This window comes from Mirounga angustirostris, unplaced genomic scaffold, assembly GCF_029215605.1.
Source record: "Mirounga angustirostris isolate CCGP_5_RB_7025 unplaced genomic scaffold, mMirAng1.0.hap1 SCAF_14, whole genome shotgun sequence".
Taxonomy (NCBI): Eukaryota; Metazoa; Chordata; class Mammalia; order Carnivora; family Phocidae; genus Mirounga; species Mirounga angustirostris.
In genome coordinates, this window is record NW_026991722.1 from 42668135 (window position 1) to 42740223 (window position 72089).

A 72089-nucleotide genomic window follows, 5' to 3' on the forward strand; every position below is an offset into this window, starting at 1 on the left:
CAGATACTTAACGACTGAGCCACCCAGGCGCCCCTCTTTAAAAGATTCTTAATAAAACATTCATTTGCAAAGGCAAAGGCAATTCACTGGCTATAAATTTCAATCCTGCAAAGATGACAATTCTACTCCAGTTAATCCATACACTTGATGCATTGCCAACCAAATCCCAATAGACTTCTCTTAGGGGTAGTGAGAAGCAGATGATCCAAATGATTCTGAAATTTATTTAGAAGAATAAATATTTGCAAAGAGCCAAGAAGTTTTTCGAAAACGAAGACTACTGCGGAAGAATTTGTTTTGAATGAATTAAAACACATTACAAAGATGTAGTAACTTAATAAGGATAATGGGTAGTATAGCCTAGCTAGCTGGTCTCTTCCTTCTTGGGTTTTGGACTTTGAAACTTGCTTCAGAAGGATTTCTTAAGTCAAGATTTAAAAAAAAAAAAAAAAAGAGGCCTCATTTCTTATTATATTTCTATAGTAATTTACTCTTGAATATTTGATCCATGTATAATTTATACATAAGAGGATACATACATAAGAGGAATATCATCATTTAGAAAATAGATATACAGTAATCCCATTAATGAGTATTATATAATTATTTGTTTCCCTGCTGATTTAAAGCATTATCCTTATCATGTACAAACCCCCATAAATGTATAATAGTCAAACAAGGAAATTATCCTAAATGTGCTTAATAGAAAATTAGTTTAAAAATAATAATAAAATTTTAAAAAGTTTGCCATGTTATAGGATTCTTTGCTGCCACCAAAATGATCCATTTAGGTAAATATTTATCAGTGTTCAATATTTTGTTCATTTATTCAGTTAAAAAAGCAAGTTTCAGAACAGAGTAATGTGAATTAAGTTTTATAAGATATTTTAGTTTCTTTTTTAGAGAATAGATACAAAAATGAATTTGCTTTTATTTCCCTCTTTATCCTTTTCTATATTTATTGATTTTTATTTTTACTTTTTTGTCAATAAAAACTTCTTTTTTTCCATCTCCACATGATTTCTTCCCATGGATACCTCCCTTTACAACTTAACACATTTTAAGCACATCCCTCAAATGAAAGTGGGTCCCTATACCTTGACCTCATGGTGATGGGATAAACTGCACATATCTGTACATCTGTATTGGGCAGATGAATGGAATCAACCTGAGCTCTCCTGAATTAGAACAGTGGCTAAACCAGTCTCTCTCCTACCTATCTATTAACCTATCTGAAAAGAAATGTTTGGCAATCTCTTAAAGAAGAAATTTGAGACCTAATACTTTTATTTTTGGCATTGGGAAAATCCTGTTAAAAGGAAAGATGTCAATGGCATTGAAAAATGAGATTGCTAGAATTGGCTTGGCCTCATGAAGTTTCTCATCTTTCAACATAATAGTCAAGTATTGATCTCTTGCTTAACTTCTAGATATCATTTGTTTTATTAGTTTATATCAGTATATTGTTAAAAACATTGCCAATATGAGATTTTTCTTTTGTGTGGTAGGATAAACATTTGCGAAAATGGCAACATTCAATTACCTAACTTTATTTTAAAAAAGATGTTCAAGGTTCACAAACTCAAAAATCTCAAATTCAAACATTCTTCTCTGATCACAGCCTTCTAGTCTTTAATTTCTAAAACATGGTTTTCCCCTAATTCATCTGTTCCTTAAAAGCTGGGTCTCTTAAGTCTTCAGTGTTTACTTTTCCTTGCCTCAGAAGCCTAGACATTACTGTCACTCAGTCACTCGCTTGACAATGTTCTGAACATGTCTGCTAATTCTTTGCCCTTGTGTCATAACTGGTAAAAATCACAATTCTGGAAAGTTCAAAAAGTCTGATTTTTTTCAACTGTTATACAAGGGATGCTAAATAAGCCTAGAGAAAAAAAAAAAATACATAACCGTGAAAATTGGAGGCATTACAAATTCATGGTTTCCCATTCGAAATTGGGCCTTCAATGCATTTCGGTGACATTCTGGGCTCCAAACACTCTGCCATGTTTCTTCCATCATTGGCTTTCTTTTTGTTTCAGGCCTCCACAGTGGCTATTCTGCATCATCTCCACTGCCATTAAATGTAGTTTACCACCTTCTGCTTCCTCACAGCTAAATAGCATAGTCTCCTACCCCACAAAGAAAATAGGGTCATCAGAAAAGACTGCCTGCTTCCTCTCACCTCACCAATTTTCATGCATGTATATTCATCATGCCTCCATTCCTTTTGTCAAAATTGTTTTCCTGTCTGAAGTGGATGTCTCTACCTATGTTAAAGCTTCTACTTCCCTTTTTCCTCTTCTTTTTTCCTCTGGAAGGAACTTGCTGCGATCAAAATTCTTTTTTTCCTCCTCTATTGGAAACATCTTAATCTCTAATTTTTTCAGTTTAGCATTTAAACATGCTTGACTCTCTCTCTTTTTTTTTACTCCTTCTCTCAACACAATGTGTCTTGCTCTTTCTCTTCCCCTCAGAGTTCCTAAAAATATTTCCTATATGCTCAATCTTTTCACTTCTTTATCTTCCATTCACTCCTCAAATTCTATAAGCTAGCTTCTTACCAACATTTCACTGAAACTACAATTGCTAAGATCACCAATAAACTTGATGCAAAATTTAATGGTTTAGTATCATCTTCTTTTAAATTTTATTTTATTATGTTATGTTAATCACCATACAGTAAGTACATCATTAGTTTTTGATGTAGTGTTCCATGATTCATTGTTTGCGTATAACACCTAGTGCTCCATTCAATACATGCCCTCTTTAATACCCATCACCAGGCTGACCCATCCCCCCACCCCCTCCCCTCTAGAACCCTCAGTTTGTTTCTCAGAGTTCATAGTTTCTCATGGTTTAGTATCGTCTTGTGTGAAGCCTTATTAACCCTTTGAAGCTATAGCACTACACTCTCCAAATGTTTTATTTCTTTGCCTCCTGTCTCTTAACTGTTTTTCATAGGATCCTCTCCTATTTATTTCTTAAAATACCATGTTTGTGAGGATTTACCTCAGATACTCCAACTCTCCGATTATCAACTGTCTCCTGATAACTCCCAAATCTATATTTCCACTCCAGAATTTTCTCTTTTGCTCTAGCCCTGTATACTTAATTCTATTGAATATCTTCTCTTCTACAGCTTGGAAGCATCTTACAGCATTTCAAAAGCCGAATCTTTTCCCACAAACCTATCCTGTATCTTAAGTTCCCTATCTCAGTAATGACCCCAACTTTCATTCAGTTGTTCAAGCAAGAGATCTGATTGACCCCTTTGATTTCTCCCTTCCTTATATCTTGCCAATCCTACTTTCCTAATATTTCTGAGTTTCATTCTTTCGCCTCCGCTACTAACTACACCATCAGATTTGCCCACTAAAGATACCCTATCACGCTTCACTCCATATTCTATGCTACAGCCATAGAATATGGCTGTATTCTGAGAACACTGGTTGTTCTCTAAATAACATGCTTACTTTTGCTTCAGAGATTCTGCATAACTGTCCCCTCTTTCTAGAATGTACTTTCCCTACCCTATCTTTTAGTTCCAGGTTAGATGTCAACACCTCCATAAAGCATTTTTTATTTACTTACCACTCTCCTCTTATAGAATTAGGTTCTTCATCTAGATGCCCCTATCATAGTGCTTACTATAATATATGTAAATTGCCTGTTATCTTGCCTTTCACCCAAGTAAGACTGTATGTTCTTTAAGGGAGACACAATATCTTTTTTTTTTTTTTCTAATTGTATTTCTAGTGCTTACTGTAGTGGCTGGCTCCATGTAGATAGATGATCTATCAACATTTGTTTGATGATTGATGTTGGCTAGTTGCCCAGAAGTATGTCAGATAATAAAGAAAAGGCTTCTGACAGTGGGGTAGAGTATTAGGCAGATCAGAACACCTGCATAATTAAATTAAATATTAATCAAGAAGTGTTATTGTAAGAGATATATTGACCAGTCTGGTGAGGAGTTATGCTGAAAGCAACTTGCTGACTGGGGATTTTTAACAGCGCCATATCTCATCATGTGGATTGTAAGGCCACTGTTTCCTGTCAAGTGGATAATGTCAGTGGCTCCTTCTCCACCTACTCCAAACAGTTTTGAAAGGAGGAAAGAAGTTCTATATCCACTTATTGTAGTTTTGTGGTTTTTAATAAATTAGCCAATTGATGGGATAGCTTGGACATAGTCTGCTTGCAACTGGGTTTGCAGAGATATAAAGCGGTGATTCTCAATTATAGTTGGTGGTTTTATGTCCATTTGTTCAGTAGAGATGGGTACCAGAATCACCTCCAAATACCACTTTCATGAGGAGACTTGGATCCTACCCATCATCACTGAATATCTCTGCCCTAGAGAACCAGCGTTAGTGAGGTGAGAGTGTCAGATATTCAACACAGATATCTAACTGTTCTGGGTGGTTAATAATCACTGATTTAAAGTTATATATATTTATGGTCAACTGAATATAATGAATTCTTTTTATAGAAATCATGAATAAATTAGGTGTTCTGCTTCTGAAAGATAAATATTAGCCTCTAGTTATTACAAAATTCAGATTTTCTAAGAAAAATCATCATCTAGAATAATTATGGAATTATTAAATTATAGATCAAGAATATATATTAGAATTATCTACAATAATAATACCTAAATCTAAGTGGTTTTCACATATTAACTCACTTCATTTTCAGAACAATGCTCTCAGCTAGATTCTGTAATTAGTCCCATTTTAAAAACAGAGAGATTAATGTATAGAAAAGTCACTTAATGCACACACCTAATAAGTGGCAGAACAAAAATTTTAACCAGGAAATCTGATAATAACATCTCTGTCCTAGCCAGTACTTTTTTACCCAACCCATTCTCCCATAGTTTATCGTTTTAAAAAAACGGAATTCTAGAAATTTCAGAAACCGAATTCTTGTTGAGACAAATTATCCAAGAATTTTAATATTTTTGTGTTATTCATTTTATACATGTATATTATTGTGTTGATTTTATTGGTAAACATTGCAAACTCTGGAAAGTGCTGTTAGTTTCTTTGGAGGCTCTTCAGAGAAGGACTAAAATTATGTGCATCTTAATAGAAGTAAAGAGCTCATCCAAACCTAAAAGTAACATGGAAGAAAGCAATACCTACCTTCCGATATTTTGAACTCCTTTGACGATTATGTGGATAGAAATGGGAGGACTTTGTGACAATTCAGTTTCTTTACTCACCTAATCAAGATTGATGTCTTCCTGTTTACATTACAAAGGGTAAGATAACTATTTCACAGGAAATGTTTTCACAATTGAATTCCATAAAACATATGTCAAGTGCCTTATTACCAGCCAGGCCTCTGATCTGGAATGGGTGAAATAGGCCACATGTAGAGGTCATTTGATAAAGTAGAAAGATCACAGGCCTGAACATCAAGAGTCCAGGCCTATATAGTATCAGCTCACTTATTAATGAGCTTAGACATGGCTTAAGCATTTTTACTTTGTTGAGTCTTGGTTTCTTCACTGGTGAAATATGCAAGGCACCTCAAATTGTTTTAGAAGATTTAATAAGCTTCTGATGCCTCCTCCTCTGTAATGAGAAGTGAAGAGGAGGATAGCCATCAGCTCGTTCCATCATCACATGACGTAGATGAGGTGTCTGTCCAATGGGATGGAGGTCCCCAAATGTGGGGCAACCACCAGGTGTATGTTGGTGGTGCAGGAGGGAAAAGGATTCACCTGAGGCAGAACAAAGGAGATAGAAGTTTATGGAATACACCACAAGGGAGCAGCAGGGAGGATAGCAGAGGAGAGACTGTGCAAGGAGGCAGTGTGGGTGGGGGCTGTGTTTAAAGAGGGGGAAGGTGAGGAGGTATGGTGACATATGACGTATGGAATTTTCCCATTTTGGGTAACTACGCTTGGTTGTAAGTAGCCCACTGGTTAGTTAGGGCCTATAGGTATTTTGAGGTGGGTCACCTGCCTGTCTGTGGGCCCTTTCTACACTCTGTTGCTCAAGTGTTTGCCTAAAAGCGGCCTCTACAACAGACAGCCCATTGGTATTCCGCATCAGGTCACAAGACATACTTTCACCTTTCAACACAGAAATGTTCTGGGAAAGAATGGTCATGTCAAGGCTCCTCAAAGACTTGAGCTGGCACATAGGAATATGGCTTCTTTTTTAAAAAGGGAGATGGAGACAGGATTTGATTCACTACAGGAGTCTGAAGTTCATTATGTAGAAATTCTCATGATGCCCAGGGAAATCCCTTCTTTAGAAACTCTCTGGAAAGCCAGCTTGCCTCTACCTGAAGCTTTTTCAGACCTGACTCTATCCCTCATGTCTGTTGCTCTTCAGCTTTATTTGGTCCTACTGGTGATTTCATTAACCCTTGATACCTGCCGCTTGCTCTGACCTGCATTGTACTTAACTCTAACTATCCCTCAAGCTTAGGCTGATCTGTACCTAGCTTTACTCAACTAACTTCAAAACTCTCTACTCAATGCCACCCATATATTACCTGGTATACAACCACTACAACCCTTCCCATAGCACCTGGCCTGGCTGTATTTTACAACCACACAGCAAAGCGTTGAAACTCATTTTGGTATTTATATAAATCGGTGGGGGCGGGGGAGTGACATGGCTTAAACAATGATATTGTTAATGTGAAGATAGGCTACCACCCAGCAGTTCTTTAAGATCTAAATAGAAAATTTAAATATACATTAGGACATTTGTGTTTTCCTTACTCTTTCTTTTTGAGAGTGATGTGACGCACCCAGCAACTGAGGTTGTGTGATTGATTGTAACTTGTCTGTAGCTCTCTGGGACCTTCCTGAAAATGAAATCGACCATCTTTGAGTGATAATGTCAGTGGGATAGAATGTGTCACTGGATAATGGTCTCCTGCTGCTGCATAAATGGCAAGGCAAGCCAAAGGTATTTATAGGGGAAAAATTTCATACTAAGCTAAGATTTTTACTTTCAATGCAAAAGATACTAAATCTGGGGTCAGCTCTCGCTACTCTAGCATATGCTGGATGCAGATACAATGGACATGCAAGACAAGCTACGATATGTAGTGATCGATTTTTGCATAAATCCATATTCTAATTGGCTTAAAAACTTGAGTTCTTGTGCATTTAAGCAAACCCTAAATAAGATTAGTTTCTCAGAAATAAAACACTTCTTTAACTATGATATTAACACTTAGCCAGTTTCTCTTAGATTACAGCAAACACTTTTGCAATCTATGTTTTTTTATATACTAGAAGTTGAGTAAATAACAGACAGCTAGAAACTACATTAGTCCATTTATTCTATAATAAAAAGTATGAGATATTAATATTAGTAGAAGCATGCAAACTCCCAAATAAGATATAATTTATATTTTGTATAATTTATCTTGTAAGAAAAGATGCACATGCATTGCAAATCATTAATAAAAACTTATAATTCATTAAGAAGATATTCTAAATAAAACATATGTAATATGTATCAGATAGTATAGCAGAATTACATAATTTTCTTTCCCGGAATTTAACAAAAAAGTTATACTATTAGTTCTGTGTTATAGGACAACCATTTAAGATTGGGTTTTCTCTGTAGGGAAAGCAGTAAAATGAAATATAGATCCATAACATAAAATATATTGGCCAATGAGAATTAATGTGTAAATCTAGGTAACACTATTTCCTCAGAACACACTAGGAGAAGAAATTGCCCTGAAACGTGTCAATACAGTAGCCTTTTCTGAGGTTTTTGCTGGTGGCAGTCATTAAAGAAGACATCGATATAATTTGTAACAAGAATATATTGACATATAAAAGATGCTATTTTGTGAACCATTTGAAAGAGGTTAGTGTAAGTTCAGATACAGACACCTTTTAATAAACCAAGGCCATAAAAGGAGAGGAGTTCCTAAATAATCAAAAATCATGATTAAAAAATATTCCCAAGTATTTAGAATGAATAAAGCATATTTCTTTAAAACACTATACAATCATTAAGAGCTCATTTAGTGTTCTATTTATGATTTTGTGAAAAATTGATTTAGTACACTCATTTGAATATACAAAAATCTTACCCATTTTTAGGTAAAAATTAAAAAAAAACCTGTTGAAACAGTCCATTGCCTACTTTTGGGGCTTAGCTGAGCTCTCCCTTTATGTAAGAGACCCTGAGTTAGGTAGATTCCCAGCCTCTGCTGCCCATGATGTTGTTCTTGCCTTATTTTCCCACCACCCATGTTTGCCTGATTCTCAGTATTGGAAATCATTGTCATTCACACTCTTTGTTATTTGGTTGGTTATTGCTTTATTCTTAGAAAAAGTATTGCCATAGGAAAATGTACACAGAGCCTGAATCAAAATAATCTATTGATCACGGGCTGCAAGATAGTATATATCAACATTACTAGATACATAATTGTTGGGGGATCATTACTATGGTTGCACTAAAGTGTTGTCTCAGAGGAGAAAGTGAACAATTTATCTATGGTTTAATATTTGTTCATAGAATGTCCAAATAAGTGAAAAGAGCAATTGTTTTTTTGGGGGGGTCATCATTTACCCACTTCTTTGGCACAGCGTAGTTAAATTATGAACGAGAATACTCACACAATGTCAAATGTATAGCTGATAATGTAAGTCAAGTTCAGTAAGTTTTGGAAATAAGATGGAGTTTCACTGGCTTAATGTGTTCTCCAGTGATATGATAAGGTCTTGCAAAGAAATACTGACGCTTTCAAACTAATAGTTGTATTTAAAGTAATACTTTAATAAAGTAATAATAAAATAAAAATAATACTCTAAAAGAATAAATAGCTTTAAAGAATGAACTGTTGCATTAAAATGTACCTGCCTCACACTTAGGTGGCAGCATTGGTACAGGGCCAGGCTTACCCCCAGGGTGAAATGGCAGGGGATTCGATGGTGCGATTTTTGAAGAGTGTGGGAAGGGTATTCATTGACCTGTCATTAGTGATAGTGATTAGTGAGTCACTCCACTGGGCTAAGCATTTCCTATTTCTCGAAATCCTCTTTTAAAATATAAATAACTCGGGCGCCTGGGTGGCTCAGTTGTTTAAGCGACTGCCTTCGGCTCGGGTCATGATCCTAGAGTCCCGCATCGGGCTCCCTGCTCACCAGGGAGTCTGCTTCTCCCTCTGCCCCTCCCCCCTCTCATGTGCTCTCTCTCTCTCATTCTTTCTCTCAAATAAATAAATAAAATATTTAAAAAAATAAAAAAATAAAATATAAATAACTCTGTGGAGAGCAATGATAAACTAATAATTCAGAATCTGTTCATATTATCAGATGCTTTTCTTGTTGGTGTGAACTGTTGAGGGCAGCCCTGTAACCCTAATCCTTAAATTAATGCTAGGGGTTGAGGAAAGAATGAGTGAAGGAGTGAGCAACAAAAGACGAGAATAGATGAAGGATGAAAAGACACCCAGAACAGCAAGGCAATAGGGTGAATGTTGAACCTCACAACTTCTCAGTTGTGCCTTGGTTCTCTTGGGTATTGCTGATATTCATTTCAACCAGGTATACTGTTCAAAAATGGCATTCTACAAACTATATGTAAGATTTCACGTGTTACCTTTTGTAGGTGTTTCTTCTGAATACAAGCATGATTGATAAATATGACAACAACATTATGCAAGACATAATTTGAATGGTTAAAAATGATTATTCACCAACTATTTTAAGACTTGTATTTTGTAGAAAGAAGGCTTATGAGGATATATCCTACTGGAAAGTTCCTGGTATCTACTAATACGGTGCGTACTGTATAATCATTCTTTGCATAGATAAAGCAAAATTTAATTACTATAATAAAAATAACCATAGCTAATGTTTAATAAGCACTTATCTTGTACAAATTACTATTTTTTCCTCTTATGTTTTATCTTTTTTACAGGTATAGACATTTAAAATTCTCTATTAATTTCATACACGAATTATTTAAGAAATAAAAACCTCATGCAGGAACGCCTCAGTCCGCATGTCAGTGTAAACTTGATAGGCCTTTTAAATGACACAGACTTTCTGTTAGTTGTGCCTTGTGGGTTTCTACACTTAAACTACATATTCTAACACTTATGCTAAAGTCAAGCTGTTTCCATCTGTTTAGGCTACACATTGCATCACTTAGTAGTACAAAAAGAGCAGTTTTTCTTAGACTCCTGGGACAAAAATCACACAGAATTCATAAGAGATCCAATACATAAAGATTCATTTCCTGAGTAGGAGCGCTGTGATGCCATGTTGCAAAAACTATTACTTTTTTCATTGTGTTTATAATAAAGAAGTCAAGCGGCCATACCCTTCAGGGCTGGACACCTCATCACCTTCCTTGAAGGCAGGCACAGCACCCAGCCACGGCATGTGGAGTTAATTACTCTGGGCATCGGGCTGCTGAGCACCAGAATGACCGTATTTGTGGCTCTTTGTATCGTGTGCTATGATGAAGGCAATTCTTCTACGATCCACACCGCCGGGGACGCTGAACAGAGCACAGGTTCCGGGGTGCAAGGAGAACAGCTCAGCGCCATCTCTCAGGGACGCCTGTCCTCGCAGGTAACCATTTGATAGAAACGGACGAGTCTTCAGTCAAGCTGTCATCCTTTGGTTCAGTTGGCTCCAAAGTCCAAAGGTTGTGGCTTCAGTGAGAATTTCGGCATTGTGGTGGCTCCTGCAACACCTTGCGGATCTGTCGTCTGTGAGGCCGGGTCACTCCAGGTGCAATTTCTACAAGCATGATGCAGCCGTGCAAACACGACACCGTGCAGTTCCGGGCGCGCAGCAATCCCGGTGACTGTTACCTGTTGGATTGCAGGAGCTTGGGCTTATTAAAATTCCCAGGAATCATTCACTGGCAAAGGGCTATATTTAACCCTTTCAGAAGTATTTTTGAAAATACGGTTCTATGATAAAATCATCTTCCTGCAGAAAGAGAACGTGCGCTTGGGAAGCCAAGGCAGAAATGTAAAGTGGATAACATGCTTCTTTGGTGCAGGGCTATCCCCACGTCTCTTACCTCCATCTAATCTGCGTTATAGAACCTCTGCCATCATCCCTAGGACCCCGATCTCACAGGAGCTAATGTGAAGAACTAATTGACACTCAAATAGTAATGACAGTGTGTTGTGGTATATTGAGATATTTATGTGATTATATATGCTCTTGTTATATATCTTTTTCATTTGTTATTATTTAAAAAGACTCTACCTGGGGTGCCTGGATGGCTCAGTAGGTTAAGCGTCCGACTCTTGATTTTGGCTCAGGTCATGATCTCAGGGCCATGAGATTGAGCCCTGAGTCAGGCTCCACACTGGGCGTGGAGCCTGCTTGAGATTCTCTCTCCCTTTTCCTCTGTTCCCCCCCACCCCCCCACTTGCACACATGCACATGTGTGCTCTCTAAAATAATAATAATAAATAAAATAAAATAAAATAAAATAAAATAAAAGGCTCTACAGTAGCCAATAAATGTTTTTGAGAGAGGAGAGAGAGGGAGAAAAGAACAAAAGGAAGAAAAAAAGAAAGGAGGAGGAAGAAGGGAGAGAGACAGACAACACACCATACACTACTGGTAGAATCTAGAGGTAAAATGTTGGGTTTGAACTCTGCTTTGATACTTACATGTGTGTAAGACCCCAGTTCATGTCCCAGTACATATACATTTAAATGTTTCTTCCAATTCAGCGTGAAAGGCTTTTGTTAGATTCATTGGGAAAAATACCACCTAGAAGTACTTTTTATTTAGGGAGGTAAATTTAATTTCCAAATAGAGAATAGAGCTTATTTGTAGATTTTTCCAATTATATAACAAAAAACCAGACTCCTGTGTCTGTGTTAGTATATGACTTGGACTACTACACCAATAATTAGTTGCAAATATTAATAAGGTTCAGGGAGGGTTACCCTGAAGGAGGTAACTTACATATTATTTTCACTTATGGAGGAAAAGAATGGCTGTAAGAAAATTAGAAAAGACAAATGTTAATATATATCTGTTGGACTTAATACCATAATTGAAATACAAAATATTTTATGCATTTTATGTTTTGAGATAACCAGTAATGATAAGCTACTTAAATCAGGGAAAAATATAATTCAATATCAAATAGATTATGCAGAAAAAATGATGAGCATATCTTAAGGCAGTTATTAAAAGCATTAATCTGAGGGATAAAGAAAATGGAGAGAGAGAGAGAGAGCATGTTGAGAAAGGTGATGAGAAATACAATAATGTTTAGAATTTTCCATTCCCTTTCCACCAAGATTTTGGAATATGAATTCAGTTACTGGGGTTTATTTATCAACCCCTCTCCCCGACCATGATGAATTTGACTGTGTGACTTGGCCAATGGAATGTGAGAACCATGCCCAAGATTGGGCATTAATAAGCATGGTATCTTTCCATTCCACCCTTTAGGGAAGTGATCTTAATTTCCAAGTATTGAGAAGATTTGAGGATTTTTTTCCTTTATGTATCAAATCATACATAACTATATTTCTGTATGTGCTCCGGATGAATACATCAATAATATGTTACAATATAATCAGATCAGTTTCAGGGCTTTAGGGATGGGGAACAGGGATTAAAGAGAACCCTGAGTGGGATACATAGAAGATCTGATGTGCTTATATTTGAGGAAAAGAAACAATGAGTAATGAAACACACCTATTCTCTGCATTTTACTTAATCGGGTAGCTGTGCTGTGATATGATGTGTTGGGCCTAGGAGAAAAGTGATATATAATTTATCTATTGCTGTATTGCAAATTACCTCAACTTAATGTCTTGAAACAACAATCATTAATTATCTCACATTTATAGGTCAGGAATTTGGGTGCAGTCTAGCTGGCTGGTTCTGACTAGAGGCCCTCATGAGTTGCAGTCAAGATGTAGGCGGGACTGCATCTTCTGAAGCCTTGTGAGTCTGCTGCTAAGAAGGCTGGTTCACACAGCTGTCAGCTGGAGATCTCACTCCTTCACTGGCTGGAAATCTTCATTCCTCTCCGCTTTGCCGCTCTCCCAGAGCTGCCGACTGCCCTTCATGCATGGCAGCCGACTTCCCTAGGGAGATGGTGAGAGAATCTCAGGTGCGATTTAGAACCTAATCTAGAAAGTGATATATCATCATTTCTGCTATATTCTATTAGTCACACAGATAAACTTTGGTACCTTGTGGGAGGGGACTACACAAGGGTGCAAACATCAGAAGGAGGGATCATTGGGGATCAACTTGATGGCTAGCCACCACAGAATGGTTATATAAGCAGTGGGACAAGGAATTTACTTAGGGTAGTGATGTTGGAGTACATCAAAGGGAGCATGGCTAAGGCTGGGGAGAATGACATTATTTGAATGAAGAAGAGCAAACTTGAAAGTATACTTGTTTCTTAGGAGGTAATTCCCATGATTACATCAAGACAAAAAAAAAAACAAAAAACAGACCTTATTATTGGTCACCTGTTGATACCTGTTCCATCATCTGAGCTGGTGCCTTTCGATGGATCGTCTAATACAATCTCCAGGGTGAAAACTTTCTCTGGCTTTTGGTCTCTGCAGAGCCCTTTTTTTCATGTCAACTCAGCAATATATATTTTTTAAAGATTTTATTTATTTTTTAACAGAGAAAGACACAGCGAGAGAGGGAACACAAGCAGGGGGAGTGGGAGAAGGAGAAGCAGGCTTCCCGCGGAGCAGGGAGCCCGATGTAGGGCTCGATCCCAGGACCCTGGGACCATGACCTGAGTCGAAGGCAGATGCTTAACGACTGAGCCACCCAGGTGCCCCTCAGCAATACATTTTAAAAGCTGTTTTATAATGTTTGATTTTGCCTTTTAATTGTTGCAGCTGAGAAGGTCTTTCAGGGCCTCTACTCTGCTATACCACCAGAATAGGAAGTCTGCCTCTTACTACCTGGCAACATAGTATATTGAGTTAGGGCTCAGACACAAGAATTAAACTGGTGGGTTTGAACTCTAGTCCCACCACTTATAAGCAGTACAATTTTGAGTGGGTTATTTAACTTCTCTGTATCTTTGTTTCTTTACTTTAGCAATATAAGAGTAGTAACTTAACAGTATTGTAAAGTCTAATTCGCTTATCTATTTCATCTACTCAGAACCGTGTCTGGCATATAGTAAACATTTAATAAATAGCTACCATTAAGCCTTTAATGGCTGTTAAATGTTAAATATTATCTTCTATGTGAAGCCTAATAAAATTCTTTCAGGTAAAATTCTTTCTTTTTCTATACTCTTGAGTCTCTTTTTGTTCCAATGGCAGCTGTGAAATTATTTTTACTTGTATACATGCCACTATTAGCTTGATTAGCAGGTTTTACCCAACTTTGTATGTGCTTCTTATATGTACCATGAAGGTTGCTGGATGGATGGATGGATGGATGGATGGATGGATGGATGGATGGATGGTCTTTACGCCGCAGGTGGAAAGAATCAATGAATCCAGTTGAAAAGCTGAAAACTTGGAACTTACTGAAGTCTTGAGGCAATAAGAAAAGATTTTAATAGCAAGGAGAAAATTGATGTTAAACTGTCCTCTCTTCAGGGAAGAGGGTCATAAACAATGTTAAAGGGCCACTAACATCTCAGTAGTTTTTATATTTTCTTCATCTGTCTGGTTGCAGACCCAGACATATAATCCATAGTATTAACTTCTCTCAAAGCAGCAGAACTTTAATTCCTTACTCTGGTTACGGTGTCTATTTTGGAGGAAAAAAATATTATTTTAAAAAGAAATAAGTTATTGGCCTTTACCAAGACATCCTCCTGCAAACCAGCAATTTCCCTAAAAATGCAAATCTGATTCCATTTCTGATAGACGGTTGACTTAGCTATTTGAATTTTCTGAAAGAAAAAAACAATATTTCTGTAGAAAAGTCTCCTGTGAGTTAAATGATGATAGGACAGCCAGAAAGATGATGAGAACAACCCTGGCTGAATTGTTTGATCCTTCATTCCTATTTACTTTTTGCAGTGACATTTTTATTGGAAGGTCTAATGTTTTTTAGGACCAGGTGAATTTATCCTTATGATGTGATAAGTGGGACACACAGATGGGTTTGTCCTTTGCTTGTGCCAGAGACTGACCTCTGCTTCGTTGGGTTGTCCTGCCATATTCATCGTCCCATACCAGCTGACGATCCACTTCCAGATACACTCTTGTGTCATACCTTTCAGAATGCGGGGAAGGATTTCCTTCTGCTTTGACCCTCCAAGTGGCCCCAAGTGACGTATTTTCACTATTAACTTCCGTCTCTAGCACACACCCATAGATACACCTATGTCGGTCTCATTGGCATGATCCTTGTGAAAAGCATAGCATTTAAGACCCCCATATGGCCTTCGAAGGTTCATAAACTACTGTCAAACTGCCTCTTAGAAAATGAAAAATCAAACAACAACACAACAACAACAAAAGCAAAGGAGAAGACGCCGGGCCTTGCTATTCCGAAGATGTCTTTTTGAAAGAGTAGTTTCTATGGGGGAAAAGCAGAAAATGGGACAAAACTACTCCTACGAAATCCACAGGGCAAGTAACCCATCGATCGGTAATTAAACCTTTACTTGCCAGTGATCCAAAGCAGATGTCTACTAAACGGCAGCCACGTTTCCACGCATTCTCAGAAAGCAATGAGCTGAAGGATATCATATTCTATTGTGTGGCAGGTGTGTTCCCACTCATCAGGAGCTGCATGGAACACTTTTTTTTTTTTCAACTGAGCAATTTGTCTATTTACTTCAACTTAAACTTTGCAGTACCTCCTGGGATTAGCCAGCTTTTTCTACAAGGAAGAAAATTAACATGCTTACGGAGCAGGTTTTCCTGAGCTATCACAGAATGGAAGGGCAGCTGCCATCTCCTCTAAAACAAAGGCAGCAGCAGACTGGGGAGAAAAGCACCTCAGAAAACCCTATATTCTGTTAACACCTTCCTTCCCTTTGCAAAACAAAAACCTGTTAACACCTTCCTTCCCTTTGCAAAACAAAAACCTGTTCCATCATCAGAACAGACAACCATGAAGGTAATGCTTCAAGAGAACTAAAGGAGGTGAGATTTTGAACGGTTTTGCTTGAATTGTTCGTTTAATGCATATTTGACTCAGACTAAAAGGAAAATATCAGGTTATCCTGACACAATTTCCCAAGTCACTTGAATTTTCCTTTAAAGAAATTAGAGAAACATGCATGCCCTTAAGATGGGGCAATACATTTTTTTGTGCAGTGCTCAAGAATTTAAAAAGCCTATGTAGTGTTAAATGTTTAATATTTTTATTTCAATACATTATTTCCTATTAATTGTCCAGAAAGAAAAAACCTATGTATTTGTAAATAACACCACCTTTATTTTTACTATTCTTCTCGACCTTCCTACCTTAGTTGAAAAAGTTCAAGATTCTTGTCATTTATAATGGTATTTCCTTTTGAGCTTTTTTTTTTTTTATTCTTTGTTTCCTCACAGTTTACAAAGCAAAGCACTTGCCATTAGTCTCTCTAGACAGAACACGTGAAGGTCGGGTATTACTTCTATTAATACCAGTCACTATTTGGAGAAAGGAGAGTGTGTGTTAGAACACTTACACCAATGCATTTGCTACACTAATTATCGAAGTGGTAGAAGACCACACTTCTACCTTATGGAATAGGATTGATAAGGCAAAGCATTCCAAGTATATTCAAACAACGATGAAAACTGACAAGTATCTGTGAAATCCACATTAAACCCAGTTGAAGCCCATGTGATGTGTGTGCTATACTGAAACCTCAGAAATTCTGTGCCATATGTAAAAATGAAATTTAAGAGCATGAGCTTTCTTCATATAGGGCCTTTAATTTATTGAAGGAAATAAAATGTCCATATTGAGTGTCTCTTAATGTAGGAAAAATAAAATGAAAAATCTGAAAAATCGGGGCGCCTGGGTGGCTCAGTTGGTTAAGCGACTGCCTTCGGCTCAGGTCATGATCCTGGAGTCCCGGGATCGAGTCCCACATCAGGCTCCCTGCTCCACAGGGAGTCTGCTTCTCCCTCTGACCCTCTCCCCTCTCATGTGCTCTCTCTCTCTCATTCTCTCTCTCAAATAAATAAATAAAATCTTAAAAAAAAAAAAATCTGAAAAATCTTTCCAGCAAAACCTCTCTCTCAAGATTGTACTTTTCTTTATATATGTACTAGAATGGAAATGTATTAGCCTGTTCATAAGCTTAACAAAGGTTATATGAATTTTCCTAAAACAGATGTGCATTCCATGTAAAAGTTGTGAACTCCTTAAGAACTATTTCAATTCTTCTGTTTTGGACTATAAATGAGCATATTCTTTCCCCCATAGACCAAGATATTTAAGCAGGTATTTTTCTGGAAGAAAAATCACATGAAATTTTATCATAACCAAAATCAACTCATTAATATTTCTTTACAATTACTCTACTTTGAATATTTTTGAGTGCTCTCTTTAAAAGCCAAGAAGTTGAGGATGTGCTCTATCATTCACACTTTTTATGCATATTCTGAATATCATACATCTTAAAAATACCGATAAAACATCATTCACATTGAAATATTGTGACTTATAAGATGCTCCCATGCCAGTTTTAAATCTGCCACGTGAATGTGACCTGACCTTATGATACATATGTATGAAAAATTTTAAAGATAGGAGAGTTAACTCTCATCTGCCATATAAAATATAACCGAATTTGGCCATTTTAAAAGATTGGCTCTAACCCTGTTCCAGTCATCTATTGACACAAAACAAACCACTTCAAACTTAATGGCTTAAAATGACTAAAAACATTTATTTTGTTCACAGATCTGCAATTTGGGCAAAGCTTAGTGGGAAAGTTTTTCTCTGCCTCATGTGTCGCCAAGTGGAGTAGCTCAGAGGCTGGAAGCAACTTCCTGACTGGGGCAAGAGTCCTCTAATGTACAGGCTGACAAACTATAGCCCATGAGCCAAATCTGACCTACCAGCTATTTTTTGTAAATGAAGTTTTATTGGAACACAGCCTTGCTCATTTGTTTATGTATTATTCTGGCTACTTTTGCATTATAACAGGAGAGCTGAGGATCTGTGGCAGAGACTATTAATAGCCCTATATGACCTGCAATGAAAATATTTACTAGCTGCTCCTTTGCAGAAAAACAAATAAACAAACAAAAAACCATGTGCTGACCTCTGAGATAAAAAGCTCCTTTATTTGCATATTTGGAGGTTGATGTTGGGTGTTGATTAGAACCTCAGCTTGGGCTGTGGCCAAAATTCCTACACAATCTTCACCATGTAGCACTTTGGTTTTCTTATAACATGGCTGCTGGGTTCCCAAAGTGAGCACCCCAAAAAATAAGAAATGGGAAAAGTTAGTCTCTTAAGCCCTGATCAGTTAACATAGTCCAGTTTTAAGGAAAAGAGAATTCATACTTCTATCTCTTAAAAAGAAGAGTGTCAAAGAATTTAGAGGTTATGTTTTAAAATCACCATACACCCATAGCAAAATTTCAACAATATATATTCAAACATTTATGGCATAGAAATTACTTATATATTCTCCAAATGTTTACCAAACCCATATAATACAGAATACATCTTTAACAAAACAGATATAATCCCTGCTTAAAGGGGCATATACATTAGCATGGGTGAAAGATGAATAATAACCATGCAAATGACAAAAAAAATGAACATAGTAATTTTAGGGAACAATAAGTATTACAACAGAGAGCAAATGGAATAGTTAGGAGGGGGGACTACTTTTGTTCAGGGAGGGTCTTGATCCATTGATAACATTCTAACTGACAATAAATGGCTAATTCTAAAACAATGTGATTGCCAAGGACACAGGCAAAAAGAAAAGGCAAACTTTATTTTTTAAAATAAAAGCAAGCTTAGAATATTCAAGGGGCAGAAAGAAGACAAGAGTGACAAAAGCATAATCGGTAAGGGACCAAAAAGAGACCCAGTCAAAGAAGTAGACAGGAGTCAGACCACATAGGTCTTACAGATAATGTGGAATTTTATTCTAAGCCTAATGGGAAAACATTGGATTATGATAAGGGGGTGGAGTTCTTTGCTCTCACTTTTAAAATTTATTCTGACTATTATGGAGAATGGATTATTAGGTTACAGCAGAGGAGATAAAGAGGGCATTTAGCCAAAGAGGAGATGAAGATGGTAACCAGGCAAAAGAAAGACCAAGTGTAAAATAATCACTATAGTCAAGGTAAGAGACAATAATGATTCCTACTGAGGAGCCAGCAGATGAGATGAAAAGAAATAGAATGAAAAGAAATTTTGAAAATAAAGCTTGCAGGACTTAATGTGTGTGTGTGTGTGTGTGTGTTGGGGGAGGGGTGGTGGTATGAAGAAACAAGTTAGACAACATAGTGAATTACTCTTGAAACTCAGGTTTGCTTAGCTGTGACCTCAGCTGAGATGGAGGACTCCTCATGTAGTAGTTGGAACTCAGCTTCTCCTGGCAAAGACTTTCCTTCTCTGACAGTCTAAATCTAACAAAACTGAAGTTAATAATAGCCCTGGAGACATCAACTCTAATAGCCCAGGAACCAGCAGGGCTTGCTTTATGTGTAAGTGACATACATGTCGGCCCATATTGAATGATTTCAGAGGGACTAAAAATGACCTTTTGGGAATTATTCAGATCTCTTCTACATGTGTTCTCATCACATAAATTTTTCAGAGAAGGAATGGAAACAGAATTTACAACCAAACTGAGCTTCTCAGAAAACTCCTTGCTCCACTAGCATCTGAACCTAGACTAGTTTGTGTCTGAACTTTGACTTTTATTTCTCACAAATAAGGCTATTCCTGTGCTTGAGTCTACAAATGTAAAATGGAAGGACTCGGGGTCTCTTCCCCTGGACCACGGCCCCATGATATGCCACTAACATAGTTGCATTGTGTGCCTCTCGGTGAGATAATGAGGGAGCGAGGGATTATGTTAACCTTTGCCTTTAAATGTCCCTAATGAAACATATTCATTAGGCCATATCACATGATAGTAACCTCACCACAGAAAATGAAGAAAAGGGAGCAATCAGGGGACTCCTCAGTTTTTGATGTGAGCCAGAGTGCCATTTACCAAGATGGAGAAGAAAAAGAACAGCAGGTTTTATGCGTGTCTGTGGAAAGGGGGAAGCAAAATGAGAATTAAGAATTCCCTTTGATTAGCTATTATATATTATAGTCACAGTTGCCAAGTAGAGAGCTATACTGAATCACAGAACTCTGAAGAAGACTAGAAAAGAAAAAAAGATAAGTTTAATACCATCACAAATACACCATCAGTCATCAGATATCTTCCACTGGGTGTAATAAGAATGAGAGTTCTGGAAGAGGCAGGTAGCTCATGGTAGGCTTGAGAGCCTCTGATAGTCTCTGGTCTCTAAGAGCTCCTGCCTGATGGAGAGAAAGGTACACTTCCTGCCATAGCTTTGGAAAGTGGTAGCCTTGGAAAGAAAGAAAACTAAAAACAAAAGTTTTGAGATATTGGAAATATTTTTTAACTACATTCTGCTCCAGAGGCTGGGTTCGATCAAAAACCATTATATAAAAAATGTTTACAAACTTCCAACCCAATTTGGTCACCAGCAGACTAAGTATAGGACTCAATCTAAGGAAAATGTAGAAAACTCTTTAAGAGCAGAAGCTACTTCTTATCACCTCATTGTTTTTTTGTTTCTTTGTCTTCCAATCTGGGAGAAAGGCTGGGAAGGGAAGAGAGATTGAGGAAAACCCCAAGAGCAGTTATCTCCAGCCGTGAATTCAGACTCAATAAAAGGCAAGACCAACAAGGAATGAAAGAATGTCTATGGTACTAAAAGGTGACCAGGGCATATAAGAAAAAGTACATGATAGCCCTCATTGTGGGCCCCCCCCCCATCCACTATGGGTTAATAATCCTTGGACAAATCCTTGGGTTTTCTGTGTTTCCCCTATTTATTCAGGAAGAGAGTGGGAGAAGGTCCTGTATGGTGACAGCTGAAGATGGGCATGCAAGCTCACATTCAGGACCACCTCTGTTAAGAGTGTACTATCACCTTGAAGTAGGAGAACCATACAAGTCCAATGATAACTCCCATAGCTAAGGCACACCCAACTATGAGATATAATCTTTGATTTGTTGTAGGGTTAAAATGAGTTAATGCACGATCAAGTGCTTGGAACATTTCCAAGTGCACAGTAAATATTCATTATCTATTAGTTAACGGTATTATTTCTATTTTAGAGTTGCTCATGTCCTTGACTTCAATTATGTTTTATCTTAATTTTTTTCTTGACAATGACATTGGCATTTACAACATCAAACCTGATACCCCAGCCTGTGAGGAGTGACACTCTACCAAAAAAGATTTTAGAGCTGGTAAAACAAACCCTCATGTTAAAAACAAATGTCTGAAGACAAGAATGTGTAATAGAAAAGACAGTTTACACATGTCTGAATTCAGCTTCTCCTCATCTCACTAAAAGTGGACACAACAAGTGCTGAAATAATACATTCAGATGCTTTCCCCTGAATGCCCTGTAACAGCATTTCAAACATTTTCAAAAGTACTCTTTTTCTGCTTCAAGATATAGCTCCAAATTTTGATGATGAACAGAGATCCCAGTTCGCTTGCTTAGATTTTAGTCTTCACATTTGCTGAAACATAGCTAAATGAGATTTAGGAAGACACAATACAAATAGCCTTGCACCAAAGATTTCCAATCAAATGCCTCTGGTTCTATTTCCAGCTGTCTACATGTACTTTTTTATAGTTGTCAACTTCACTATTCCTTTTAGAAAAGGAAAGGAGTCCAGCTGCCCTGATTCATAGTTCCTCAGGCTTCACCTCAGGAATTTCTCTGCTCTGGCCAAGACTGAAGATGACTTGAGGGCCTTACGCCAGTAGCCTGTTAGTGAGCATAAATGATAACGCTAGAGATATCATCTTCAATGGTCCTGGTACCAGGAGGCCTTGCTTTATGTGTAAGTGACATAGATGTTGGCCCATATTATATGATTTCAAGGGAATTTAAAATGACCCTTCAGGAACTTCCTGAATCTCTTTTGCATATTTTCTAATTACAGAAATTATTCATAGAAGGAGCAAAAACTCAGAGCTGATAACTAAAAATTGGGATGGGAAACAAGTCATGTACTTAAATTCACCTTATGGTCATTTTACATATCTATATATGTCATATAATGCCATATATATTACATACCATACAACAGAACCTCTCCCTAATAACATGTATTGCTGTGGGAAGCATGACAAGGGTTCCACATCTCCGGGCTGGAGAAAATGTGGGGAAGATAGAAAATCCCACATTGGGGGCAAGGAAAGGAAGGGACAGAGGGGAGGAGGAAGAAAGGAAGGCATAAAGAGGGGAAAGTTGGGAGGATAGAAAACAGATTTGGCTTTCATAAGATAATAGGAAGGATATATTAGTCTTTGTCCCTTGGTTCCTGGCACAGAGCTCCTGAAACCCTTGCAACTTCCTAAGTGATAAGGGAACTAGGGACATCTTTTGTTCTAATATTTGGTCTTTGATGCCAGATTCCTGACAAAGAGCTCCTGAAACCCTTGTGATTTCCTGGGTGATATGAGTGTGTTTTGTTCTAATGAGGTGACTCTTGATGGGTTCCTGGATGGCTTCTAGATGAGGGATGGTCACTGGAAAAACCAAACCATGATAATAAGCTTAGAATTTTCAGCCCCAACCCGCATTCTGTTGAGAAGGGAGAAGAACTGAAAATGGAATTAATGATCACCATAAATGCCCAAAGGATGATGTTTAGAAAGCTTCCAGATCGGCAAAGACATCCATATTGAGAAGATGATGTACCCAACTCCATAGGGACAGAAGCTCTTGCTCTCGGGACACTCCCAGACTTCTACCTATGTATCTTTGCATCTGGCTGCTCATCTGTATCCTTTCTCACAGCCTTTAACAAACTGGTAAATGTGTTTCCTTAAGTTCTGTGGGCCATTCTAGCAAATTAATCAAACTCCAGTAGGGAGTCATGGGAACCTCCAAGTGACTAGCCTGGAGCCCTACTTCTTATGACTGGCATCTGAAGTGGGGAGGGCAGTCTCATGGGACTAAGCCCTTAGACTGTGGGATCTGATGTTATCTTCAGGGGCATAGTGTCAGAATTGACACTGGTGTTGTGGAGAATTGCTTAGTGTAGGATCACACATTTGGTGACCAGAAGTGTCAAAAGTGTTCTGTGTGAGTAGTAAAGAGTAGAAGCTTGGATGAAATGGCCCTTAGCACCAGAGTTGAGAGCTGCAATTTGGGAAGTAATTGCACTCCCATTAACAGGTCAAGCACACACGTTATCCATGGAACAGTTGTGGAAAGAAAGAGCGAACAATGGAACTAGCACTGAGTCTTATGAAAGAGGCTTTTCCTAAGGTGGCCATGGGTCTCCTTCTGAGAAAGTCTGAGTGATAATGAATTGCCAAGTAACCAAGGGCAAAGAGAGAGGGCATAATTCTTTCTTAAAAAACAGCAAGTAAAGAAACCCCAGTGTCTGGTGTCTCTGAAAACCCCACAGAAATGCCCATGAGTGAAAGAGTGTAAAACATTCCCTGTGGCTGAAGTAGTCAAAGAAAAATCTATGGCATTCATGTAGGAACTTTATAGCCCCTTAAATCTTCTTCTTTCCTCCAGTCCCTTATTTAAACTTCAGAAACCTAGGTTTGCATAATGGAAATCCCATTACCTACTGCAAAAGTCCTGCTGCTGGTAGGTGGCCCAAGTTAGTGGAGAGGAAGAATTTTGACTAAAGTTCAGAATATTGATTATATTGTATTAGACATGATGATTATTGATCAAGAGCTAACGGGACTTGGAGACAATATATTATCTGAAAGTAATCACTGGATCTTTCCTAGATTTCCCCAAGGGATTAGATGCAACTAACCTAATAGTAAAGATATTAAATGGATGTTATCAGAAAAGAGTAACCTTGCTTACTCCCCCACTCTCAAACTCTTATTTTTTTAGCATAAGAGCCACAACTAATTTTGTCTCAGGCTTTGATGCTGACAGTTCATTGCTACTCTTTTTCTCTAAGCAGTTAATAGGGAACTCATTTAAGGACAGACTAGACCTCCCTAAGAGAAAGGCAGATGTGGGTTACATGGCTCAGTTCTCAGGGAGAAAAAACGGCATAGGCAACAGCCCCGTGCATCATCTTGATGGGGTTGACTAATATATGGAAAAGAGAAAGGCCCTCTTCGAGGTAGGCTCAGAGAGGCAGAGGGAGAAAGGATGGAAGGACTCATTCTAGGGGTATTATGGCAAGAATCCACATTGTGAAAGGCATTGTGGAGATTAAATGTGAAATCGGAGGGGGAGACGAACCATGAGAGACGATGGACTCTGAGAAACAAACTGAGGGTTCTAGAGGGGAGGGGGGTGAGGGATGGGTCAGCCTGGTGATGGGTATTAAAGAGGGCACGTTCTGCATGGAGCACTGGGTGTTATACGCAAACAATGAATCATGGAACACTGCATCAAAAAACTAATGATGTAAAGTATGGTGATTAACATAACATAATAATAATAATAATAATAATAATAAAAAGATTTGGCTTTGAGAGTCAATTCCCAAAATGTAAAATGAAAGAATTTAAAACAAGAAGCTGCCAGAACATTTCTAGCCAAGAAATTGCCTCGGCAGCATCTTGGTTTCTCAAGTCACTTTTTAGATGTTACCCTGAGCTGTGTTCTGGCAAATCTGATTGAATAAATGTCTTTTATGGCCAAAAAAAAAAAAAAAGTGTATCATGCCATACTCTTTGAATTAATAGGGGCATTATCATACGAGCTTTGGTCCCATACTTCATCTGTTGAAGCCAGCTACACAGTTAGAAAAGACAAAAGAAGGTTTAATGTCAGACAACATTTGTAAGACACCATACTAGAGTATATGCAATAAATAGGTTGACATAAAATTCAAATTCCCATGCATCCAGGACAGTGCTTTTTAATAATAGAAATAGGGATGTCTTCTTTATTCCTAAGTTTTGAAATTAAGAAACTGTTAGGTCTGGAAAAATATTTTCTACACAGTTTGACCTATGAGTATGAGCCCATGGTGTCTGCTCCAAGCCAGATAAGCTAATTTTGTCATGAGACTTCTGCTCACTTGTTTTTGCATTCAGCCTGCCAGCCATGAACTGGCCAAGATTCAAATCTCATATTCATTTCCCTTCTTTGCCCAGCTTCTTGTCCATCGTGTTCCTACCCAGGCCACCACTGCCACCCAGTCTTCCCTTTCCCATTTTTCCTGACCAACCTACTACCTACTAATCGCAGAAGCCACTCACATGACAGCATGAGTCTGAGAAGCTTCAGCTCTGGCCACAGCTTCTGTCCTGGCCATCTCTACCTGTGAATAGAAGAACTGCATGCTTATGGCCGTGGGGTCTCTTAGATTTGTATAAGTCTACTTACTATACAGACTGAATTGAAAAAGTTCAATTCTGTATGATTTCTAGAGGGATACAATCTAATCACATTTTTCCTGAATCAATTATCTTTTCACTAAGGCAGGACTCGGATTCATTGCCACTGGGCTTAATATTTTCTGCCAAAAAGTTTTTTTTTTTCTCATTCCACATAAATCTTAAAAGCAAACCTCGATTTTTCTTCGCAGACTCAGATTCATTGATCATGTGACATCATCTATTACTGACAGAGCTATTATATGCAATGACTGACATGGAACAAATCACTCGATCTGATAGGTGCTGGTTGAGTGAGGTGATAATTCACCCTTGTTGGACCTCTGCATTTCCATTCCTTTAGGTGAGATATGTTATACACTTTATCTAATCAGAAAACACAGCCATAGAGGCAATTTGTGGGTTTTGTTGATGTTTTGAAACAGCGTTGGTGCTTTTTAAGACTTATTCTGAAAACTGAAAGCTCTTCTTTTAATCGGATGGAAAGTCATTTTGCCTCCTTGGCACAAAACCCAGTTGAGGTATCTTTAAAATAGAAATTGGTGATGTCCTTTCACTTCCTGTTTCTACTTGTAAATATACATTCAATCAGATTATTACCATGACAAATCTGAAGCTACACCAATCTCCTCACCTGGCAAAGCATCCTTTATCAAGAAAATTTGGCTTATATGGCTTATTTCACTGATACACTTAGTTCTAACATATATAGGTTACAAATGAATGAATTCTTGCTCTCAATAATTTTTAATGATTTTTTCTAGTTTTAATGCTAAATAATTAATATTCAGCACTGTGTAAGTTTAGGGCATACAGCATAATGACTTTATTTATGTATTGTGAAATGATCACCACAATAAGTTTAGTTAAATCCATCATCTCATATTAGACACACAAAAAAGAAAAAAAAATGGTTTTTTCCTTGTGATGAGAATTCTTGGGATCTACTCTCTTAATAACTTTCAAATACGGCATCCAGCAGTGTTAACCATAGTCATCACATCATACATTACTACCCTAGTACTTACTTCTTTTATAACTTGAAGTTTGTACTTTTTGACCACTTTTATCCGATTCATCCAATAATTTCCTCAGGTATCAAAAATGTCAGTGCACACTTTGGGTCAAATACAGTTAGATACAAATATGCATATAGGATGATATTTTGCTTTTATAAAAATTATTCCATCTATAGGGGCGCCTGGGTGGCTCAGTTGGTTAAGCGACTGCCTTCGGCTCAGGTCATGATCCTGGAGTCCCGGGGTCAAGTCCCACATCGGGCTCCCTGCTCAGCGGGGAGTCTGCTTCTCCCTCTGACCCTCCTCCCTCTCACGCTCTCTGTCTCTCATTCTCTCTCTCTCAAATAAATAAATAAAATCTTTAAAAAAAATAATTCCATCTATAAACCTCAAGACGCTGTGGGCAGTAAGTTTTAAATAAGTTAATCTACAGCCAAATGTTCATTTGGATAGTTTTTATTTTCCTTACAAATTTTCATTAGATTATTTCGTAAAGAGGAGTGGATTAAGTACTTTTCCATTCACTTTATGTGCTACCCAGTGAGTATTTCTGTGACTTATATGAAACTTAAGAGCAGCCCATGTATTGGACCATACTGAGGATGGTCAAAGGCAACAAAAAAATTGACCAGCAAGTGTGTTTTCCACAAGTGAGCAATGAGAAGGACAGTATATGCAGCCTCAGCCACAGTCCTGGAGGTCACACTGGTTCAATCCCTCATCACATCAACGGTGTGACTTGAAAAGCCAAAGAAAGTGGCCCAGACCTAACATGAATCTTTCACCTATCAGCCACAGTCTAAACCACCCCCTCCTTTGGAAATAGTTCATTTCAGTTAACCTCTATGATTTTTTAATAGCTAGCCCCTCTTAAAAATGCAAATTTCTCTGGCAGGGATAAAACCTCACGTCACTGACACTTCAGGAAAAATGAGTTTATGTAACACCGCTTGTCGTGACAGGAGAAACATGGGGGCAGCATAGGTCATCAGCTGTCACAGGAGCCCAAGTAGATTCGACAATGAAAAGCAGTAAAAAGCTGAAGATAAACTTTGCTAGCTTCACAGTTTTTCCCAGGATGGACCTAGTCAGCTGATTATGTCTCTAAGGAAAAATCACAAACTGTAACTGGTCTCAGCCTATTTTTCTTTCTTAAGACTGTGTTCTGTCTTGACTGCTGGGCAAGTTTATCCATAATTCTTAAATCCTGGTTGGTTTTAAATGTACCCCAAGCTTTGGGTCAGACCAAATGGATGTGAACACCAACTTTGCCACCTGAAGACAGTATGATTTTGAACAAATCCTTCAGCCTTCCTGATCTCCAATTTCCTCAGGGATAATAGTATCAACCTCTCGGGATTGTTATGAGGATTAAATAAAATGATGCCTATAAAGGGCTTAGCAGAGAACCTAGAGAACCTACTGGGAATGGTAGTAATTACTAGATTTATCAGGGTCACGGATGGAGTGGAGAGCAGGACACTGGAAGCGGTCAGGACAGTGACCTGTGAAATCAAGACTAGAAAGAGGTGGAGCAGGCCCTCGAGAGAGGAGCAAAGACGTAAATCAGACTTGCTCACAGTATTTGTCTTGCCTGAGGATCCATCTCAGCACTCAAAATGCTCTGCCTGTCTCCCCACATCCAAGGGCATCCCTGCAAGTTCTTAATGACAGGGAACATTAAAGAGGCTGACCCCAACATGGCATGCGGGCTAATGGACCAACTGGAACATTCCACTACTGAGATATCTGTATGTAGTGTTTTCCTCCCCACCCTCTTCTCTCCACTGTGGAGACAATTGTTTCAGAACAAACTATCCTCAGCCCCTGCCCCTCACGTCACTATCACAAGTGCCAGTCCAAACACCACTTTTTAATGTAATTTAAGTAAAGAATGAGGACGGAAGTAATTAGAAGACACCTAAGAACATCATATCAAAATAAAGTCTCCATGCATTTTTTTAAAAGGTTTTAATGTATTTTTTTTTAAGTAGGCTCCATGCCTAACGTGGGGCTTGAACTCAAGACCCCGAGATGAAGGGTCGCATGCTCTACCGAATAAGCCAGCCAGCAGCCCCAAGGCCCCACACATTTGATTAAGCAAAAATTTATTCATCCAAACTACACGGAAATCATGATTAATTTATATTTGCATGAACTTGGAAATCTATGGACAGATTCTGCTTTAAACAAATACGTAATTATTCTTATCAGATTGGAAATTTCAGTTAAGCCACAGCATGATAAATTTTAATAATGTTACAATTTATATATCTCTCTGTCTTTTTCATTTGGATCCGAATGAAAAATATTAATAATTTTCACCAAGATTTGTTTTTCAAAAGAGGGATCATTCTAAGAATCAATGTCCTAAGGACTACTTTGAGATAGAAATAGAGAAGCAGTAAACTATGTAGATGGCTAGTTCTGAAGATCACGAGCTGTAATACCAGCCACTAGCTTGCAGTCAGAGAGTGGTCAGCAGCTCAGAGACCCAGGAATATCTAGTTCACAGGAAGACTGAGGTAATAATTACCTTTTCCTTGGTTTTACAGTAGCTTGTTTTCCTTCTTCCTGTCTCCATCCATTTAATTCCATCTCCACATCATGACCACACCAATTCTCAAAATAATGCATCTCCAGCAAGTATATTTCCTTTTCAAAAAAGCCTTGAGCGTTCACCTATCTAGTATTGCTTCAATCTACCTTCCTGGTTTCAAATGCACAAATACGCTCAGCTATCAGGAGCATTTAGGGACGCCTGGGTGGCTCAGTCTGTTGAGCCTCTGACTCTTGGTTTTGACTCAGGTCATGATCTCAGGACCATGATCTCAGAGTTGTGGGTTCCCCACTCAGTGGGGAGTCTGCTTGTCCCTCTCCCTCTGCTCCTTCCCCCAATTACTCTCTCTCTCTCAAATAAATAAATAAATCTTTTTAAAAAAGACTATTTAAATGATTCATTCGTTTCCTTTTTCTCCCCTCCCCCCATTCTAGGATGCATTGTCCAGCTCCAGCTTCCACTGAATAAAGTTGAATGGAAAGACAGTACAGAAAAGCAATTACTAGCGTGGTTCTCCCGGCGTTAGACACACTTACGATCACATAGTGGTTCTACCTGATTATCTTTTCCTCCTGGAGACAAAATTACAAAATGACTTCAGCACTTCCAAAAAGAATAAATTTGGACAAGTGGTAACCTCTGTGTCTATGCATTTGAAATAATAACTTTGACTATTTATAAGATTGTAGGGAAGATAAATGAGCTATTTCATGCAAAGCTCTTAGTATGGTGTCTGGCACATAGTAAGTTTTCTACTGATGTCAACCATTAGTAATGTTGTTATTATTATTATAATTATTTATTTTGAAGTTGCCCCCAGATCTTCTTCACTCACCACAGTTAACTTACTCTTCCTCGTCTTAAAACGATAGGTTCACCTGAATCCCAAGAGGTAGATAAAGAAGCCTGGTTGTCAGATTGAAGAGTTTAAACTTTTAATTGTATTGTGAGTAATTGAGTTTTCTGGTAAAAGGGGGACATCAAAAAACCTGTAATCTTTTTGTTGTTGTTGTTAAAGATTTTATTTATTTATTTGGCAGAGAGAGACACAGCAAGAGAGGGAACACAAGAAGGGGGAGTGGGAGAGGGAGAAGCAGGCTTCCCCCTGAGCAGGAAGCCCGATGCGGGGCTCGATCCCAGGACCCTGGGATCATGACCTGAGCCAAAGGCAGACGCTTTAACGACTGAGCCACCCAGGTGCCCCAACAAATCTGTAATCTTTAAAGACAATACTTACAGCAGTAAATAAGGCATATCAGACCAAAAAGAGGTTGGATGAAGGTACACCAGTTAGGAGGTCATTAGAAAATTGCAATCAAAAGTAATTCATGTCTGTTTGTTGGCAGTGACAGAAGATATCGTGGAAGTAGATAAAATATAGAAGTGAGGCAGAAAGAATAATATTATTCCTATGTTCCAAGCTTGAATAAAAAGAAAATATTGGAGGAGAAGGTGATGGGTGTGTACTTCATTGCACTAGATGTCTGGAGCCTCAGACCAGCAACGATGGGGATGTGCAGCCAGCAATAGAAACAGGATTCTAGATCCTAAGAAATCAATCAGTTCAAGAAACAAAATGTGATATGTACATATTGTTTGAAGCCATAGAACTGAATAAAGTAATTGAGAAAACATAGCATTCTGTTGATGTAATCCAAGGCATCCTGTGTATTACTGAGAGACGGTAAACTAAGCAGAAGAGCCAAGTGGTATGGAAGGCAAGTGAAAAGAGATTTTTCAAGGCATGGCAGAAACTTGGAGTTGCATCTCTAAACCTGTGTTTCTTCTTCGTGGGCCCACATTTCCTCTCCCTGCTTCACAGTTAAATGTAGCCATAAAACTGAATTCTAGATAATAGAATTTGAGCAAATTGGTATACGTGACTTCCACACCTGGGTGATAAAACCTGCCACCTGTGTTTCTCTATGTTTGCCCAAGTGAATGACAACTCTTAGAGCAATCTAGGCAACTTGTTGAAGATGGTAAATATTGAAGACAGCAGAGCTGCTCTCACACTGGGCCCCAGCACAAGAGTGTGGAACTGACCCCACCAGTCCCAAACCCCCACTGGGTCCCCTTGGGTCCACGACAGGAGTGAGAATTAAACTTCTACAATGCTTCACTGCCACTGTAATTGTAGGGTTTCTTTGTCACAGCAGTGAGACTTCCTTAACTAATATTGAAAGGCCATTTGCAAGTCCTAACTGAAAGAGATGAGATGCTGAGAGGCCTGGAGATGTAAGGTTCTTCAGGGAGCAGTTTCAGGAGAGCGAAGAGAAGAAACCTCTGTTTTTGCACATTCAGGAGTGATTGGGAAATGTAGAAATGGAAGCAAGGAATGTAATTTTTAGAAGGGGGAAAGATTTCTTGCTAAATAGAAAGTAAGAGATGGTATAATATCTTGAGCAGAACACAGGGTGAGAAAGGCTTTGACAATATGACAGTTTCACTTTGGGAATCCCTAGTCATCCCACAAATATTTCTTGACTGTCTAGCATGTGTCTGATATTAGGAGTACAGATATAGTTGGGAAAGAGAAACAACAGTAAGTAAACACACAAATCTTATAGATTGTAAGTGCTACGAATGAAATGATCTGCTAACTTAAAGAGAGACGAAGAAGAACTGTATGGGGAAAAATGATCTTTCAGTTTACCCACCATCCAATATCAAAACTGCTTTTACCTGTAAATGGATCAGTTATGAAGGGGGATAAGTAAAGCTGTAATCATTTCAATGATTTGTCCAAAGTTATAACATTTTGGCCACGCATCTTAATTCCTGGCATTATCATTATAGCAAATTTCAATTAGACCATGTTTGGATCTCTAGAGTATCAGGAAATAAAAAATGCTTAAAAATTGGTTTTGCAGTGTTAATAGGGTATCTTGAAAATACCTTATGAGATAGTATTCCATTCAAACAAGCTGATAGCTTTATTTTAAGAATTCTGTTTTGATAGCATATATTAAAAGTATATGCATGCACACACACATATATAATGTAAACATGAATATATATTCATATTTAATAGTGAATATTTATAGCAGCATGTAACAACATTGCTTGGACTGTTTTTTTGGCATCCTTTGTTTATCTTAGTGAAAACTTAAAATATGTCATAACAATAACTCATACATTGCTCTCAGCATACAAGTTTCTGAGAAAATTCTTTAGAAGCCAGTTTTACAATGTATTTTTTACTTCATATGTTGCAATTATAAGAGATAAATCACAACAAAGACAAAATAAGAAATAGATAATATTCCATGTGTGATTGATTTACTTTTTATCTCTAGAAGCACTATTTTTCTTTTATCTGCTGTGAAGCTTTAGTCAAATGGCCAGTAATATAAAATGTTTATGGTTTTCTGGATTAGAATTATAGTTTCTTAACCTATCTGATTCAGGCTAGATCCTTGTCACAGTTTTTCATTTTAATGAATAGAAAAAACTTCTGAAGATGCTTAGATTCTGATTTCTCTTTTACACTGAAACCTCAGAGAGCTTGAAAAAACATTCCTCTTCCAAACATAGCTATGATTTCACAGATTGTATTCATTTCCATAAAAGAATAGAGTGCATTTCAAAGTAGCACTCTGATTTTCAATGGAATAAAATAATGAGTTATTTTCAGACTATCCCCGGTTTTTAATATCATAAACTTTACTTCCTTACCAAGTCTTTCAAAATAATATATAAAGAAGTGAATATGTAAACAACTTCATCTGTTCTTTTCTTTTTCCTATAAGAATCTTCTCACGGGTTTTGAAATACCGTATTTGAAGAAAATAAATCATGCCAGATTTATTTTCTTTTACTATATTTACTATTTTCATTGAAATATGAGTTCCTAAAATAATCTTATTTCACTTTGCTATTTTGTTTGCTATAATTTCCACCTCCTTCAGTACTAATTGTATATTTCACAAAATGACAACTATAAGAAAAAATAGACTTACATGATGATTTTTACCAAATCTTAGGTCAAAAAATGGTTTTAATTCTCAATATATTTTGCCTTTTCTACCCTGAAATATTATTCTTTTAAAAATGTTCTTTAACTGGGATGACAAAAAAAAAATGATTAATGATGGAAGATGGAAAGGAATCATAAATTTGAATTAAATATTATGTTAATATTACATATTATGTTTTTATGAGCAATACCTTAAATTATTTTGTGCCAATTCTTATTACTCAGACTGAATATATATAACATGTATGTATAATACACACAATATATAAAACATGCATATGATACTAATAGCAGAAACATCAGCAAAATTAAGTAAGTTATGAACATAATTTAAAATCCCTCCACCAGGGACGCCTGGGTGGCTCAGTCGGTTAGGCGTCTGCCTTCAGCTCAGGTCATGATCCCAGGGTCCTGGGATCGAGTCCCGCATCGGGCTCCCTGCTCCGCAGGGAGCCTGCTTCTCCCCCTGCCTCTGCCTCTCTCTCTCTATTTCTCATGAATAAATAAATAAAATCTTTAAAAAATAAAAAAAATAAATAAATAAAATAAAATCCCTCCACCAGACAAAACTCCTATAAGCTTTCTTTAGGCAAAACTAGGAACCATTACACACAGAGCTCTAAAAGCAGATGCAGAACTATCTTATTGCAGCCTCTATAATTTCAGGACTAAGACAGAATTTGAAGTAAGGTTATCATACATGCTGAAATTTCTTTTCATCAAGTTTTCCCCATCCAATGACCTATCCTCAGGGATGTTGATAAGTTGGAGTTCATTAACTTCTCAGTGTATATTTTATATAATACATATATAAATATTTATACATATATATTTATATATGTATATTTTATATATACATATATAAATATTTATATATATAAAATATATATATGTATATATAATGCATATTTAAAAATAAAATATTTGAAAGCTTTTAAATTCATCCCTAGATCGATGACAACTAGTAGTAAACTAGATCACTATTAAGAAAATACTTATTTCACCTACCCACCCCACCTTCATACTCCCCCGCTTCTTGCCTTAAGGTTAGGCCATGAGACTTGTTTTAGCCAATAAATATTAGCAAGATTGAAATGACTTTGCATGTTTGAGTCTGTATCCTTGCATTTTTGCCATCCCTGTAAAAAAGAATATGCTCAGATGCTTGCTGGTCCCAGAATTGTGAGAGACATTTAGAGCAGACCTAAATCTATCGCATAGCCCAAATACCAAGCAGTCAGGCCTCAACCAGATCTGCTGAACCACAGCGAACCTGCAGACCTGTGAGTGAGAAATTTTGTTCCGTATACCACTGAGACTTTTACAGTTGTTTATTATGCAGCAATAGCTATTTAATATAAGAATATTTGGGAAAAGGTGACTGAGTCATAAATTTCAAAGGAGAAGAATATAGGCAAGAATTATTACTACCAATCTTCTAGGATCAGAAATTTTCTTTCAAGTTACCCATTATGAATGTTTCTGTTTCTCATATGTGTCCCTGCCTCTATGCAGCAGAGTAATGTTGTTACATATGCTATCTCTAATCCTCACAAAAATGTTTCATAGGAGACAGCATGGCTTCCATTCTGTAGAGGCTCAGAAACATTAAAGGAATTGCCCTTGTCCACACAGGGGACACGACACAGAAAAACAGCCCCGAGTGATCAGAACTCAGGGGAAATGCATGTCAAGAAGTTAAAAGGAGAGAGCTAAGTAATTTATGACAAAAAGGAGAGAAGAACACTTCCAGATAATAACTGTAAAACAGTGCACACCAGACAAGCATTTATAATCTGGCACTTATCTTTCAGTCTAAGGTGACAAATGAGAATATTTGTTCAAATCACTTTAGTGTTCATCACGCCATCATTGCTCATGATATTCTCCATATGATATGTCAGTTTCATGGAAATGAGAGTCATGCCATTTACAATGAGAAAAATTATATTATTGCAAAGATACATAAGGTGCAGAGAGCCATGAACACATAGGCAGTTCTAGGATCCCCTATTCTCACCATCTTGTTCTCTCTAATTGTGCATCTATCTTCCATCTGAAGTTTTAGTCCTTGTTCCCAAATGGGCCAATCCATCTTGAATTCCCTAGTCAGAATTATGGAAGAATGCATTCTGTTTGCTTAGTGAATTAATACAGTTTTAGAGATCAGAATTATTTATTACTATTTCAGAGATCAGAACTTCCGAGTACAGAATTATTATACTAAGCTATTTTACAAGTGGGATCCTAAGGGGTCAAATCAGGTTAATTAATAGTGATCCTTGATTGGGCGCCTGGGTGGCTCAGATGGTTAAGCGTCTGCCTTCGGCTCAGGTCATGATCTCAGGGTCCTGGGATCGAGTCCCGCATCGGGCTCCCTGCTCCTTGGGAGCCTGCTTCTCCCTCTGCCTTTCTCTCTCACTCTGTCTCTCATGAATAAAAAAAAAAAAAAAAAAAAAAATCTTAAAAAAAAAAAATAGTGATCCTTGATCAAAGAATAACTTAGGCAGTCTGTCTGAATGGGGCATTGTGGCAAGGCAACCAGGGGGTCCTACTGGACACCACGGATATTGACTATCACGTCTAGTACAGGCAGTTACATGATACTGACAAAAAGTAACTGACATTTATTCTCTTGCACCTAAGTGGGTTCTGGTCTAAGCAGTCTCTTGTAGACTTTGGTACATTCTATTTCTACATCCTGAATAGCATAGATAAAATCAGAAACCTGGATGTCTTACTCCAGTTAATTATAAAAAGCTCATGCCATATGTAAATCTTACTCCTATTAAAATTGGAATTTCTAGGGGTGCCTGGGTGGCTCAGTCAGTTAGGTGTCTACCTTCGCTTCAGGTCATGATCTCGGGGCCCTGTGATCAAACCCCACGTTGGGCTCCCCACTCTGAGAGGAGTCTGCTTGTCTCTCTGCTCACCCCCACCCAGCTCATGCTCACTTTTTCTCTGTTTCTGCCTCTCAAATAAATAAGATCTTAAAAATAATGAATTAAAATAAAGTTGGAATTTCTAAACAAAGCAATTGCTGCTCACTTCTGATTTTCAGCAGCTTCCAAAATGTGCATGTTTTCCCCAGAATCAGGATATTTTCAAACCTATGCGAAACAAAACACTTTGATGGGCAGGATCACCTGTTTGAGAGGGAAGAGACTCTGTACAACAATGGTGTCAATGGTTCTACTCTCTGTTCCTTTAAGCTTTCCTCAGATGCTTGAAGATTAATTTGCCGTGAGAGCAACCGACAAGCATTCATTTACCAAATAATGATTTTCTAAATTTAAATTTATCTTGTTATGTGATGTCACTAATTATGTAAAACTATAATTTACAAGGGTGGAAATTCCTTTTCAGCTAATCATTATCCTTGGTTTGAGTAGTTGGAGGGGAAATGAATATTTCTGTAGACAATGCATCCTAGAGTTTAGAGACTGGACAAAAACAAAATCCAGGGTCACATCTATCCTCCCCATCATCATATAAACTGCATTATGAAGCACTTATCTATAAATATGAGGCTGTGGGGAATACTAAGGAAAATATAAATGTGACCCTTATAGGTATTAGGAGAGACTGCATAAACTTTGCGAAATATGCTCTAGGAAGGGAAGATATATAAGAACAAAAAATAATCAAACAAAGAATGCTGTGAAAAGCCAATTCAGAAAAGGAATTGGAGTGGTATTTTATCTAAAAGAGCTTTAATATGTCCATAGCCCATGGTTCATCATATTCACAGTGTGCCTTTAAAACCAGAAGGAAAATTCAGTATGCTAAGAAATCTAATAACCAGTGTTATAAAAGTAAATCTCAACCCAGACTCAGGGTGGCTTTTGTATAGTCTGAAAGTGCTGAGTTTTAGAAAAGTTCTTTTTTGTTTGTTTGCTTTTACATACTGGTTTTCAGAAAGAATAAAATCAAAAGATGCCATCCCCAAAGAACATTGAGCTTATCCTCTGGTCAGATGGGAAGAAATGATTATACTAGTACAGATGATGGCTTTCTTGATCAAACCGTAAAACAATACTAAAAGATGTTTGAAAGCATTTTAAAGACCGCGTGAGAAAGCGTGATTGGTGAGCTAACAAAAGGATCTTTCTTATTCATTACCATATACCAGTTTCCATATAAGAGGGTGAAAGATGACATATTTCCCCTAAATTGCTGGTAATCATTTTTTTAAACTGCTAGGTTAAGATTTGTTTCTATGGATGTTTCCTGAATAATAAACTCCAAATTCATGACATTCGTGTCAGTATATAGGTCAGGGCAAGTGGGAATTATTTAATTCAATCCAAATATTATATTATCAAATTAATTTTATTCTTTAGGACCAGATTCTTGATATTCTTGGTGGCTTTTTTCATAGGAATAGTTGGTAATTTTGTTAATCAGTCCTGTTTTATGGGACCTTAATATACGGCCAAAAAGATCTGAGCTTTATGGTGTTCTTTCTTACTTTTCTACAGCCACACCCCCTTCAATATGTTTAGTTCCATTAGTTCCATTATAATACAGATAGGTTGATCATCAACATATCAGATCTTCCCCAGCTTAAAACTACATGTTTACCATTTATATTCTCTAACTAGTATTCTCTAACTAGTATTCAGAAAATAGTACTTTCCCCAAATACCTATCATACTAATAAATTGTCCAAACTGCACATATTGCTAATATTCTGATATTCTTCTATTTCCTCCAACGAGAGAGTTTAACTTCACAGATGAAAATCACTGCTTGGAGCAATGTTTAATGTTAAAGGTCAGTCTGACTGAGTAACATTTATGCATACCACTTCTAGATTCTTGGACTACTTCTAAGTCAAATTATGTAGCATTAGTGGATAAACTAACCACAGACTGTTTCTGGGTGCAGATATTGGCAAGTTTTATGAAGAAAACAAAACAATACAGGGAGATGCAACACTCATTAAATCTGGTAAGGAAGACCAGATGGCTGGGTAAATCATTATAATACAATATAATACAGTAGATGTAAGGTATTTTAGAGCCCAAAGTTGGGCGCCCTCAACTCTGCTAAGGTAGGAAGGAGAGCTTCTTGGGAAAGCTTTACAAGAAGATGATATTTTAGCTGAGCTGGGAAGAGTAATTGTAGTTGATTAGAGAGATAAGATGAAGAGAAGAAGAAATTCTGAGCAAAGAAAGTAGTCCATGGAAAACACAAAGGCCAAGGGGATAAAAGTGTAAGCTTAAGAGAAAAAAGATTTGACTTTCATTATAGCCTCATCCACTTAATCTTTCTGCAACCTTGGACAGCTATGTAGTTTCTCAAAGCCTCTGTATTTTTTTTCCTTTTAAAATGGGGATAATGATTATATTTCCCTTTTAAAGTTGAGCAAAGATTAAATGAGATAAAAATGTAATATATTTTATACATCCCCTGTAATGATTCTGCCTTCCAAATACTTTTTCCAGTCCCCATGGAGGTACCGGAGCAAGGAATGTAAGTAGAAAGCTACAGGAGAGGTCAGGGTACATAGGTACTGTGAGAAATGAGTATCAGAATAACAGGTATTTGGATGTTTGTGGTAACAGATAGGAGCATCTATGCAAGACTTCAAGCAGAGAAGAGATGTGATCAGATTTTCATTCTAGAAATTTAACTTTGCTGGCAGTTTGCAAAGTAAACACATAAGAGAGGGGAGTGAAAGCAAGGACACCATTGAAATAATGAGACACAAACAAAGGACATGCACATCAGAGTAGATTGAGGTAGAATCTTCACAGGACTTAGTGAATGACTGCCTGAGGAGAGAAAAGAAGAGGGTGAGGATGACAGGGAGCGTGATGAGTCCAGAAACATTCCCAAATGTCTGGATCTAGCAACTCGATAAAATAAGAAACAGATAATCATACAAAATAGAGTATCATAAACTACAGACAGTTACATGGTTCTAAACACCAGGGTTATAGAATCCAGAGCTGGAAGTTGTTATTGGAAGCCAGAGCAAGAAGAGGGATAGCCTCTTAGAAGAAGCTGATCCTGAGCTGTGTTTGATACATGAATAAGATGCACGTTGGTGATCAGGGAAATGAAGTCATCAGATGGATTCCAGCATAAATGTGCAAGGCTGGATTGACACAGCTGCGCAGTTGAGTGTCATCAGATAGTCCTTTATGTATTTATTTATGTATTTACTTATGTTGCACTTGATTCCATAGGAGACTGGAGATAGCTGGTGGTTCCCATACGCCAAACCAGTCTATGGCCATACCATCCTGAATGCGCTCAATCTCATCTGATCTCAGAAGCTAAGGAGGATTGGGCATCGTTAGTACTTGGATGGGAGACCTATATACCAAACCACAGTTTAGAAAGAGTTCAGGGTAATCTAAAATTCTGTGAGGAAAGGATGCACTGAAACAGAGGTTCACATAATATAACACAACAGCACAGAGTTGGCCAACAGTGGGGAAGTCAGTTATTTTGCACTGGTCATTCTGAGCAAAGATACTTGGCAAGTGAAAGGTAACCAAGCAGAGCTTCAAGCAGGAAAAACAGATTCACTTAGTCAATGAGTTCTATCATACTCAAATTATAATTATAGATCTAGTCTTTGAAATAAAATTACCTACAGACACATTATTTTCCCAAGTGTTATATTTGACATGACAGGGTTCATTAAACCACCTTTTACAAAGAGTTGTATTTATTGTCTTTGCTGTTCTTTTGGGTTAAATCTAATTACATTTTAAGTAATGGAAACTATAGGGAAATATACTTATAAGAAGTTAAATGTTAACTGATCCAATAAACAATCTAGCCAACAACAATGAAACTAATATGCTTTTAGTCTATATCACCAAAACTAGAAGTGTGAGCAAATCAAGCCATGTGACATGTTGAATGGTGAAACACTAAAGATGTTACACTCAGGCAGAAAAGTTTACAAGGGGACATGGGAGTTGACCTCACATATTTGAAATGATTTAGTCAGAAGCTGGGATTATGTGCTTTATATGACCCCAAAGAGTAAAATAAGTTTGTGGTTGGAAGTTATAGACTGGTTTTCTACAATAAAATATGTAGAAGATATTTTTTTAAGAAAATGATCTCTATGAATGAAATGATTTGCCTCATGTGATATCCATGTCCATTTCTGAAAGCTCAAGGAAAGCTGGATGACCGCTTCTCTGAGTGTTGTCGAGGAAATGCATTCTAACCTGACCCAAGGAGCTCCACCGCTCACCAGCAGGAACATTGAAGATGCGTTATATTCCTTTTGAGTTTCTTATTCATGGTAAAATTGTAAAAATACCACATATCCTGCAGGGTCATTGTGAGGAATACATATGATTAAAGAATCAGAATGTGCCTAATGCATACTGGGCACTTGACAAATGTTTGTGGAATATGAATCTGGAAGATTCAGCTGGGTTTATGTCAGGCATCAGAAGATAGCTTGAGGAATGAAACAGTCAGGTTTAAAAATATCTATTAAAACATTTGCAGATAGAGAAGTCTGTATATGCCTTTTTAATGTAAGTCTTTTTTATCTTTCATTAAGATTTATAGTTTTCATATACATACATACACTAGCAGAGACTTTTTCCCCCTAGCCTCAATAGAAATCTAGAGCAGAAATAGTATAGTCTCAGTAAGTGTTAAGTTCACCTGCATGCAGAGACAACAACTAACAGTTAATAAAATAAGGTAGTAGTTTATTTCTCTTTTAGATAAAAGAAATTCCTAGTAGACAGTCCAGTTGTGGTGTTCATCAGGGTCCTGGGCTCCTTCTGCTGTTCTAAACACCTTTAGTGTACTGTCTCATGGTTCAAGATTAGTGCCCATTTTTCAGGTGTAAATGTTGCATTTTAGTCAGTAAAAAGAAAAATAAAGGGATCTAAGAATTAGATATTTTAGAAGTTGCACACAATGCTTCCAATTACATCTCATTGGCCAAAACCTGGTCATTGGCTATATTTATCCTCAAGAGATCTTGAGAAATAAAATATTTCAGCTGGTGGGCAAAATGCCCACTTAGAAATTGAGGTTCTTATTGAAATGAAGGGGGCAAAGAATATTGGATTAGCACTTTTGCCACAGGTGACTACACGCAAATATAGACTTTTCTTTAGGAAGTAACTTCGGACTTGTTTCAACATCTGAATATATATAGTCCTAAATTCCCAGCATTTTATATCATAAAGTATGGCCAAGATTATTTTTCCCTGCAAAGCTTACAAAACAGGAGTGATCAGTAATCCAAAGAGACACTCAAAAATGTCGAAAGACTCTCAGTTTATCTGATGCTCAGAAATATGATTTCCACCATATCCACCAAGATGAACTAGCTTCAAATATCATACTCTCACCTAGAAAACCAAATTAATTGACTTGTCACATGAAGTTTTAGACATAAAGTATTTTGGGTTTTGAAAACCATCTGTTAATGATAATTCTGTTAGTTTTAAAATAGTAAGATATTTTTCCCTAGCAATATTTAATAAATAAAATCAAATATTTATATGTAGTCCATTCTTTATTTTTTTTACAAAACCATGTCATTGGTTTACAGGAGATATTTAATTTTATTTATTTGGTTGGAGAATAGTTCATTTCAAGATGGTTTCAATGGAAGTCGTGAAACTGTAGTGGAGGAAAAATAATTTCCCTCTATCCCTTTAATTTCTCAGCTGGGAACCTTATAACAAAAGACAGATTGACAAGAGAAAAACAGAATTTTATTAACATGTATATTTCATGTATTCATGGGAAATACTGAGGGGAAAATGAAAATGGTCAGAGGTATCTTAGAATTCAGCCTTAAATATTGTCTTCAGCAAAAGAGAGAAGAGTGTGGGGGAGACCAGTTGCGGGGAGGTAACCAGGAAAAATATAGTAAACAAGACTAAAGTTCATCATGCAGATTTCAAGTTGGTGTCTTCTCCACTGATAAGAATTTCTTGTGATTTAGTCATCCCTTTCTGCCTGATACACAGAAGGAGACATCCTTACTAATGGGGATTTCCTTTATAAATGGAAATTTCCCTTACAAGCAATTTCAACTCTATTCTCAGAGATCCTTCTGTGAAATCTTTCTCAAAATAATCGGCTCAAAATAATCCTCATACCAAAGAGACATATTTTGAGGATGGCATGTTCTGCCACCCTTCATTCACATGAACAATTATCTAAAATATAGAATTGTTTTATAAGGCTCAAGAGGGCCATTTTGTCTATTTGGTTGGCATTTCTTCTTCTCTAGTTTGACTCTTCTGCTAGTGTTTAAATTGCAGTATACCTATACCCATGATTATCAAGAAAAAAACAAAATAAAACTTTAGTTTCTCTCCTCCAAAAGTAATGTTTACGTGGCAAATGAAAACATTTTACTGTATCTGGTTTTTTTTTAAATTAACATTTACAGGGGCGCCTGGGTGGCTCATTTGGTTGGGTGTCAGACTCTTGATTTCAGCTGGGGTCATGATCTCAGGGTCATGGGATCAAGTCCTGCATTGGACTCCACACTCAGGGCGGAGTCTGCTTCTCCCTCTCCTTCTGCTCCTCCCCTGGATCACACTCTCTCTCTATCAAGACGAACCATGACTGTGGACTCTGAGAAACAAACTGAGGGTTCTAGAGGGGAGGGGTGGGGGGATGGGTTAGCTTGGTGATGGGTATTAAAGAGGGCACGTACTGCATGGAGCACTGGGTGTTATATGCAAACAATGAATCATGGAACACTACATCAAAAACTAATGATGTAATGTGTGGTGATTAACATAACATAATAAAATTTTAAACAATAAAAAATAAATAAATAAATAAATAAAATCTTTAAAAATTAACATTTTCAGTTGAGGGATTTTTTAATAATTTATACTAATTTAGAACACATCAGTCATCTAAAAGTTGATTAAATGAAGAAGTCATCAAATCTTGATCTTTTTCTTTATGTTTTATTCATTTCATGAATTATTTTAAAAAATAAATCTATACTACAGTATAAATTCTCCTACCCAGTACATTTTAAGAAATATTTATGAAATATTAAAATATCTTATTTAAAATTATAAACACTTTTTTTAAATTTTTTTATTTTATGTTAATCACCATACATTACATCATTAGTTTTTGATGTAGTGTTCCATGATTCATTCTTTGTGCATAACACCCAGTGCTCCAGGCAGAACATGCCCTCTTTGATACCCATCACCAAGTTAACCCATCCTTCCATCCCCCTCCCCTCTAGAACCCTCAGTTTGTTTTTCAGAGTCCAATGTCTCTCATGGTTCATCTCCCCCTCCGTTATCCCCCCCTTCATTCTTCCCCTCCTGCTATTTTCTTTTTTTTTTTCCTTAACATATATTGCATTATTTGTTTCAGAGGTACAGATCTGTGATTCAACAGTCTTGCAAAATTTACAGAGCTCACCATAGCACATACCCTCCTCAATGTCTATCACCCAGCCAACCCATCCCTCCCACCTCCCCCACTCCAGCAATCATCAGTTTCCTGAGATTAAGAATTCCTCCTATCAGTGAGATCATATGATACATGTCTTTCTCTGATTGACTTATTTGGCTCCGCATAACACCCTCCAGTTCCGTCCATGTTGTTGCAAATGACAAGATCTCATTCCTTTTGATGGCTGCATAATATTCCATTGTGTATATATATCACATCTTCTTTATCTATTCATCTGTCGATGGACATTGGTGCTTTCCACAGTTTGGTTATTGTGGACATTGCTGCTATAAACATCGGGTTGCACATACCCTTTCGGATCCCTACTTTTGTGTCTTTGGGGTAAATACCCAGTAGTGAAATTGCTGGATCGTAGGGTAGCTCTATTTTCAACTTTTTGAGGAACGTCCATACTGTTTTCCAGAGTGGTTATACCAGCTTGCATTCCCACCAACAGTGTAGGAGGGTTCCCCTTTCTTCACATCCCCGCCAACATCTGTCATTTTCTGACTTGTTAATTTTAGCCATTCTGACTGGTGTGAGGTGGTATCTCATTGAGGTTTTGATTTGGATTTCCCTGATGCCGAGCGATGTTGAGCACTTTTTCATGTGTTTGTTGGCCGTTTGGATGTCTTCTTTGGAAAAATGACTGTTCATGTCTTCTGCCCATTTCTTGATTGGATTCTTTGTTCTTTGGGTGTTGAGTTTGATGAGTTCTTTATAGATTTTGGATACTAGCCCTTTAACTGATATGTCATTTGCAAGTATCTTCTCCCATTCTGTCGGTTGTCTTTTGGTTTTGTTGACTGTTCCATTTGCTGTGCAAAAGCTTTTTATCTTGATGAAGTCCCAATAGTTCATTTTTGCCCTTGCTTCCCTTGCCTTTGGGGATGTTTCTAGGCAGAAGTTGCTGTGGCTGGGGTCAAAGAGGTTGCTGCCTGTGTTCTCCTTTAGGATTTTGATGGAATCCTGTCTCACATTGAGGTCTTTCAACCATTTGGAGTCTATTTTTGTGTGTGGTGTAAGGAAATGATCCAGTTTCATTCTTCTACATGTGGCTGTCCAATTTTCCCAACACCATTTGTTGAAGAGACTGTCTTTTTTCCATTGGACATTCTTTCCTGCTTTGTCGAAGATGAGTTGACCATAGAGTTGAGGGTCCATTTCTGGGCTCTCTATTCTGTTCCATTGATCTATGTGTCTGTTTTTGTGCCAGTACCATACTGTCTTGATGATGACAGCTTTGTAATAGAGCTGCAAGTCTGGAATTGTGATGCTGCCAGCTTGGCTTTTCTTTTTCAACATTCCTCTGGCTATGCGGGGTCTTTTCTGGTTCCATACAAATTTTAGGATGATTTGTTCCATTTCTTTGAAAAAAGTGGATGGTATTTTGATGGGGATTGCATTGAATGTGTAGATTGCTCTAGGTAGCATTGACATCTTCACAATATTTGTTCTTCCAATCCATGAGCATGGAACGTTTTTCCATTTCTTTGTGTCTTCCTCAATTTCTTTCATGAGTATTTTATAGTTTTCTGAGTACAGATCCTTTGCCTCTTTGGTTAGGTTTATTGCTAGATATCTTATGGTTTTGGGTGCAATTGTAAATGGAATCAACTCCTTAATTTCTCTTTCTTCTGTCTTGTTGTTGGTGTATAGGAATGCCACTGATTCCTGTGCATTGATTTTATATTCTGCCACTTTACTGAGTTCCTGTATGAGTTCTAGCAGTTTTGGGGTGGAGTCTTTGGGGTTTTCCACATAAAGTATCATATCATCTGCAAAGAGTGAGAGTTTGACTTCTTCTTTGCCGATTTGGATGCCTTTGATTTCTTTTTGTTGTCTGATTCCTGTGGCTAGGACTTCTAATACTATGTTGAATAGCAGTGGTGATAGTGGACATCCCTGCTGCGTTCCTGACCTTAGGGGGAAAGCTCTCAGTTTTTCCCCATTGAGAATGATATTCGCTGTAGGTTTTTCATAGATGGCTTTTATGATATTGAGGTAGGTACCCTCTATTCCTATACTCTGAAGAGTTAGATCAAGAAAAGATGCTGTACTTTGTCAAAAGCTTTTTCTGCATCTATTGAGAGGATCATATGATTCTTGTTCTTTCTTTTGTTAATGTATTGTATCACGTTGAATGATTTGTGGATGTTGAACCAACCTTGCAGCCCAGGGATAAATCCCACTTGGTCGTGGTGAATAATCCTTTTAATGTACTGTTGGATCCTATTGGCTAGTATTTTGGTGAGAATTTTTGCACCCATATTCATCAAGGATATTGGTCTATAATTCTCCTTTTTGATGGGGTCTTTGTCTGGTTTTGGGATCAAGGTAATGGTGGCCTCAGAAAACAAGTTTGGAAGTTTTCTTTCCATTTCTATTTTTTGGAACAGTTTCAGAAGAATGGGAATTAATTCTTCTTGAAATGTTTGGTAGAATTCCCCTGGGAAGCCATCTGGCCCTGGGCTCTTGTTTTTTGGGAGATTTTTGATGACTGCCTCAATTTCCTTAGTGGTTATAGGTCTGTTCAGGTTTTCTATTTCTTCCTGGTTCAGTTTTGATAGTTGATACATCTCTAGGCATGCATCCATTTCTTCCAGATTATCTAATTTGCTGGCATAGAGTTGCTCATAATATGTTCTTATAATTGTTTCTATTTCTTTGCTGTTGGTTGTGATCTCTCCTCTTTCATTCATGTTTTTGTTGATTTAGGTCATTTCTCTTTTCTTTTTAATAGTCTGCCCAGGGGTTTATCAATCTTGTTAATTCTTTCAAAGAACCAGCTCCTAGTTTCATCGATCTTTTCTACTGTTCTTTTGGTTTCTATTTCATTGATTTCTGCTCTGATCTTTATTATTTCTCTTCTCCTGCTGGGTTTAGGCTTTATTTGCTGTTTTTTCTCTAGCTCCCTTAGGTGTTAGGTTAGGTTGTGTACTTGAGACCTTTCTTGTTTCTTGAGAAAGGCTTGTATTGCTATATACTTTCCTCTTAGGACTGCCTTTGCTGCATCCCAAAGATTTTGAACAGTTGTGTTTTCATTTTCATTGGTTTCCATGAATTTTTTTTAATTCTTCTTTAATTTCCTGCTTGACCCATTTATTCTTTAGTAGGATGCTCTTTAGCCTCCATGTATTTGAGTTCTTTCCAACTTTCCTCTTGTGATTGAATTCTAGTTTCAACGCATTGTGGTCTGAAAATATGCAGGGAATAATCCCAATCTTCTGGTACCAGTTGAGACCTGATTTGTGACCTAGGATGTGATCTATTTGGGAGAATGTTCCATGGGCACTAGAGAAGAATGTGTATTCTGTTGCTTTGGGATAGAATGTTCTGAATATATCTGTGAAGTCCATTTGGTCCAGTGTGTCATTTAAAGTCTTTATTTCCTTGTTGATCTTTTCCTTATGGATTTGTCCATTTCAGTGAGGGGGGTGTTAAAGTCCCCCACTCTTATTGTATTGTTGTCAATGTGTTTCTTTGCTTTTGTTATTAATTGCCTTATATAATTGACTGCTCCCATGTTAGGGGCATAGATATTCACAATTGTTAGATCTTTTTGTTAGATAGACCCTTTAAGTAGGATATAGTGTCCTTCCTCATCTCTTATTACAGTCTTTGGTTTAAAATCTAATTTGTCTGATATAAGGATTGCCACTCCAGCTTTCTTTTGGTGTCCATTAGCATGGTAAATAGTTTTCCACCCCCTCACTTTCAATCTGGGGGTGTCTTTGGGTCTAAAATGAGTCTCTTGAAGACAGCATATCGATGGTCTTGTTTTTTAATCCAACCTGATACCCTGTGTCTTTTGATTGGGGCATTTAGCCCATTTACATTCAGGGTAACTATTGAAAGATAGGAATTTGATGCCATTGTATTGCCTGTAAGGTGATTGTTACTGTATATTATCTGTGTTCCTTTCTGGTCTATGTTGCTTTTAGGCTCTCTCTTTGCTTAGAAGACCCCTTTCAAGATTTCTTGTAGGGCTGGTTTCATGTTTGCAAATTCCTTTAGTTTTTGTTTGTCCTGGAAGCTTTTTCTCTCTCCTTCTATTTTCAATGACAGTCTAGCTGGATATAGTATTCCTGGCTGCATATTTTTCTCATTTAGTGCTCTGAACGTATCATGCCAGTCCCTTCTGGCCTGCCAGGTCTCTGTGGATAAGTCTGTTGCCAATCTAATGTTTCTACTATTGTAGGTTACAGATCTCTTCTCCCGAGCTGCTTTCAGGATTTTCTCTTTGTCTATGAGACTTGTAAATTTTACTATTAGATGGTTGGGGTGTTGACCTATTTTTATTGATTTTGAAAGGTGTTCTCTGTGCCTCCTGGATTTTGATGCTTGTTTCCTTCCCCAAATTAGGGAAGTTCTCTGCTATAACTTGCTCCATTATACCTCCTGCCTTTCTCTTTCTTCTTCTTCTGGGATCCCAATTATTCTAATGTTGTTTCGTGTTATGGTATCGCTTATCTCTCGAATTCTGCCCTCGTGATCCAGTAGTTGTTTATCTCTCTTTTTCTCAGCTTTTTTATTTTCCATCATTTGGTCTTCTATATCACTGATTCTCTCTTCTGCCTCATTTATCCTAGCAGTTAGTGCCCCCATTTTTTATTGCAGCTCATTAATAACCTTTTTGATTTCAACTTGGTTAGATTTTAGTTCTTTTATTTCTCCAGAAAGCATTTCTCTAGTAACTTCCATGCTTTTTTCAAGCCCAGCTAGTATCTTTAAAATCATGAATCTGAACTCTAGGTCTGACATCATACCAATGTCCGTATTGAGTAGGTCCCTGGCAGTCGGTACTACCTCTTGTTCTCTTTGTTGAGGTGATTTTTTCCGTCTTGTTATTTTTTCCAGAGGAGAACAGATGAATGAGAGAACAAAATGGTAACAGGGTAACAATGTCCCCAGAAAATATACTCTAAACAAATCAGAAAAGACCTGAAGCCAAGGGAAGAGAAAGGGAAAGAAAGAAAAAAGAAAAAGGAAAAAAAGAAAAAGAAAAAGATAAAAACAAACAAAAACAGAACAAAACAAAAAAAAACAGAATATGATCAGATATGATCAGGCTGGTACATAGATCAGTGCCACACACTATATTTTGGGTGTATTTTGGTCTGTTGGAAGAAAGTGCCTCCCAAAATTTTAGAGAAAGAAAAACTTAAATATGTACAAAAATAAGGGTTGATACTATGAAGGGATGGAATATGACTGTAAAGATGAAAATTATAAAAATTTTATAAATGGAATTGATAAGATAAGAAGTTGTTTGAAAAAAAAAAGAGAGGATTTTAAAAAGAAAAAGAAAAAAAAGGGAGAGAACGTGATCAGGCAGGAGACTAGAACAAAGCCATACACTAGAGATTTAGGGTATATTTTGATCTGTTAGAAGAAACTGTATCTCAAAATTTTAAAGAGAGAACAACTTGCATATATATCCCAAAAATAAGGGTAACCACTATGAAGGGATAGAATATGACTCTAAAAATGAAAAATAAATTCTTTTTAAAAAAGGGATTGGGGCACCTGGGTGGCTCAGTTGGTTAAGCAACTGCCTTTGGCTCAGGTCGTGATCCTGGAGTCCCAGGATCGAGTCCTGCATCGGGCTCCCTGATCGGCAGGAAGTCTGCTTCTCCCTCTGATCCTCCCCCTCTCATGCTCTCTGTCTCCCATTCTCTCTCTCAGATAAATAAATTTAAAATCTTTAAAATAAAATAAATAAATAAATAAGCGATTGATAAAATGTTGGTTGAAAAAGGGAAAAAGAAAAATTTAAAAAAAAACAGTTAAAAAAATTAACTTTGAAAGACTAAAGAATCATGGTAAAAAAGCCATGGATTTTTTTTTTTTTTTAAGATTTTATTTATTTATTTGACAGAGAGAGAGATAGCGAGAGCAGAAACACAAGCAGGGGGACTGGGAGGGGGAGAATCAGGCTTCCTGCCGAGCAGGGAGCCCAATGTGCGACTCGATCCCAGGACCCTGGGATCATGACCTGAGCCGAAGGCAGACGCTTAACGACTGAGCCACCCAGCGCCCAAAGCCATGGATTCTATGTGCAGTATACCCCTAGCACTGGAGTTCTGCCGTTCTCATTGATGGGTAAACTTGGTCTTGGCTGGCTGTTCTCGCTGCTCTTCTGGGGGAGTGGCCTGTTGCCATGGTGCCCAAATGTCTCTGCCAGAGGCGGAATTGCCCTGTGCTTGCCGGGTCTGGGCTAAGTAATCTGCTCAGGTTTGTTCTCTGGAGCTTTTGTTCCCTGGAAGCTTTCTGTGCACCTTTGGAGGACTAGAGTGAAAATGGCAGCCTCCCAATCTCTTCCCCAAAGGAGCCGAGAACTCGGGGCCCTGCTGCTCAGTGCGCCCCCAGAGAAAGGCAGTCAATCACTCCCGTCTCCCTGGTCTCCGGCTGCACTCCGTGCTCACCCGGTCTGTGACTGCACGTTTCTATCTCTGGCACCCAGCCCTGGGTGGAGTCTCCAAACCCAGCAGATACCTGCAGTGTGCTCCCACGCTGCTCCTCCCGGGAGAAGAAGGTGAGTCTCCCCGGATCTGCCGCTTGTCGGGTCCCTGCTGGAGGAGCAGTGGCCCGACTGTGCCGCGGATCATGGTTTATGGCAACCCCGAGCTGAGAGCATGCCCCTTGGCTCCGTCTCTGCAGCCAGCTTCCCCAGTCCGATACCTAGGAGCTCTGCCGCACTCAGGCACCCCCGGTCTTTCTGTGACCCCAAGGGTCCTGAGACCACACTGTCCCAGCGAGGGTTCCACCCCCCGCTTAGCCACTGGAGCGACGTCCCTCAGCAGAGCCGACTTCTAAAAGTTCCGATTTTGTGCTCCACGGCTCTATCACTTGCCAGAAGTGGCCATCGGAGGCCCCTTCCCCCGCCGTCTATCCTCCCGAATATCGCCTCGGATTCACTTCTCCGCACGTCCTACCTTCCAGAAAGTGGTCGCTTTTCTGTTCAGAGCGTTGTTGCTATTCTTTTCTTCAATCTCCTGTTGAGTTCATAGGTGTTCAGAATGGTTTGATCCCTATCCAGTTGAATTCCTGAGACCAGATGAAATCCAGGTCTCCTACTCCTCCACCATCTTGCTCTGCCCCTAAAATTACAAAAAACTTTTAACGTCACTCAAACTAACAAGGTAAATCTGACTTTGAAAAATAACCATCCCATACAGTGCTAAAAAGAAATGAGCTATCAAACCATGAAAAGACATGGAGGATTCTTAATTGCATGTTACTAAGTGAAAGAAGACAACCTGGGAAGACTTCATATGGTATAAGCACAACATAGGACATTCTGGAAAAGGCGAAACTATGGAAGCAGTAAAAAGATCAGTGGTTTCCAGGGGTTGAGGGCCAGGGGAAAGGAGTAGAGAAAGCAGAGAGTATTTTTAGGCCGTAAAAATACTATAAAAATGGATGCATGTTTTTATCCATTGGTCAAACTCTATAGAATATACAACAGCAAGCATGAACTATAATGTAAACTCTAGACTTTGGGTGATAACAATGTGTCAGTGAAGGTTCAGCAGTGGTGATATAGGTACCACTCTGGTGCTAGACGTTGCTAATGAGACAGGCTATGCATGTGCGAGGGCACAGTGTATATGGAAAACCTCTGCATCTTCTCCTCAATTTTGCTGAAAAAAGATAAATAAATAAAGTCTTAATTTTTTTAAAAAGTCCACATTGATGCACAGTCATTTGGGGTTTTCTGTCCAATTCTCTCCTTTATTTCATATATATTTCAATTTATTTGGAATAGAAAGTTTCATAGTGTAGCAAGATAACTTTAGAGGAGCTAGAAATATTCATTATCTGAGATATGAAAATGTCTAAGGACAAAAATATATTTTAAAAGAAGCTTTAGAAACATGCTTAACATAAACGGATGTTAAATCTGCATTGAACTCAGTGGTATTAGCAAATGATAAACCTCCAAAATTAACTATATTGTCATCTGCTTAAAATGTGAAACTTCTAAGCTCTCAAAGTTTCCATTCTTTGACTTTAATGTAATACAGTGAGAACTTCATTATAATGTAATGTTCAAAACATTACTGAGATACAAAATTATCCCCAAGTTAAAAAATGCAGTTTGCGGTTAAGCTGACATTACAGTTTATAAACAATTTCAGATGGGAATTCTTGAAGTTTTTAATGGTATCCATCTTCAACACAGCTCCTGTTTATCTCACTGAAAGTGTATTATGTTTCAAAATCTAAAATTAACCAATTGAAAACATTTACAATTAACAACATAAATACACCTTCTTAAACAGAAGCTCATTATCTCTCAGGAAGACTTCAGTAACAGCTCCTAATGGATTTCCTACCTCAAACTCCCTGCAACTCACAACAAAAAGTACACTAATAGGACAAAAATTTGCAACATTATAAGGTAATTTCTATTTGAATATGCCAAATTAGTCAAGACAATTTTATGTGTCCAGTGTTGAAAAATAAGTTATTTTTTTCTGTATACATCTTTATTCACTATAATGAAATTCTAAGCAGGGAAAATAACAATCAACCATTATTTATTGAGCACCTACTGCATTCTACTTTCTGTTTTAACCACTTTGCTACATTATCTCACCTCATTCTTACATTACTATTAGAAAGTCATTGCTCTTCTGAAACAGAATTCTACAGAAGCTGTTAAACTGGCCTGAACTTTCTTTGTTAATAATTAATGGCCAACTGTGATTTGAAGCCAAGTATATGATTCCAAATGCTGTTTTTTTAACCATTATACTCCACTGCTTTGCAGATATTCTTGAAAAATATAAATATTAAAAACTAATCATTTTAATATATTTGCATATTTTGTTTTGTAAAAAGATTCTTTTGTCTTTGTATTTCTAACCATTAGAGACTTGTAAGGTGTAGGTGAAATGGAAACAAATTCAAACTTGTTTCCCTTGACGTGACTAAGCTTCACATGCGTAAGAGATGATGGATGGTTTCACAAAATAAGCTCTTGAAAATATATGAAACAAAATTAAGATGATATAAATCTTGTGTTAATAATCTGAATTGTTCTCATTACAACATAGCTTCCTCTGGCAGATACATTGTGCACCAGTCCTATACCAGAGAATATCATACCATATGTTGTTCTTCAAATATTGGAATATTGTAAAAATTGCTTAGATTTTATAGATTTATCATTTCTAATGGAGATTGGAGTAGATTTACGATCCCCTGGGGCCTCACCAAACATTTGTGTTTATTGTGGCCCAAACCTTTTAAGCTTATGACAAGAGATTGTGCTTCTTTCTTTTGATTAAGTTTGAAATGCCTTTCTTATCTATTTTTATTAATTTGGAAAGAAATTGGATGAAAATAATTCTGTGCTTTGGTTTTATATTACCACCCTTTACTAAGCAGTGTGCTGATAGCCTTTTAAACATGATTTACTGAGAAGAATTTATATCATATGTGATTAATAAAAGGAGGGGAGGGCACGCTATAGCACAGCTAAGATCCCATTTCTGCATTTTCAGCTGCGTCAAAGCAGTTTACTTTCCCAATTGAACATCATCCTGGGAGAAAGCAGGCTTCAGTTCCTGTAGTCTGCTGTTAGATGGTACGTGTCCTGTAATTAGAGGGTCAATTTTTTGGATCATAAATTTCTTAATTATAGATGATAGAGTTGCATAGTTGATCTATAAGATATCTTCATTTGGAAGTCATATTTTTTTCTCATGCTTCAGAACAAAATAGGTATTTAGTGTACTATCCTTATAGGTTGAGTTTCAATTCTATTCAGTAAATACGTGTTGATCACTGACCATTTTACTAAGCATTATGGAGAAAACAAAGACAAGGAACTAGCGTTACTGAGGAAAGTAAAGAGAAGAATAAGACAAGTGTTTTGATAACTAAATTGTGGGATAGAATATGATAAGTATCATAAGGTACACATTTACTAAATGCATATGGAAGTTCAGATGAGATAGAGATCATTATTTCATATTTTTTTTCATGCCGAAATGATATTTGAGATAAGTCTTAAAGAAGGGATCAAGAATTGAGGTAGAAGAGAAGCAGATAAACCGAAAAAGTAGAACTTGGCTAATGGATGTTTGGAAAATATTAACTAGTCCTTTGTTCTTGCACTCAAGGAATACTCCCGAGGCTAATATGAGATAAAGCCAGAAGTCTTCACATTTTTTGAATGACGTAGTTTGACTTAAATTTTAGAAAGATCAATATGGCACCACTATGGAAATTGAACTGAGAAGGGGAGGGGTGGGAAGGTGGAATGTCAGCCAAGAGGAATGATCTGAGTCAAGGAAAGAAATAAGGAAAACATGAATTAGGATTGGTTTGCTGGAACTTTAAGGAGCAGAGGACAAAATTGAGGAAATCTGCCAAAAAGTGCAAAAACACAAAAGATGAAAAAAAAATTAAGAAAAAATAAATAAATAAGGATCAGCCTGGGGTTCAGAAGTTCAGAAAACATGAGTTACAGAAAGAGAAAATGGGCGGGAGAAAATTGACACAGAACTAATTCATGAAATCTCACCAAGCTGAAGAATGTGGAATCTCAGAATGAAAAGTCTCCACGAAGAAGGCAACAAAATGAATGAAAAGAGACTCACAATTAGGTGACGGTATAACTTGATTTTAGAATCTCTAGAATAAAATAAAGATCTTAATGGCCTTAAGAAAGTGAAGAGGGGATTTCAGTTCTCCGGGACCAGCCTGGGCCTCAGGCTATTTGAAGATTTTAATCCAGAACACGGATATCAGACAAAATCATGTGATTGATATCAACAATATGAATGACAAAATTAAAAAAGAAGAATTGAAGAGCTCCCTATATGCCCTGTTTTTTCAATTTGGCCATGTGGTAGATATTGTAGTGTTAAAGACCATGAAGATGAGGGGGCAAGGCTTTGTTATTTTTAAGGAACTGGGCTCACCCACAAATGCCTTCAGACAGTTAGAAGGATTTCTATTTTATGATAAATGAATGGAAATCCAGAATGCAAAAACAGATTCTGATATAATATCTAAAGTCTGTGGCACTTTTGCTGACTAAGTAGAAGGAAAAGAAAAGCGCAAAAACTGTAGAACTCTCTGCAACAGCTTCACACAAAAAACCTGGTCAGGGAACACCAAATGCAGTCAATGCCCAAGGAAATTCAACACAAATCCTCAGGTCTCTGATTACCTTCCACACTATATTTTATTCCTTAATAGTTTCCCAGAAGAGACTAATGAGATGATGTGATCCATGCTGTTTAATCAGCTTCCTGGTTTCAAGGAAGTACGTTTGGTATCCGGAGGCGTGACATTGCTTTCATGGAATTTGAAAATGACGGACAGGCTGGAGTTGCTGGGATGCTTTACAAGGATTTAAAATCACACCATCCCATGCCATGAAGATCACCTATGCCAAGAAATTGCATATGAGATAGTGGTCTTTATGGGACTTGGTGTTATTTACAGTGTTTGTTTTGGTAACATTTGGTCAGGCCATTTTACTAGTTGGGGGTGAGGGAGAGTGAAGGTTAAATTTTTGTGAATGATTTAAGACAATACCTAGTATTTGTTTTGCATTAATGAACTATGAAATATGAAGGCCTTAATTTTGTTCAATAAACTTCAATTTGTATTCCAAAAAGAAAGAAAGAAAGAAAGAAAGAAAGAAAGAAAGAAAGAAAGAAAGAAAGAAAGAAAGAAAGAAAGAAAGAAAGAAGAAAAAGAAAGAAAGAAGAAAAAGAAAGAAAGAAAGAAGAAAAAGAAAGAAAGAAAGAAAGAAAGAAAGAAAGAAAGAAAGAAAGAAAGAAAGAAAGAAAAGAAAGAAAAGAAAGAGGGGAAACAGGTAACCAATAAAAGATCAGGATACAGAATTCCCATAGGCTCATGTCCAAATCACTGTTACCTATAGCAACGGCATAATGCCTTTAAAACTGTAAAGGAAAATGATCTCAAATTAGAATTTTCCATACAGGGGCACCTGGGTGGCTCAGATGGTTAAGCATCTGCATTTGGCTCAGGTCATGATCCCAGGGTCCTGGAATCGAGCCCCACATTGGGGTCTTTGCTCAGTGGGGAGTCTGCTTCTCCCTTTCCCTCTGCCTCTCCCCCTGCTCATACTCTCTCTCTCTCTCTGTATCTCTCAGTCTCAAATAAATAAATAAAATCCTTGAAAAAATTATTAAAAATAATAAAAATAATTTTAAAAATTAAAAAAAAATTCCCTACAATCTGCTAGTCAATTGTGTAGGACGAATAATGACATTTTCTAATATATAAAGACCTCAAAAAATCTCTCTTAGATCCATTACCAGTAAAAAGTAACTGGAAGATTTTCTACAGTTAAAATAATTAATTCACTACAGTTAGAGTAATTAATTGACTACAGTTAAAATAATTAAACTAAGGAAGACATAGACAGCACAGAAAGCACAGAATCCAATACAAGAGATACACAAAGGAAATTAACTGTTGTCGTAGAGGACAATCAGTCCAGACAGGAGTTGGAGGGTGGTGACTTCCAGGAGGGATACTGCCAAGAAGTTAAGGTTCATGATAGAACAACTGAGGTATTTCAATGTATTTTCTAGGTCATTATTAAGGTCAAAGAGTTGGTGATTAATAAATTATACAGGGAACCGAGAAAATAAAAAATCAAGGCAGTCATTAATTCCAGGACAAATAAAACATTGCCTAAGAAAAGTCTTTGTAATCACAGTACAATACTTCTCTTAGCTGTGAATAATATTTGCATTGTCATAAATTCATGAACATTAAAAATTAATTCAAAAAAAGAGTGATATATAAACTACATTAGGAACATCAGGGGAGAGAAAGTATTTACCTCAAAGAGAAGCAAATATAGATCTTCCATAATAGGAAGTTATTAAATAATATCTAAAACAGAAAGGCCAAGAAATGGTAATATAAAAATGCGACTTCTAAAGGCACAGCATAAGGAATATAGTCAATGATATGGTAATAGCGTTGTATGGTGACAGATGGGAGCTACACTTGTGCTGAGCAGAGCATAATGTATAGAGACATTGGATCACTATGTTGTACACCTGAAACTAATGTTAACGCTGTGTGTCAACTATACTTAAATCAAAATTTTTTAAAATGGGATTTATAGTATGGAGGCAACTGGCAGAAGAAACAGCTCTCAGGGTTCAATGTACGGCCTCGATGATTAAAAGAGGGCAATAGGAAGTCCAAGGTTTTCACTGTAAGCATAGTATGGCTATTTGACTTTTAAAATTATTTACATGTATAACTTTGTTTAAAGAAATAATTAAATAAAGAAAAGATTCTTCGTGTTTCCAAGAAGAAAATAAACAGGACTGGTAGAAGAAAGGCTCAAATCTGCAACGGATTAAGAAAAGAAATGGTGACCTCACATTTGCTTACAACCGAGTCCTGATTCTGTTTAAGTAAACATCAGACATTCTCAAACACTCTAACCTTCAGGGAATTCACCACATATAAGGTCATCTTTTTAAAATATTAATTAAATATTAATTCATTAATTAAACAACTTTAACACAAAATGGAGCCAATCAAAAGCTCAATGTAATAAGAAAAAAATGCAGTGATTATGTTTACAGAACAGAATACAAGTGTTATAAAATTGGACAATTAACGTATATTACAATTTTTAAAAATTGAGAGTTTTGGAAAGGGAGGTGGGAGAATGTGTATAAGTAGTAAATGTCTTTCAATGCCTGTCTATAACAGAAGTATGTGTTTCAGGAAATAAAACACAATGATTTCAACCTTTTAGTCTTTCTCATGTTTTTTCTCTAAATTTAGAGGTATCTATAGAAAATATCGAAGTGTTTGCAATTTCTTTAATTTCTTCATTTTCAATTATCAAGTTAAAATGAATTGAATAATCGTCTTAAATGAGCCTTCATAGTGCAGTCCCATTTGGGAACATTTTGTTTGCCTATCAGATGTTGTCTTTTCATGTGTCTACTCTTAACTGCACATATAAAGAGACCAATGCCTGAACATTAACTTAATAATAACCAGCGGTATTTTGAGGGTTGTTTTTCTTCATATTCTAACTGGAATTCTTTATAATGAGGCTGAATTACATAAGCCTAAACCAAAAAAAAAAAAGATAAAAAGAAGAAAAAGAAAACCTAGTAAGAAAAATTTTTTCTCAGAGGAAAAGAAGAGAAGAAACATAAATACTCATTAATGAAGAGAGCCCAGTCCAAGTTTTCTGTTACACAGGTTGGCAGTTTTTCCAGATATCTGGAATCCATGACTATATTCCGTGGTGACTGTGAGCAAGGCTCCCTCAAGGTGTTTATCTTAAATTTTATCCCCCTGTCCTCCCTCTGCTTACTCTATATGACAGGGGACTCTGCACAAGTCTGAGAGGATATCATGTCCCTCTCTGTACCCTTGAACTCCATCTTCTCAAGATGTCTTAAATTCTTTTCCCCCTTCCTTGCTATATGGTTTATTCTATAGGGCTAACTCTAACTGGGTATCTAGAGTGTTCAGGCACTTCCATTTTATGCACTTCTGCTATGGTCTCCAGTGTTTCCCCAGACTAGCTCAGCATGCCCTTTCCAATCCACTGCGTTTTTGCCATTGTCTTCTGTGCTTTGCTGTCTTCTACCCTGAATCTCACTCTTGTCATATTGACCTGCAGGTCACCTTCTGTTAGTGTCTGAAGAGGACTTCTGTCATTACTTCATAAGTTAAATAAAATTTTTGAATATGTTCATTTTATATTTACATAAAAGCCATGATTTTACGATTTTAAAAATTACACTCCTGATTTCTGGAGCTTCTACTAAGCTGCCCAAGTAGATTGACTTGATGCCGCCCAGTAAACTCTCTTGCTAAGACCAGATAGGTGTTTTCTTGCCTTATATGGTGAACTCCAAGCTGCAAAGGAATTTTAACTTTGTCTTTTTGTTTTGTTTTTATTTTATTTTAAATGTTATTTTATATTTTATTTGTTTTTGGCTCAAACAATAATAATTGAGGATCGGTTTTTGCCTTAAGTATTTTGTAGAATTCACTAATAATGGCATCTGGACCTGGAATTTACTTTTTGGGAAAGTTTTCAATTATATATTCAAATTCTCTAATAGATATATGGTTTTTTATGTTATCTATTTCTTCTAGAGAGAGATTTGTTACCTGTGTATGTCATGAGATTTGTTCGTTTTATGTAAGTTTTCAAATTTACTGGCATAAAGTTATTAATAATATGCCCTTTATTATCTTTTAATTTTTAAAGAAATTCACCAATTCTTTTATTTACAAAATCCAAAGCATATTTTATTCAGTACCTCCTAGAAAGCTAAAATAATAAATTCTGCTACTATTTATGCATTGAAATGACTACTAAGCATATTTAGAGGAAAAGACATCCTTAAAAATTCAATAAAAAGATCTCCTTCTTTGAGAGTAATATTATTTTTTAATATCAGTTACATATGCATGAGATGTAATGTATAATTCTTCACATATAGTCAATACTTTTTAAATTTATATGAGAAATTAAATGCTAAGCCTATTCTCAGCCATATCCATCTCCATTCCCTCATTAGCATCTGCCCCAATATCAGTGAAAACAGCTTGCCACTCTGAAGATGAAGCTAGTGTTTAAAAATAGCCATGTTTCATAAAGCATAGCCCCTACTCACCACCCAACTTTTCTTTTGGTGCCCAGCTAATTAACCAGTGACTGACTCTCCAGCAGGACTTTCAGAGAAATTGTCAAGAGGGTAAGGTGGCTCTTAGTGTAGCCCATACTGGTCACCCTGATTTCTCTGAGATCCTATGGACACAGCTGACAAGGCTCCTGCAGAAACTCTCTTCCTAGGGTTGCCATGTGTTCCCATGTTTCCACAGATCCACTTATGACAATTTCTATGTACCAAATAACCACTGAGAAGAAGGGATGCTGTTAAATGGACTGTCTGGTTGGGTTGATAAAGCTTCCTATTCCATGTTGCACTCCAAGTTTGAACAGTTGTTGAGAAAGTCCTTCTGATGCTTCACTTATCCAGTCTCTGATGTTCTTCCTTTATGTAGACCAGAATTTCTGATATATATAAGTCTCCATCTCTCTGATGAACTTTTAACATTTCTTGCAAGGTACATCTAGCGCAGTAAGTTTCCCGGAGCTTTGTTTTCTGAGGAAAGTCTTTATTTCTCTTTCACTTTTGAAGGATAATGTAGCAGGATACAGAATTCAAGGTTGGTGGGATTTTTTTCTCTCAACACTTTAAAATATTTCTCTCCATTAGTTTTCAAAGATAGCTTCCAATAATTCTTCCCCACTCTGTATGTGCATGAGAACCTGATATCAAGTGGTATTGTTTATCTTTCTCTTGACTCAGGGCTGGCCTCAAAACTTGTTCTAGCAAGTAGAATGCAATGGGAGTGATGTTTGGGTACACCCATACTTAGGCCTTAAGAAAACAGGGAGCTTCCACTTTCTGCTTTTTGGAACCAAATCAGCAATTGCAAGAAGTCCAAGAGATGGGGAAAATAACAGGAGGAGAAGCAAAATGTTCCTATCAGCAGTGCCCACAGAGCATGCAACACCAACTGCAAATCATGTGAGGAGTCATCTTTGACCTTCTAAATCAGTTGATTCCCCAGATGACTTGGGGCAGAAAAATCATCTGAGCTCAAACTACAGAATCAGAAGAGATAAGAAAATGCTGGTTCTCTCTTTGCTTAGAGGACCCCTTTCAGTATTTCTTGTAGGGTTGGTTTAGTGTTTGCAAATTCCTTTAGTTTTTGTTTGTCCTGGAAGCTTTTTATCTCTCCTATTTTCAGTGACAGCCTAGCTGGATATAGTATTCTTGGCTGCATATTTTTCTCGTTTAGTGCTCTGAATATATCATGCCAGTCCTTTCTGGCCTGCCAGGTCTCTGTGGATAAGTCTGTTGCAAATCTGTTTCTACCATTGTAGGTTACAGATCTTTTCTCCTGAGCTGCTTTCAGGATTTTCTCCTTGTCTCTGAGACTCGTAAGTTTTACTATTAGATGTCAGGGTGTTGACCTATTTTTATTGATTTTGAGGGGGGTTCTCTGTGTCTCCTGGATTTTGATGCTGTTTCCTTCCCCAAATTAGGGAAGTTCTCTGCTATAACTTGCTCCAATATACCTCCTGCCCCTCTCTCTCTTTCTTCTTCTGGTATCCCAATTATTCTAATATTGTTTCATCTTATGGTATCACTTATCACTCAAATTCTGCCCTCGTGATCCAGTAGTTGTTTATCTCTCTTTTTCTCAGCTTCTTCATTTTCCATCATTTGGAACTGGAGGGTTTTATGCTGAGCAAAATAAGTCAATCAGAGAAAGACATGTATCATATGACCTCACTGATATGAGGAATTCTTAATCTCAGGAAACAAACTGAGGGTTGCTGGAGTGGTGGGGGGTGGGAGGGATGGGGTGGCTGGGTGATAGACATTGGGGAGGGTATGTGCTATGGTGAGCACTGTGAATTGTGTAAGACTGTTGAATCACAGACCTGTACCTCTGAAACAAATAATACATTATATGTTAAAAAAAAAAAAAAGAAGAAGAAGATAGTAGGAAGGAAAAAATGAAGGGGGGGAATCAGAGGGGGAGATGAACCATGAGAGACTATGGACTCTGAGAAACAAACTGAGGATTCTAGAGGGGAGGGGGTTAGGGGGATGGGTTAGCCTGGTGATGGGTATTAAAGAGGGCACGTACTGCATGGAGCACTGGGTGTTATACGCAAACAATGAATCATGGAACACTACATCAAAAACTAATGATGTAATGTATGGTGATTAACATAACATAATAAAAATAAATTAATTAATTAAATAAAATTTAAAAAATTTTAAATAAAAAAAATGTTGGTTATTTTAAGCCACTTGAGTGGTTAGAATTGCTATATAACAGTAAAAAGCTAAAATATAGGCTTACTTAATACATGATTTTAAATTTTTTTATCATCAGGATGACTTCATATAAAAATTCTAAAAATTCTGCTTCCTCTGCCCCACACAAAAAATTAAACTAAAAGCTGTCTTGAGATAATTTTTGAAAGAGAATATGTGGAAAATTCTTTATGAATAGGCTAATATTGGTTATTAATACCTGTGCATTGCCAGGACTGTAGGACAGAATATGAAAGAAAATATTGAGAAAAAGCCCATGAAGTAACTCTTGGATTACAATGAAAGTAGTCTTAATTGCATAGGAAAGTACATAAAATATTTACATGTGTATAGTAACAACATGTATTTAGGGTTTGGTTTCTTTTCTAGTACAATCATAATGCTTATCAGTAAGATGAATCAGTTATATATCAAAATTCACAAATATTTAATCTGCTTTAGGAACAGAAAAACAAGAAGAGGAAACTAAAAATTAGAATAGGCCTGAGGTTTGGGGGGGAATAAAAGCAAATAAATAAATTCTTATTCAAAACTTTATTTACTTATTATATTTATAATTGTAACTGTGTTAGAAGAACATGAGCAAGAAGAAGTAATGCGATATGGAGCATAGAACATTTTGGAAAACAGGGAATTATAGAACAGGCCAATATTAACTAATTAGAACAAAAAATGTCAATCTACTTCTGATAGACTGTGCATGACAATATAAAATAAAATGACTTTGAAAAATTGATTTTTGAGAGATTCAGTATTTAATTGTGAAGCCTATAAAAAAGGAAACAGAGTCAAACATGCCATAGTACCATTTCCTGGAGACTTTATGTAGACATTGCATTTACTTATTTGAACAATTCTGCCAATCTCATATGTAAGTTATTTCCAACATTGACTGGCAGCACATGGACATGAAACATCGCAGTCTAAAATCTTTTGGCTCATTGCTCTGATGGAGAGGTAAGTGAAGGTTACCAAAGCAGTAAATTATCATTGAGCTAGAGGGGATATGATTCTAAACAAGAAAAGCATATTCACAGTGAGCATAGTGAAGTGTTTTATGGCGTAGATGAGATAGGTTGGAAAAAACAAATAGCATGCCCAGCTATTTGGACAATATTGCATTTAGAGAAAATTTTCAAAAAGCTTGTGAGAAATATTGGCAGGGCTGTACAAAGTGCCTTCAAACCACTATTCAGCCTTTGTTTAGTTCTGTTAGTAAAAATGCTTAAGTGCACACACTCTTTGACCTACGTATTGGATTTCAAGGAGTTTATCCCAAAACTATACAGACAAAAGTTTTTCAGGATTTCTGTATAAAGATGTGTATTGCAACACTTTTTGAAATAACATTAAAAATGAAAAAACAAAACATTCATCAATAAGGGGCTTTAAAAATAAATGGTGATGTATAATACAATGGGATAATGTGGCATCAAAAAAACGAAGAAGTAGAGCTATATGTACAGATACGGAACATTATCTAAGATTGATTCTTTTTTTTTTTTAAGATTTTATTTATCTATTTGAGAGAGAGAGAATGAGAGAGAGCAAGCACATGAGAGGGGGGAGGGTCAGAGGGAGAAGCAGACTCCCCGCCGAGCAGGGAGCCTGATGCGGGACTCAATCCAGGGACTCCAGGATCACGTCCTGAGCCGAAGGCAGTCGCCCAACCAACTGAGCCACCCAGGCTCCCTCTAAGATTGATTCTAAGGGGAAAAGCAAAATGTAGGAATACAGATGTAGTGTAATCCTTTTGGGGGGGAATGTAAGCAAATATATTAGTAGATATATAAATGTGGGCATACACATTTATTTTATAATGAAAAATGACTAAGCAATTCCTACTGGTAGTTGCCATTGGGGAGGAGGAATAAGATGGATAGAGAAGAGAGATGGAGTAAGGAATGTATCACTTTTTGTTTTTTTGCCTTTGTATACTGGTTCAATATTTTGAGCTATTAGTTGGATTAATTTTTTAATCAATAAAAATTATCTGGTGGGGAAACAAGGGATTACATTTCTCCTTTGAAAATACCTATGTTAAAAATATTTTGTTGAATTCAATATACAAATAGCAATTATGTGAGTTCAAATGCAGGCAAAATTAGCATGAAGTAACCAAAGAAAACAAAACAGGACAAAACCAGACAAAATTAAATTTTATTTTAAAGCAGGAATACATAGGTAATAATACTATCAGAACAACAAAAGGAATGAATAGTACAGCACTCCCAGGGTTGCAGGCATTCTTGAGGATGACGTTAAAGTACTCAGTCAGGTAAGTCCATTCAAGAGGCTTCTCTCACACTGATAATGGCGTATTTCTTAACATGGTTTGTGGGTGTACAGTTGTTCACTTTATTATTCTTGTTTAAATACTGTTTTTAGATTTTATGTATTCTCTTACATACATTACATGTATTATATGTTATATATGTTATATGTGTATATATGTGTATACATGTATGCATATATATACACACAATTATAGGATGTACATATATGTACATATTTGTTTTGCCACAGTGCTATTTCAAAAATTGTTGATTGATTAGTTTTCATGACCAAGGTCATGTTGAGTACATACTGTTTCTTGGCATTACCTAAATTATCTCACTTCTAACCCATGTCATTATGCGAGATAGAAACTATTAAAATCTTGTCATAAAAATGAAGAAACTGAGGCTAAAGAGTAGAAGCAACTTGCTCAGAGTCACTCAGTAAGTTGTTTGTATTTAATTAAAAGTTGTTCTGACTTCAGTGTCCAATGCTCTAAACCTAGGAGGGACTGCCCCTTAAAAAAAAACAAATGTACAAAATGATTCCAATTTGCTATTTTTAACTTATTGTTTGATGCTTTATGGATCCCACATCTGGATAATCCTATCATCTGTCATGAAAAATTATATGTAATTTTATCAATCACAAGTTGGCAGTTAACCATGATAACATTATGTAAATAGCAAACATTTAGCAATCAAGCACTAAATAAAATGTAGGAACCTAAAATAGAATTAAGAAAGTGCATTTTACTTTTAAGGTAATGCTTTGGATCCTAGAAAACTCAGATTACACTTTGATCTTTCAGTGAAGCAGTTAAAAGAATATATCAAGGGCTATTATTGGGACATACACATAAAGTTATTTATTTCACTATTTGTAGGATTTCATACAGCAGTCTTTTATTTTCCTTCAGATGGTGTATTACCTTATTTTCTTACCAACCTTCTGAATGGACCTTTATTTAACATCCTTTTGATAAAAATTCCTATTCTTTTAGTTCAAATTGTCAGTTTCCTCACTGCCAGAGATATCCTACAAATCAGAGTGGAAGTCAGATTTACTCATTGGTACAACACTGTGCAGCACAGTTTTGCATGTAGGAAGCTACTCACCAGCTGCATGACTTTGGGTGTTCTTCATCTCTTAGTACAGCTCGTGTTTATTTGGGTTCTCTCCCAATCATGCTGCCCACATGGCTCTCTGCAGCGTCCAGAGTCCAGCCAGAGGGCTGAGTAATTGCTTTGTACCCTCAGGCCTAGGATTAGGGCATCGTATGCAAAATACCAATTCATCTTCTGGGAAATACATTTCTAGATGGGAGTTCTAAGAACATTTATGGGCTGCATATATTTTAAAGGTGTCTCTGTTTGTTTTCTCTTCCCATGTTAAAGCAAGTCACACGTTTGCTTTATAAAATTCTAAGTAAATTGAGAGATACTTCTACGTTAAATGTTTAAGAGAAGAGCCAGACTAGAACTGTGACCAAGAGACCTTACCTATATGCACAGATTTCTATGTGGCCAAAATAGTTCTTTTGTCTACCTTAGCAAGCATTCTAAAGATCCCTCATGATTGCTTCAACCCTAGTGATTGGAATTGATTGTGAGAGCAGCTGAAGTTTTTCAGTCATTCTGCCTCCAACCTGGCTGATGACGTATTACTGCAGTCATAAATGCTCTAGGTCCAGCAAGTTTACAAATAATCAACTGTTTCTTCAGTAGCAAATATTTACGATAGAGAATGAGAACATCTAGTGTCTCAGTACCCATGTTGTATAGAACACCAGCGGAGACACCACTGTGCAAACATCAGAGAGATGGGGAGAAAAACACAGAAAAGACTCAGTCCCTAGCCTTCAAAATCAGTGTCATCCTATTGACAATCGGCTGTATCAGGATATTTTGTCAAATAGCCTAGAAACTATTTTTCTGTCTTTTTCATATCATACCCCATGATTTAAAAATTTCATCCATTACATATATCTAAACAAACAAACAAAAAAATAGTGTCAATGACTGGAGTCCTTATACATATGTGTTATGTATGTGTGTGTGTATGGGTATGTGTGTGTGTATTTACACAGTGGTTCACGTGATCATAAATAATGGGTGGTTTTACCATATTCGTTTTCTCTAGTGTTTGAAAATTTTAGTTGAGGAGTTCATACCACAAGATTGAGAAGTAGACTGACTCAAGTGTGAATAATGCATGCCCACTTATTGTGTTTATGTAGTTTTGTAATCAACTTTTAAAAGGCCTGCTTTCACAAACTTTAGGGAGTCAAATTTAAATAGCTAAATAAAATAATAGACTTAATTCAGCTTCAATTAAAATTACTGATTGAGGGGCACCTGGGTGGCTCAGTCAGTTAAGTATCTGCCTTCAGCTCAGGTCATGATCCCAGGGTTTGGGGATCAAGCCCCACGTCAGGCTCCTGGCTCAGCAGGGATCCTGCTTCTCCCTTTCCCCCCTGCTCATGCTCTCAATCTCTCTCTCTCTCAAATAAATAAATAAAATCTTTTAAAAAATTACTAATTAATTCTCTGAGAAAACAGATGAATAATAGCTATATAGCAAAGATCAGGTGAGGAGCATTGTTAGGTCTTACTAGCTTACTGATTCTTATGTCATGGCCATTAGGAGCTAACAAAATACGTAAAATAAGAATTCATGCATGGACTGAAACACCAGGTCCAGCAGATTGCATTTGGCTGAGGCTCACCTACTGAAAGCAAGTGGAGGGTTGACATACATTACTCAAGTTTTCTTAATTTAGAGACTCTTTGACTGTATTTCTGTTGATGTGTATTCACCCTATTTTAGTTTCAATTACAACTTTGTTAAAAAAAAAAAAAGTAGGAAAAAAGATTTTAAAAAAAGGGTAAAAAGGTGGTTACTGAGATTCAGCTTCTTCCCATTAGGTCTACAGGAGAGGAGTGGGATAAATTAAAAGAACATCACTTGCAATAATCTATTTATTTTTACATTATTCATGCCATTGTGCCAATTCTCCAACACAAAAGATAATAAGAGGAGAAGTGTTATGGATCTCACCTCCATAGCTAACCCCTCACACCTCTTTCTTTTTGCCCCTACTGAGACAGGAGATTGATCCTGACAAGATGTGGTGACCCTACTCCCCGGGGACTGCCCTTTTATTTCCCTTTAGCTAATTCTGTCTCTGAGATTTTAGGGCCCAAAACATACTGAGGATGCTACATAGTATTACCGTGTCTTAGTGATTTTCTGCTTGCTAGGTCTGTCAATTACTGAGGGAAGGATGTTGAAGCCTCCAACTGTTAACAGTGGATTCACCTATTTCTCCTTTTAGTTCTATCAGTTTTTGCTTCGTTTATTTTGACACTCTGTTGTTAAGATTGTTATGTTTCCTTGGAGAATTAGGCCCTTTATTATTATGTAATTTCCTCTTTATCCCTGATAATTTCCCTTAATCTGATGTCTGCTTTGTCTGAAATAAATAAAGTTACTCCAGCTTCCACTTTTATTAGTCCTAGCATGGTATGGCTTTTTCCGTTAAAAGTGGGTTTCCTGTAGAAAAAATACTTGGATCTTGTTTTTTTATCCACTTTTTATTGGTAGATTTAGACCCTTAACATTTAAAGTGATTATTTATATAATTGGATTAATATCTACCATAATTGCAATTGCTTTGCATTTATTGCACTTATTCTTTTTTTTTAACTTTGTTCTCCTTTGTTTTCTTGTCTGATTTTAATTGACCATTTTGTATGATTCCATTTTTTCTTCTCTCTTAGCATATCAATCATACTTTTTGTTGTTGCTTAGTGTTTGCCTTGGAGTTTATAATATACATTTACAACGAATATAAGTGCTTTCAAATACCACTTCATGGGTAGTGCATGTACCTTATGAGAGTATTCCTAATTTCTCCCTCCCATCCCTTGCAACAGTGCTGTCATTCATTTCACTTATCCATATGATATAATCACCCAGTACATGCTGCTGTTAATGTTTTGAACAGTTATCTATTAGCGTAGATAAAAATAAGAAAAATAAAGATTTTATTTTGCCTTCATTTATTTCTTCTGTAATTCTTTTTCTTTCTTTACGTGGATCTTAGTCTGTGACCTATATCATTTTATTTCTCTCAGAAGAACTTATTTCAACATTTCTTGCAAGGCAGTGAGTAGGGAAAGAGTTAAGGTATTGGCAGGGAGAGACGGGAGGCCCCTGAGGAGGCTCTGAGGATATGTTAGGTATGCAGACCCGGAGACAAAATAAAGACAGAGATCAGGAAAATTTAGACCAACATATCCCAATTACTAGGATTAAAATATTTTTCTAATAATTACATTGTGAACACAGAAACTAAAAATAACCACAAAAACTGATCAGGACTCCGAGGAAAAGTTCACTATAAAGATTAACCAGACCTAGCAATACATATCTATAGATCATAGGTGTCACAGAAACAAAAACTCTCCCACAATGTATACGTGTCATGTCTAGTTCCAGCCCACTGACCTAACCACCAGCAAGTTTCCTGGTAAAGGCCTAATAAAAGGCCAGAGATGAAAAGCCCTCATTGGCAACGCAGTTGGGATCCCTCTCACTCCTGAGAGCTTTTTCTGTATCTTTGCTTAATAAAACTCTATTGTTTGCTCACCCTCCTTTGTCCACAAAATTCATTCTCCAACTCCGTGAGACAAGAACCTTGTTCTCCTGCTTCAGCAGGTCCACTGACAACAAATTCCCTTAGTTTTTGTTGCCTAAGAAAGTCTTGATTTCTTCTCTTTGAAGGAAAATGTTATTAAATACAAAATTCTAGATTAGTGGGTTTCTTCTGTCAGCACTTTAAATATTTTACTCTGGTTTCTTCTGCTTTCTTTGTTTCATGTAATTCTTATTCACTTTCCTCTTTAGGCAAGGTGTTTTATCCTCTGGCTTCCTTGAAGAATTTCTCTTTGTTTAAATATGGTATGCCCGAATTTAGATTTTTGTTATTTATCCTGGATAAATTTATCCTATGAGCTTCCTGGATTTGTGGTTTGGTTTCTATCATTAATTTTGGAAAACTCACAGCCATTAGTAGTTTAAATATCTCTTCTGGTCATTTCTTTCTTGCTTCTTCTTCTGCTATTCCCATTACATGTATATTGCACCTTTTATAATTGTGCCACATTTCTTGGATGTATTGTTATTCTTATTTATTTTTTGTTATTTGTTTTTCTCTTTGCATTTCAGTTTTGGGACTTCCTATTGACATATCTTCAAGCTTATTGATTCTTTCCTTGGCTGTGTCCAGTGTACTGATGAGTCCATCAGAGGCATGCTTCATGTTTGTTATAATATTTTTGATTTCTAGCTTTTCCTTTTAATTTTTTTTAAGATTTTATTTATTTGAAAAAGAGTGAGCAAGGGAGAGAGCACGAGCACAGTGGAGGGGCAGGGGGAAAGCGAGAAGCGGACTCCCTGCTGAGCAGGGAGCCTGACACAGTGTTCAATCCAGGACCCTGCGATCATGACCTGAGCCAAAGGCAGACACTTAACTGACTGAGCCACCCAGGTGCCCTCCTTTTTATTCTTTATTAGAGTTTCCATCTCTCTGCTTACATTTGCCCATCAATTCCTGCCCAGTGTCTACTTTTTCCATTACCATTTTTAACATATTAATTGTAGTTGTTTTACATTCCTGGTCTGGTAAACTCTAAAATATCTATCATGTCTGAGTATGGTTCTTGTCCTTGCTTTGTCTCTTCCGAATTTTTTTTTTTTTTTTACCTTTCAGCATGACTTGTAATTTTTTGTTAGAAATTGGACATGTTGTATTGAGTTATAGGAACTGAAATCGCTAGGTTATTAGTGTAGGTTTCATGTTTATCTGTCTAGGAAACAGGATGTGCTCACTGTTTACTGTAGCTGTATGTGTCAGAGGCTTCAGTTTTTCTAATGTACCTCTTTTTTCTCCCTTGCTGGCTTTCGGTTTTTGTTTGGATTTCTCGTTCTTAAATAGAACTTAAGCCTTTCAGTTCATTGTTGCAATTCATTGTTGTTATACAGGAGTCCTGTATAATTGTAGAGAAAGAGGGAGTGGGAGGATGGGTTAGCCTGGTGATGGGTATTAAAGAGGGCATGTTCTGCATGGAGCACTGGGTGTTATACGCAAACAATGAATCATGGAACACTACATCAAAAACTGATGATGTGATGTATGGTGATTAACATAACATAATAATAAAAAAAATTGTAGAGAAAGATAGATCTCAATATTTTAGTGGGTGTGTACCCCTGAGCTACAACTGTGACAAGTGTTTCTCAGGTTTGTACTTCCCTTCCCTTGGGTGATCCAGGAAGGCTTATGAGGGCTAGAGTTGGGTCATTTTCTTTCCTTCACATTAGATTTGGCTCTGGTGAAGTTTTTTGCCTTAACGAGTAGGTCTTTGTTGTGGCGAATGCTCTGGGCTTATTCCAGAATGTTCGCTTTTCCCTCCCTCTGGCCCAGCATGAGGAGATTTTTCTCCAATATTTACCTGAGAATCTAGTGGGACTCCTGGAAGTAAAAACGGGGGAAGTGCAGGTGTCCCCTTAGCCTAGGCATCTGGCGATTATAACTCTCAAGTTACTATACTCAGCCTCCAGCAATTCTTTAAAGTTACTGTTTGAGTAACTTTCAGTTACTGGCTCCAACAACTTCTGCTTCTGATAAACTTGTCTGTATTCCCCGCATCTACTTATTTCTCCAGTTTTGGGAAAGGCTCTTTGTTCCGTGACTTCAATTCTCTTATGAATCTAAGAATGGTCTTTGATTTTCAGTTTGTTCAGCTTTGTTCTTGTTGTGAGGATAGGAGTGTTGGCTTCCCAGCTCTTTACGTGTTTGAGTGGAAACTGGAAGTCATCTTATGGTGTCTTCAAATATCTTCTCCCAAACTGGATGCCATGTTCTTTTGTTTTACCCAATGATTTACCATAGGTTGAGAATATGAGATCAATTTAATAAACGGAGAACAATTTTTGCCTATTCCATCCATCATATTAACTCAAAATTGGATGAATGAATTCTTACATGACTTGAAGATCTGATTACACATGTACGCACAATCATACACACGGAAACACACACACGCAAACAGCTTAGGACCCCTTTTCATTCCAGAAAACAAGAAAGATACTGAAGACTACTGGGGTCAGTTCAAAAGTATGAGAGCCAACAGAAAGAGCTTACACTGGCCTAAATCAAGGGACTTAGAACACGGAAGAAAATCATTAAAGTTGATTAAGACACATCAAACATATTTTAAAAGCTCTGACTTCATCAATAAAAGAAGAAAGAGGGATGAAAGAAATTGAGAAAGACAAAAGAAAGACAGAAAGTAGACAAAAGAAAGAAAGGAAGAGAAAGAGGGAAGAAATAAGGGAGGAAAGAAAGAAAGAGGAAAAGAGAACAGTAGAAGTGGAAAAGTTTGGGAACAACTCCATTGGAGATTGCTAGAGGCATCAACACATTACTCTGAAAATTTATAACAAAATGTTTAGATATAAGCATCAATTTTGCCTTTCCAGGATTAATAATATTTCAGGATAACAAATTAGCTTTGGCACATTAAGAAAATTTCTTTTATGTAGAATATTTCAAGATGGTAAATGAAGCATACATAATGGATTAGAAAAGCATCACTTTGCAACTTCCAGTGAAATAGTTGTTTCAAGGATTCAAGCAATGGTCATCAGTGGATGGTAAACCACTGGGGAAAAGTTGATGCGAAACAAGAGCATAAGCTTCCATAAGCACATAATCACATGAAAAAATACTTTTGATGATTTTAAGTATAAAGATAAGATTGCTTCTACCTTGAGTATAAATTCTAGGGCACTAGGTTCTGACACTTCTAACCTAATTAAATTGTGCCACTCATATACAGCAAAGGTTTTTTTGTCACCTCACTATTTGGTGCCATATAGCTCTTGAAGAATGACTGCATCATACTCCACATGCATTCCCTTAATCTCCACCGTTTATAAATTTTTAAAAATCTATTTTAGCCAATGCTCTTAGTCTACAGGATGTTTAGATATGAATTGAGTTGGTAGAATTTGTGATTTATGAATACAACCACTGTACCCTCAAATCTTCAAGATACTTCCAACATATTTCTATGATCATATTTAATAATATAGTTCTTGGTAAAAAAATGTTAAGTGAGCAAATCTTTCACTGGTTTGCCAGGTCACCACTACCATTCTGCTACTATACTAGTTCTTTTTCTAATCGGAGGCCAAATATTAGTTGGGGCCTGCTAACAGAGATATTCCAAACTTTGCAGAGAGGAAATTGGTTTACCTAAAATTTTATAATTTAGTTTGCTGACAAGACTCATTGAGATTTGGGG

The 72089-nt window shown here is 37.0% G+C and overlaps 1 pseudogene; it reads left to right on the forward strand.

The window, feature by feature from the left end:
* Positions 1-10429: 10429 nt before the first annotated feature.
* On the forward strand, positions 10430-54954 carry LOC123841406 (U2 small nuclear ribonucleoprotein B''-like; annotated as a pseudogene).
* Positions 54955-72089: the final 17135 nt, after the last annotated feature.